At 44.5% G+C, this 72,089-nt stretch overlaps 1 protein-coding gene across 1 annotated transcript; it reads left to right on the top strand.

The window, feature by feature from the left end:
- The first annotated feature begins 14,979 nt into the window (after positions 1-14,979).
- Positions 14,980-64,521, top strand: LOC141047210 (uncharacterized). The gene is made up of 6 exons (XM_073542161.1): positions 14,980-15,036; positions 15,121-15,250; positions 15,885-16,052; positions 19,050-19,078; positions 50,516-50,606; positions 63,024-64,521. The coding sequence occupies exons 1-6, from the start codon at positions 14,980-14,982 to the stop codon at positions 64,466-64,468; spliced, it is 1,920 nt and encodes a 639-aa protein (XP_073398262.1). The 3' UTR covers positions 64,469-64,521.
- Positions 64,522-72,089: the final 7,568 nt, after the last annotated feature.

Here is a 72,089-nt window from a genome sequence, read left to right as displayed (position 1 = left end):
GTGTATTTACCTGCCCAGGTGTGTGAACATAACAAAATTCAGTTATACATGGGAAGTTTTTTAATAAATGGAGTTTAAAAAATATAGTGCACTCAGTAATGGTATCAAATAAGGATTTTTATTACCATAAACAACAACATTACACCATTTCATCTTGCCAGTGCACCCGTCCTACATCAGAAATAAAGTAGGCCGCAAATTTGTCCCTCATTTGGCCAACTTCAACGGATGACCTGAGAGTGTGCTGAGTGAATTCAGGCAATGGGTTAGGAGCATCATCGTCCAGTTCAAAGGTCGGGTGCTCTTTAGCCATCACAAAGTTATGTAGAACCACACAGGCCTTCACCACCTCATCGACTGTTTCAAGTTTAAGATTAATGGCCGTGCCCAGAATTCGCCATCTGGAAACAAGAATCCCAAAAGCACACTCGACAGTTCTTCTGGCCCTGGTCAGCCTGTAATTAAAAATTTTTTTGGTGTGGTCCAAGTCCCGGCTGGAGTAGGGTTTCAGTAAGTTTCCGCACATTTGAAAAGCCTCATCGCCAACCATTACAAAGGGCAGTGGCGGAGCTTCGGTGTGAGGAAGAGGCCGTGGCATAGGGAAATTAAATTGGTTGCCATACAACCTCCGGCCCATGTCTGAGTTTTTAAAAGCCTGCGAGTCATTACCACGGCCAAATGCTCCAATGTCCACTGCTACAAACATACATCCGGCATCCGCAATTGCAATGAGTACTATTGAAAAGTACTTTTTGTAATTATAGTACTCAGATCCCGTTCTTTGGGGTTTGATGATCCGTATGTGTTTCCCATCAACAGCTCCCAAACAGTTGGGAAAATTGCATACTGTCCAGAATTTGTCAGCAATTTCCATCCACTTTTCAGCGGTGGGCAGGGGCATAAATTCTGGGCAAAGAACATTCCAGAGAGCCCGGCAGGTGTCAGCAACAATTCCAGACAAGGTAGAGATTCCAATATGGTACTGGAAGTGTAGTGAGGATAGGGTTTCTCCAGTCGCCAGGAATCTGTGAACAGACAAAGAAGTAAAATTAATATTTATGTATATTATTTTTAAAAACTATAAAAAAAAATATTAGTACATTCACGAAAACTAATTACCCAAGGTTTTGAATACTAAATTTACAAAAAAAAACATCAGACCACACCCCTTTGTTTTTAAAACATACCGTAATGTCACCAGTAGCCGTTCCTCAGGAGGAATCGCACGACGGAGCTGTGTGTCCTGTCTCCGGATGGATTGTTGGACACGAGCAAGCAAATCCATGAAACTTTCGTGGGACATCCGGATATAATCAGTAAATTTCTCCGGGTTTGCACGTAGCTCGCTGTAGAGGGTGTGGTATGCCCCACGGCTCTCCCGGAGTTCAACAATCGGATGTATCCACATACGCCGCCGTCTTCGCTGCCTCTCTCTCTTCCTTTGTTCATGGCAAGCAACTGCATACGCCTGAGCCATCGCGATGTCCAAATCCAAGTTGAAGTGAAAACTCTTCCAGCGCAGATCCATGGTCACGAGAAGAATCAAGCAAATGTGAAGAATACTGTAGACAGGGTCTATATATATTAACATACCACACCCACAATGAAGTCCCATTGGTCTTGTGTGTTGTTGAATGGTTGTTTTTTCTTTTTTGTGGGGTTTTTCCAAAATCTGTAAAAAAACGCAAACGCACAAAAAACGCATACAAACGCGCAAAAACGCTGCGTTTTTTTCCTGCATGCGCATTAAAATGCTTGAAAAAAACGCAGCGTTTGTATGCATTTGTATGCGTTTTTTTAATGCGTTTTTTTGCGGGAAAAACGAGCTGCAAAAAAAAGCAAGTGTGAAACTAGCCTAAGCGTATGTTATGAAATTTTTTCAAAATTGAGACACAGACATAAAATTGTGTAGACAAATTTTTACTTTTGTCTTTTTGGTTTTTTCAACCCATATTATTGCCATATGGTAAATGTGGCAATGGCCCAAAGTGGCCTTTTTGCTGATTTGCAAAGTTACAACCAAGACATTTGCTGAACCCAATAAAACAAAAACACAACATTATGCAAAAACAATATTCCAACATTACAAATGGTGGTAGGTCGGGGGAGAAGGTGGAAGACCAGCCTGTGTTTGCTGCTGGCTATTTTGCCCAACTTGCCCATCGCCTTGTGTGGGGGCATACTGTTGCCCATGATGTGGGTAGTGTACTGCCTACTGTGATTGTAGTGGGTAATGGGCTGACTGAAACTGGAGAGAGGCCTCTTGTTGGGGATGATAGGCCCGTGGCTCATACCCACCAAAATAGCCATGTTGTCCCCAACCAGGTTGGGACCAGCCTCCAACACTGGGTGGGAACTATTGGTGAGGTTGGCTCGAGGCAGACATATGTGGCTGCTGTGGTCAAGGTTGGGTAGGGAGAGGAAGGGGTTGAGGTGTTGGCCCACATGTTGGAGGATCCTCAGAGCCTGATTGAGCAAACATGTGTGGGGGGTCTAAGGCGCATCAGATTCCTTAAGGAAAGCTGCCACCTCTCCAGATATTCAAATAACTCATATGGGGTATTTGGGTGTGTGCTTGCGTCAAGCAGGATCTGAAAACATCCTCGAATACGTAGCCTCACCTCACGGGGAAGGGGCCTAAGATACCGGGCCAGGCTGCGTGAGTACGCCTACTCCCCATAATCATTATTAACTTGAGAAAGATAGTTCAGTACCCCTGTGTCAACATTGGTACAGGTATCTTGGGCAGGGATCTGGCGCCTTCTTCTTCCTCGCCAGGATGGTCCAGCAGGCTGTGGGGGGTCCTGTAGCTGGGCAGTTGGGCTGCTGCTGATGTTGCCCTGCTCATCCTGTATGGCAGATGGTACTGCAGCAGATGGTCCTGCTTGTGGATGTGGTCCTGGTGGTGGGGTTTGTGGTGCAGGTCCACATGCAAGGGCAGGCGCTGGGTTATCAGATGAAGAAACTTGACCCATGATTCTTGGAGGGGGAGAAGATGGGTCAGCCACATCTTCCCCTACAGCCACAGAATTGATGATGGGCTCTGTATCTGAGCCAGTTTCCTTTTCCTTAAGGTTTGATTGAGTTCTGTTATGAAATATAACATAGCCAAAATTCAAAACATTAGTTTTGGCCCTGTAAAGTATCTGTGTAATGTGGTGTGAGGTATCTACTTACGGTCTCAGATCCAGAATTGGAGCGAGGAAGGAGAGGCGATCATAATACACATATTTGAGCTTTGTGGGGGGCCCGTATCACCACTCCTGGCCCGCTGCTGACGTTCCCGCCTGTACTGGTCGCGGATGCTGTGCCAGCGTCTCATCAAATCTTCAACTTCAATGTGACAGGAAATAATTTAAATTTCACATATTTGCAAGATAAAATTTGCTAAAAGTTGCATAGTCATGTGGCCTTTGAGGGTAAGCTTTATACCCAGGGTGGCATATATAATTGGGGCATCCAGGCCAGATACACAAGGTCACAATAGCTCAGGGGTCAAGTAACTACTCATAAATTGTTTGCCTAGGAGGATGAGGAGCTTGTGGACAGGGACCAATTATGTCAGGGTAAAACAATGGATCAAATAAAAATCTACACACCTCAAGAGGCTAAAAGGCCAAGCACAGGAAAGAGGGGGGCCTTATTCCAAATGGCTGTTTTGATGTGAGGTAATTTGAAACACTTGTTTTGGTTGTACTTACTCATTTGCTGCTGCTCCTCACGTGGCCGATCACCAAAATCGTGGAACATCTGGTGACATATGCGCCTCCATGACGCCTACTTTCTTGCCTGGTTGGCATAATGGGCATCACGTTGGTCCCAGATTTCCGGCCACTCCTGCATTAACACAATTAGCATCTCCACATTGAGGTAGTAGGGTGCCATGATGCTCCATGGAGGCATACTTCCTGAATGTCTGGAGCGCTTTTTGAGCTAATTAGCATGTCTAAGCTTCCTGAATATTGGTTGGCCCATTTCCTGTGACCTGCTGTTAAATATTAATCGGTTGTTAATTTTTTATTACACTCAGTTCTGTACTGAATGCATTGCTTTTGGTGACACTATATGCTATTTCTGTAAGTTTAGCTCATGGTAAATGTCAACTCCACTACATATGTAAGTTTAGCTCATGGTAAACGTCAACTCCATATATATATAGACCACGTGCTCTAACAGACGGATATATATGTTGGGACTTACTCTAGGGGGGTGCTCTCCTTCACTACCATCTGAAGGGACATCACTGTTTGGACACTACATTGAATGAACAGCTGGTATGTAACTGAATCACCATGTGTGACATCGAGAGAAGCTCTTAACAGAGACAGACGCCATTTACCATTCGGAGTTCCAGGGAAAGAAGGATACAAGCTTAGCTATGAACAAATGGACAATCACTTTATAATCATTTCACCTCATTTTATGTTTTTCTGTAATAATCTTTTTTGATGGAAGAATCCAAATAAACCACTACATTTTTTATAAGAACATTGTCATATTTTAGAGTATCACATCTGGTAACAAGTACTGAATAATATACAAGAATATGTATTTTTAACATTGGAGAGCCAGCCATATCTGAATTTTTGTCCTTTTTTTTTTGGCGGATTTCCCTCAACTTGCCCGAGGGGGAATTTTAAAGATCTTTGCTAACGTCAGATGTGCAAGTTATCAGGAACTCCACTACTATGTACAAGTCACAAGAATCAGACAGAACCTAGAAGTGAGGACTAAGAATTGCCAGATGGATTGAGAAGTACTACAAGTGCCAGACGTGCTGAAGATAGACGTGTGAAGACAAGAGCCCAGCGTTGTCATCAAAGGAACTACAAGCTGAGATATTTCAAGGTAAGAAATATGGATGTCATTACTTCGTTTTCTAAGCAGAGTAAACTGAAATTTATGTCTGTAGACGAGTCTAATTTGGATGTATTATGGCTCAGCTTATATGCAGAATGTGAAATGGAAACTCTAAAGTTAGATTCTAAGCTGTTGTCCTTTAATAGAGAAAGAGAGAAATTGAAAAATATTTTACAAATGATTGATGTATTTCACAAACTTGTATCAGAGAAATCCAAAAATTATTGTTGTGTAAAGGAAAATAGTGATGTTTCCGAGATTCACTGTAACGTGGAGAAGCAGTTACAAGAGGTAGCAGCCATTCAAGGTGACCTTGCAGACGTGGAATAAGATGGAGAAGTAGGAGGAGACTTCAGAACTGACATAGATGCCGTACAAGGAAAGATGGACCACTAAAAATAGACGACTCACAGGCCCAACTCCGAAATAAAGTTAGGAAAAATTTGTTAAAATTATGCAAAATCATTCCTGCATATGATAACAAAATCCATGTTTGTAGAAACTCTGGGGTTTTTGAAAGCTGTGTTGACAAATTTGATTTGACTAATGAGGAAAGAATCAGTTGTTTAAAATGTGGATCCCTGTAACCTTTTCCAGGCGGTTATCTTTAAAGATATCTGGTGATAAACATGTGAACTTAAATGATAAAGACAGATTAAAAATTCTGATTCTTTTGTGCATCAAATGAAAATTATCCAGATATTGATATTCTTCAAAAATTAAGGATTGGTCGGAAGGAATGCACTTATACATTTATGTCCATATTTGATCGCTTGTACAGAATGCTCATTGAAAATGTCAAAACACAGTCCATGATAAAGAGTTTTGTAAATAAATTTGGGTTTCTAAATCCTGCATCTCGTGTTATTGCGTCACAAATAGATTCTTTATTTGAATGTGCGCAATCCCTTGATTTTGCCAGAAAACACGAGAATCGTGAACGGGAAATAAATCATGCTAATTTTGTAAAGACAGGCAGAGTAAAATCTTATCAGAAGCCTGTATCAAACTATCCCTGTAATCAAATCTATGAAGAACGAAGAAAATCACGTTTGCTTTAAGCCTTATGGAATGATGCAGACCACCGAAAAATCTTCACAGTTTGAGTTAAGAAAAATTCAAAGTTCTGATCTTCTTCTTTCTGTAAAAAAGATGGCGGAATTTGACAGACAGAAGCAGGTGGTGAGTGACATCATGGTCTGTAAACTGAACACTCTGCTCAGACAATCCATCAGCTTCAAAATCGCAAGAACTTTTCAGGATATTTTTTGCAGAGAAATAAGATTGGGTTTAGGAATTGGCTAAAAAAGTAATTATATGTTGTGTAAAAGTGTTATACAATGTATTAGTCAGTTATATGTAATTATTATATAGAGTATAATTCTGTAGTTCTATAGCTTTGTAGATATACATATTCATACAGTATATATAGAGTGTTTGTAGAAGTAGAGATTGTAGATCTGTATTTTTTTAGTGAAAATTAAAATTTACTCCAGCAATAATATTTAGAATTATGAATATGATATTAACCTTCTCTTTTATTTTTCCTTAGAATTTTCATTTCAAAGCAGGACTTAATCGGGAAAAATTCTCTTAAAAGGATTTATGCCTTTATTTACACAGGAAGTTGCAATAATTGCATGATTTCATATATTTAACACTTAAAAGAAAATAACTAACTGCATTTTAAATGTGTTCTGTGTGTGCCTTTATTGCATGGCTTGACATGACAAACCACAGCATGTGAAATCTGAACCTTGTTATAATAATAAGTATACCATGTCCCTGGGTTTAGTGCTGTAATTTAGCCTGTTCTTTAGTGAAAAGAAATGTCAACTCCACTACATATGTAAGATTAGCTCATAGTAAATGTCAACTCCATATATATATATAGACCACGTGCTCTAACAGACGGATATATATGTTGGGTTTACTCTAGAGGGTGCTCGCTCTCTCTCCTTCCCCACCATGAGACACAGACTCGAGGAGTCATCTCTGCTCGGACACGACATTGAATGGACAGCTGGTATGTAATCTAATCACCATCCATAGAAGCTGCGTACTACAAGACAGATGCCTTTTTTCAGAGTTCTAGGAAAGAAGGATCTATGAACAAATGGACAATCTCTCTTTATAATCATGCATCTATTTTTATGTTTTTCTGTAATAATCTTTTCTTTGATGGAAGAATCCAAATAAACCACTACATTTTTTTTTATAAGATATTGTCATATTTTATAGAGTCACATCTGGTAACAAGTCCTGAATAATATACAAGAAAATGCATTTTTAACAATTTACATTTGGAAGTAATAAAGTTTAGTTTTATCCTTTTGTCAGCAAAGAGGAATGACAAGAGATAACCCCTTTAAGAAGATCCAATTTTGGTTAAAACGATTCCAACAATCTAAACAAAAAAAGGCTTCTTCTCTATGTGACATCTCTGATGTTTATTAACAGTTGATTTCCAAGTAAAATATTTCCCACATTAAGAAAATGAAAAAGGCTTCTCCTCTGTGTGACTGCTCTGATGTTTAACAAGATTCTCTTTCTGGTTAAAACATTTCCCACATTCTGAACATGAAAAATGCCTCTCCTCTGTGTGGGTTCTCTTGTGCCTAACCAAATTTGAGTTATGCCTAAAACATTTCCCACATTCTGAACATGAAAAAGGCTTCTCCCCTGTGTGAATTCTCTGGTGCCCTATCAAATGTGAGTTAAGATTAAAACATTTCCCACATTCTGAACATAAAAAAAGCTCCCCTGTGTGAATTCTCTGGTGAATAACAAGGTCTGATTTCTGTTTAAAACATTTCCCACATTCTGAACAGGAAAAAGGCTTCTCCCCTGTGTGAGTCCTCTGGTGCCTAACCAAGTTTGAGTTATGATTAAACCATTTCTCACATTCTGAACATGAAAAAGGCTTCTCCCCTGTGTGAGTTCTCTGGTGAATAACAAGGTCTGATTTCTGTTTAAACCATTTCTCACATTCTGAGCAGGAAAAAGGCTTCTCTCCTGTGTGAGTCCTCTGGTGCCTAAACAATTTTGAGTTACAATTAAAATATTTCCCACATTCTGAACATGAAAAAGGCTTCTCCCCCGTGTGAGTTCTCTGGTGAATAACAAGCAGTGATTTATGTGCAAAACATTTCCCACATTCTGAACATGAAAAAGGCTTTTCCCCTGTGTGAATTCTCTGGTGAATAACAAGCAGTGATTTATGTGCAAAACATTTCCCACATTCTGAACATGAAAAAGGCTTCTCTCCTGTGTGAATTCTCTGGTGAGCAACAAGGTCCGATATCTGAGTAAAATATTTCTCACACTCTGAACAGGAAAAGGGCTTCTCCTCTGTGTGAGTCCTCTGGTGCCTAACCAATTTTGAGTTATGATTAAAACATTTCCCACATTCTGAACATGAAAATGACTTCTTTGCTTTAGGAGCAGTTTGTTTTTTATTGCCTCTTTTGTGACTTTGATTTTCCTTAGTAGTCGGTAATGAATCAGAAGATGGGACCTGTTTCATAGGATCAGATGACAGATCTTTGCTGTGAATGGATGATGCTATATCTGGAGTAATAGCAATCACTTCAGTTGTATCTTGTAGGATCTCAAGATCATCAGATTTAAAAATTGAAGATGTCAGCTGTCCCTCTGATCTCCTGGTACAGTTATCTGCTAAGATAAAAAAAATCAATAAAATATCCCTGAGTTTTATAATTTTGAACATTTCTACTTAAACTGTCCATAAAAATGGCAAGCTATGTAAAAAACTTTAATTATTTCCCAAGACAATGACAGTTCACAGTCTAATAGAAAACCTTGTTGGATGAACCAGTAGTGTGTGGTGTTCAACTGTTTGTTCATTCTGCCTCCCAAATATCAATTAAAAAGAAACCAATCAATGTTATGTAGGCGAAAATAATACCAATTCTCATCTCACAAAAAACAAGTCCCCACTCAGGTCCATCATCTGTCAATGGAAAAACAGAGGTTCCCACACTATTAGTGGCTCAAAGGCTGTTGAAAAGTAACAGAGTTTCTATAAATCAATCCAGCAAAATCCGCTCTCACTTCGGAGTCTTGCAGTGTGCGCAAACAACATTTAGGATCCCTGTAATTAGCAATATTATAGTGAGAAGAACCCACTTAATTTGCGGTGTCTCCTGGAGCACAATCTGGGCACTATGTGCTGGGTAATAAAATGGCAAATGTGTAATTTTCACTCTAACATCCACTGCGTGCTAATTTCTGGAAGTGGCTGTGGAGTCAAAATATTCACTCCTCCTAAGGATTATAACCCTCAGTGAATTAATTTGTAAAATGGAATCACTTTATGGGGATTTCGACTATTCTGGTTTTCTGTCATTTAGTTATGTTAGGGCTTCTGCATATGGTGTGTCCAATCTCATCTGGGATCTGTTCCTGCTGTCCAGCTGGAGTAATCTGCTCCCTACTTCAGCCAATTGGAAAGCACCACACCCTACTAAATCGCAAAGCACATGGCCGGAATCTGCCAGATACAGCGCTGTTCTCCTCTGGTTCTGTCCTCTGTGCTCAGCTTGCGGCTTGTGTATTTGTTTCCTGCTGTGACCATGGCCCGTTTACTGACTACTCTTGTGTCTTTGCACAAGAACCGGATCTTATTGTTACGAATATTTCTGCACATAATGAATATAATGGTCTCAATTTCTCTGAGCAGATAGCATTAACCCCTTCACAACCAATGACGCCACGTAGGCGTTATGAAACCTGATACAAATCTGACCAGTGACGCCTATGTGGCGTCATGACTTTAAAGCCCCCCTGCGGGTCGGGTGACCTAGGTCACTGAAAGGTCACCCGACCCGCAGATACAGGGGGCTTTGTTCTTCAGCATAGGGGGCGTGGCTTCACCCCCACGTGACTACGATCGCTCTGATTGGCTGTTTCACTTTTAACAGCCAATCAGAGCGATAGTAATATTTCATCAATGAAAATTGATGAAATATTACAATCCAGCCATGTCCGACGTTGCTGTAGCATCGGACATGGCTGGTGACAGCGATCCGACCCCCCCACCCATTAACGGGGGCGATCTGCCCCCCGCCACTGAATGACAGCGGCGATGTGCCGCCGCTGTCATCATCTACCCCACCGCCTTCCCTCCGCTCCCCCCGGCTTCCGATTCCCCCCCTCCCACCTCCCGGTACTCACCGAGTGCCGTTATGGCTCCCGGTGTCCCGCGGTCCCGGACCATGGGCGCTGCCATATTGGAAAATGGCGGGCGCATGCGCAGTGCGCCCGCCGGCTCCAATTTCCATTCATTCATTTTGATCACTTTCACAGTGATCTAAATAGAATGAAATGTAAATAAACCCCCTGTTTATCACCCCCATAGGCAGGATCAACTGATAAAATAAAGAAATTATTTTTATTTTTCCATTAGGGTTAGGGTTGGAAAGAGGGTTAGGGTTGAAAAGAGGGTTAGGGTTGGAAAGAGGGTTAGCGTTGGAAAGAGGTTTAGGGTTGGAGAAAGGGTTAGGGTTGGAAAGAGGGTTAGGGTTGGGAAGAGGGTTAGGGTTGGAAAGAGGGTTAGGGTTGGAAAGAGGGTTAGGGTTGGAAAGAGGGTTAGGGTTGGAAAGAGGGTTAGGGTTGGAATTAGGGTTAGGCTTGTGGTTAGGGTTGGGATTAGGGTTAGGGGTGTGTTGGGGTTAGGGTTGGGATTAGGGTTAGAGATGTGTTGGGGTTAGGGCTGTGGTTAGGGGTGTGTTGGTGTTAGGGTTGAAGTTAGAATTGAGGGGTTTCCACTGTTTAGGCACATCAGGGGGTCTCCAAACGCGACATGGTGCAACCATTGATTCCAGCCAATTTTGCGTTCAAAAAGTTAATCGGTGCTCCCTCCCTTCCAAGCCCCGACGTGTACCCAAACAGTGGTTTACCCCAACATATGGGGTATCAGTGTACTCAGGAAAAATTGCACAACATCTTTGGGGGTCTAATTTCTCCTGGTATCCTTGGGAAAATAAAAAATTGGGGGCTAAAAAAATATTTTTGTGGAATTTTTTTTTTATTTTTTATTTTCACATCTCTGCGTTATAAACTTCTGTGAAGCACTAGGGGGTTCAAATTGCTCACCAGACATCTAGATAGGTTCCTTGGGAGGTCTAGTTTCCAAAATGGGGTCACTTGTGGGGGGTTTCTATTGTTTAGGCACATCAGGGGCTCTGCAAACGTAACGACGACCGCAGACCATTCCATCAAAGTCTGCATTTCAAAATGTCACTACTTCCAGTCCTTATGTGTGCCCAAACAATGGTTCCCCCCATATATGGGGCACCAGCGTACTCAGGACAAACTGTACAACAACTTTTGGGGTCCAATATATCCTGCTACCCCTTTGAAAATAAAAAATTGCTGGCTGAAAATCTTTTTTTTGAGGAAAAAAAATTATTTTTTATTTTCACTGCTCTGCGTTATAAACTTCTGTGACGCGCTTGGGGGTTCAAGGTGCTCACCACACATCTAGATAAGTTCCTTGGGGGATCTAGTTTCCAAAATGGGGTCACTTGTGGGGGGGTACCCAAACAGTGGTCCCCACCCACATATGGGGTACCAGTGTACTCAGGACAAACTGGGCAACAACTTTTTGGGGTCCAATTTATCCTGCTACCCTTGTGAAAAAAAAATTGCTGGCTAAAAATAATTTTTTTTGAGGAAAAAAAATATTTTTTATTTTCACAGCTCTGCGTTATAAACTTCTGTGACGCGCTTGGGGGTTCAAGGTGCTCACCACACATCTAGATAAGTTCCTTGGGGGATCTAGTTTCCAAAATGGGGTCACTTGTGGGGGGGTTCCACAGTTTAGGTACATCAGGGGCTCTGCAAATGTTACATGATGCCCGCAGACCATTCCATCAAAGTCAGCATTTCATAATGTCACTACTTCCCTTCCGAGCCCCGACGTGTACCCAAACAGTGGTCCCCACCCACATATGGGGTACCAGCGTACTCAGGACAAACTGGAAAACAACTTTTGGGGTCTAATTTATCCTGGTACCCTTGTGAAAATAAAAAATTGAGCACTAAAAAATATTTTTTTTGAGGAAAAAAAATATTTTTTATTTTCACGGCTCTGCGTTATAAACTTCTGTGACGTGCTTGGGGGTTCAAGGTGCTCACCGCACATCTAGATAAGTTCCTTGGGGGGTCTAGTTTCCAAAATGGGGTCATTTGTGGGGGAGCTCCAATGTTTAGGCACACAGGGGCTCTCCAAACACGATATGGTGTCCGCTAACGATTAGAAGTAATTTGCATTTCAAAAAGTCAAATGGCGCTCCTTCCTTTCTGAGCCCTGCCGTGTGCCCAAACAGTGGTTCCCCCCACATATGGGGTACCAGCGTACTCAGGACAAACTGGACAACAACTTTTGTGGTCCAATTTCTCCTGTTAGCCTTGTGAAAATTAAAAATAGTGTGCTAAAAATCATTTTTGAGGAAAAAAAATATTTTTTATTTTCACTGCTCTGTGTTATAAACTTTTGTGAAGCACTTGGGGGCTCAAAGTGCTCACTACACATCTAGATAAGTTCCTTAGGGGGTCTAGTTTCCAAAATGGGGTCATTTGTGGGGGAGCTCCAATGTTTAGGCACACAGGGGCTCTCCAAACACGATATGGTGTCCGCTAACGATTAGAAGTAATTTGCATTTCAAAAAGTCAAATGGCGCTCCTTCCTTTCTGAGCCCTGCCGTGTGCCCAAACAGTGGTTCCCCCCACATATGGGGTACCAGCGTACTCAGGACAAACTGGACAACAACTTTTGTGGTCCAATTTCTCCTGTTAGCCTTGTGAAAATTAAAAATAGTGTGCTAAAAATCATTTTTGAGGAAAAAAAATATTTTTTATTTTCACTGCTCTGTGTTATAAACTTTTGTGAAGCACTTGGGGGCTCAAAGTGCTCACTACACATCTAGATAAGTTCCTTAGGGGGTCTAGTTTCCAAAATGGGGTCACTTGTGGGGGAGCTCCAATGTTTAGGTACACAGGGGCTCTCCAAACGCGACATGGTGTCCGATAACGATTGGAGCTAATTTTCCATTCAAAAAGTCAAATGGTGCTCCTTCCCTTCCGGACCCTGCTGTGCGCTCAAACAGTGGTTTATGACCACATATGAGGTATCGGTGTTCTCAGGAGAAATTTTTTAACAAATTTTAGGATCCATTTTATTCTGTTGCCCATGTGAAAATGAAAAAACTGAGGCTAAAAGATAATTTTTGTGAAAAAAAAGTACTTTTTTTTTTTACAGATCAATTTGTGAAGTACCTGGGGGTTCAAAGTGATCACTATGCATCTAGATAAGTTCCTTGGGGGGTCTAGTTTCCAAAATGGGGTCACTTGTGGAGGAGCTCCAATGTTTATGCACACAGGGGCTCTCCAAACGTGACATGGCAACCGCTAAATATTCCAGCATATTTTCCATTCAAAAAGTCAAATGGTGCTCCTTCCCTTCTGAGCCCTGCCGTGCGCCCAAACAGTGGTTTATGACCACATATGAGGTATCAGTGTACTCAGGAGAAATTGCCCAACAATTTTAGGATCCATTTTATCCTGTTGCCCATGTGAAAATGAAAAAATTGATGCTAAAAGAAAAGTTTTGTTGGAAAAATTAAAATGTCCATTTTTTCTTTCCACGTTGCTTTAGTTCCTGTGAAACACCTGAAGGGTTAATAAACTTCTTGAATGTTTTGAGCACCTTGAGGGGTGCAGTTTTTAGAATGGTGTCACTTTGGGTATTTTCTGCCATATAGACCCCTCAAAGTGACTTCAAATGTGAGGTGGTCCCTATAAAAATGGCTTTGTAAATTTTATTGTAAAAATGAGAAATCGCTGGTCAACTTTTAACCCTTATAACTTCCTGACAAAAAAATATTTTGTTTCCAAAATTGTGCTGATGTAAAGCAGACATGTGGGAAATGTTATTTAGTAACCACTTTGTGTCACATAACTCTCTGGTTTAACAGAAAAAAAATTCAAAATTTGAAAATTGCAAAATTTTCTAAATTTTCACCAAATTTATGATTTTTTCACAAATAAACGCAAAAATTATCAACCTAAATTTACCACTAACATGAAGCCCAATATGTCAGGAAAAAACAATCTCAGAATCGCTAGGATCCGTTGAAGCGTTCCTGAGTTATTACCTCATAAAGGGACACTGGTCAGAATTGCAAAAAATGCCCTGGTCATTAAGGTCAAAATAGGCTTGGTCATGAAGGGGTTAAAGAATTTGAATGAGTTACATTCCACTAATACCATTGTTTCTAGGGATGTTTTTCAAGCAGAAAATTTATGCATAAAAAATCCAAGTTTTTATCCCATCCAGTCCAGAGCTGAGTGCATGGACAAGTTTCAAAATGTCATGAAGCGGGAACTCAAGAGCTGGACGTAACAATTAAAGCACAGAGGCAAAAAAGTAATTTGAGTCACAAACAGCAGAGAGCCATTGATGAAATTAAAAAAACAACTAAAATAACAATTGAAAAAGCAGATAAAGGTGGTCTGATCGTGATCATGGATACCGCCCAATACAGGGATCAAATGAATGCTTTATTAAGTGACAGTTCTACATACAGAAAATTGCCTCATGATCCCACAAAGGATTTTCATAGAAAGGTGTTTAAACTCGAAAGCACAGGTAGATTTTTTGAAAGTTGATTTCCCTATTATTCCTACAATATATGGGTTACCTAAAGTGCATAAAAGTGCATCACCACCCCCTATGCGCCCCATTGTATCGGGCGTTGGGTCTCTCACTGAACACCTCAGCCAGTGGGCAGATTCTTATTACAACCACTGGTTACACGAGTTCCGGTGTTCTTGAAAGACTCAAAAGACGTACTACATCAATTTTCAAATGTGGTTTGGAACAGTGAATTTCAGTGGATTGGCTGCGATGTCACTGCCCTTTACACCTCTATCCCTCAAGACATTGCAATTAGAGCACTAGAATTTCACTTGTACAAACACAGTAATTATACTAATGAATTATGTAATTATATTGTGCAGGTCATTCATTTTCTGATGCTTCATAATTATTTCTTCTTTGATGGGGACTTTTTTCTGCAATGCAGAGGAGTATCAATGGGCGGCAAACACTCGCCATCGGTGGCTAATCTTGTCATGTCGCATTGGGAGGAGGTAATTCTATATTCTGACAACAATCCGTTTTTGTCCAGCATTTTCTGGTATGGCAGATACATCGATGATACACTCCTTATTTAGAGTGGTGATGTGTCTGCTATATCAGAATTAGTGGAGTATTTTAATTCTAATGATTTCAATCTAAAATTTACATTTGTGACTGACCCACATGTGATTTCATTCTTGGACCGCACACTGAAGGGTGTTGCAGGTGCTGTTATCAGCACTGCTACATTCTGTAAACCACTTTCTGGTAATAGTATACTACATGCTTCTAGTAGCCACCCCAGGCATACTATTAGATCTATACCAGTGGGGGAGCTTACTAGAATTACCAGAAATTGTAATGATGACAATATCTTGAAAAAGGAAATGAATTCATGTTGTGACAAGTTGGGAAAAAGAGGTTAGACTAATTGGTGTCTTGATAGAGCAAAGAAAATTGTGCACAAAAAGAAAAGACATGATATGTTGTTACCTAGGGCACATAATAATGATAAAAATCAAGATACAATTGTTTGCTCTGTTCAGTACAGTTCTCAGTTCAATACCATTAAGACACTTATTCTAAAACATTGACCCGTTCTATTTGAAGATGACGTTTTATCTAATATTTTGCCCAAAGGTTGTCAAGTGGTTGCAAAAAAAGCCAACACTTTATCGGATATGTTGTCTCGGACATGGTTGCATTGCTGCGGTTTTTATCGTTGTGGCACATCTAAATGCAGAACATGTGCACAGTCCGACATTGTCCACTCTTTTTTGATAGCACCAATTGCAATGAACATAAAATAAAACAATATATTAATTGTAATAGTAAGAACGTAATATATTTGTCTGTTCAGAGTGTAATCTGAGATATGTGGGCTGCACACCTCACACGCTCAAGACTCGCATATCTGAGCACATAACCGATATTTCATCTCCTTCTAGTGATAATCGATCTATTTCATCTGCGTCCAGACATTTCATTAATGAACATCAAAGAAGTGCTGAATCTTTTCGTGTTATGGGTATCGAGAAAATAATGCCACATACAAGAGGTGGAAATTTAAAGAAACGTCTTCTAACACGAGAAGCATACTGGATTTTTCTTATCTGAACACGTTTTCCCAATGGATGGAATGCCAGAAGAGAAATGATGTTCCATTATTGATGGTATTAATGTAATTGTAATCTATATGCATATGTTTTTTTCATTTTTTCTCTTTTTTTATATAAATGCCTGCCTTTTCTTTTTATATGGATTTCATAATTCCTTCCGTTTTTTATGTATATATAATTATTTGTGTACTATAGTTATTTTGTTTCCTTTTTTTTCTTTTCACATCATGTGTTTTAAATTTGACTTTATTGGGTGAAATGAGTATAAATTGTAGTAACACCCAGGGGAAGTAGCTTTGAGAAACAACAAGCTTTTGTTCGAAACGCGTAACCCAACATCTGTTACTCATGTGAACGAATTTCTTCTTTTTTGTTCTGGACTTATTTTTAAACAATAAATTGGACTTTTTTGTGAAGCTGGACCCTTTCTCATCTTTTTTCTGTGCATTTATTCCCTGTTGTGACCGTGGCCCATTTACTGACTACTCTTGTGTCTTCTGATTCTGTCCTTCTGGTTCTGACCCAGCTACCTGACTATGCCTCTTGCTATCTAACACCACAGAATAGCAGGTAACACCATGGTCCAAGCCTAGGGGTCCCAATGTAAGTCCAGATCCATGTAATGGTGTTAGATGAGCAAGTCAATCCTTGGCAGAGGCATATCTAGGCTTTCTGGCACCCGGGACAAGAATTTGGTTTGGCTCCCCCCCACACACATTAACTCCCATCCCCACTCATTAACCCCCCACACACATTAACCCCCTTCCCAACTCATTAACCCCCCACACATTAACCCCCATCTCCACTCATTAACCCCCATCCCTTCATTAACCCCCCCACACATTAACCCCCATCCCCACTCATTAACCCCCCACACATTAACCCCCATCCCCACTCATTAACCCCCCACACATTAACCCCCATCCCCTCATTAACCCCCATTCTCACTCATTAACCCCCCATCCCCACTCATTAACCCCCCCACACTAACACCCCCCCATCTTCGGTGTCTTCAGCTCCACAGTGGAGCACTTACCACCAGCGTTCGCTCTGGACGCCAGGGAGTGACGTCAGCAGTGTGATCACATGACCTGATCACACTGCTGACTTCGCTATGGCCCGGCGGTCAGAGCTTCAATTGTACTGGCGTCTATATAGACGCCAGTGCAATTGTTCCCTGGGAGCTGGCATGCGCACCTTCTCTGCGCCAGCTGTCAGCTTGACAGCTGATACAGAGAACCACCGACTCTCAGGCCGGGGGGGCGGCAGAACGCAGCCGCCATGGAGGACACTGCGGACCGCTGCATTAGGCGGCCCAACTGCGCCCCCTGCCAGCGGCGCCCGGGGCAACTGCCCCGGCTGCCCCCCCCAGATACGCCCCTGATCCTTGGGATATGGACAGCAGAGAAGATAGTGCCTTCTGGTGGACATCTTTTGAGCTGCCAGTTGACCACGAACAGTGCTCCGAATACATTGTGTCTGCAAACTATTCCAGCTAGATCTGCATTCAAATAGCTAAATGGCGCTCCTTCCCTTCTGAACACTGCCATGTGCCCAGACAGTAGTGTACAACCGTATGTAGGGTATAGTGCGAAGCTGGAAAATAATTTGTAAGATCCATTTGGTTTCTATTATCCTTTGTGAATAATTTATCACCACATAAAGTGACACACGTCAGATATTAATAATGGGGCCTGATTAGGAACTACTGAAACAATCAAACTCCACAGTCTCCATCAGTAATAAATGAGCAGCTAGTGGCGAAACCTCTCTGGTGTAATTAACGTATGGGTTTCGGAGACTTCACAATCTAAACTATCGTAAGCTCCAATATTTTCTGTCAGATGAGTTTCAAGAAGAAATATTCGGCATTTAAAAAGAATTGTGTATAAGGCCGGTTTCACACGTCCTGATATTTCCGGTACCAGAGATGTCCATTGTGTGTAATACTGGTGGCACACGTGTGACAACCATGTGCAGCATCAGTACCACATGGATGGCCGACAGGGAAGAAGCGCTACAGTAAGCGCTGTTCCACGGTGGTGGGTGCTGAAGATGCTCTCATCATTCTCCTCTGCTCTGCTGGCGGGGAGAATGATGAGAGTTAGTCAGAATGATGACAGCAGGTGGGGGCTTTTGGGACTATTACTCCCATCAACCTACACCTGCTGCTAAAAACAGTGACAGCAGGAGCGGATGATGGGAGTATTCCTCACCCATCGCCTGCACTATAACTAAATAAATGAATGAAAAAAACGACGTGGGTTCCCTTGTATTTTCTATAACCAGTCTGGCAAAACTCACAACTGGGGGCTGCAACCCTCAGCTGTCAGCTTCAGCAAGGCTGGTTATCAAAAATAGAGGGGTCCCAAAACAGTTTTTTTTAATTATTTAAATAAATAATTAAAAAGCCGCGTGGGGTCCCCCCCATTTTTGACATCCAGCCTTGCTAAAGCTGACAACTGGGGGCTGGTATTCTCAGGCTTGTAAGGGTCCATGGATATTGACCCCTTGCCTAAAAATAGCAGCCCGCAGCTGCCCAGAAAAGGCACATCTATTAGATGCGCCAATTCTGGCGCTTTGCCCGGTTCTTCCCACTTGCCCTGTAGTGATGTCAATTGGGGTTCATATTTGTGGGGTTGATGTCACCCTTGTATTGTCAGGTGACATCAAGCCCATGGCTTAGTAATAGAGAGACATCTATAAGACACCTATCCATTACTAATCCTATAGTTATATGGTAAATAAAGACACAGCCAGAATAAAGTCTTTTATTAGAAATAAAACAAAACACAGGGCAAGTGGGAAGAGCATGGCAAAGCGTTGGAATTGGCGCTTCTAATAGGTGTGCCTTTTCTGGACAGCTGCGGGATAGTAATTGTTTAATCTGTATTTGTATCTTTCAGTTAATGAGATTCTCATGCTTCGGGGTGAGGTTGTGGGAGTGGTTGTGGGAGTGGCTGTGTGCGGGGACTTATGTTGTGCTCTGCGTACATATTCATCTGTATTGGCTTATGACACTGCTCTTTCAGTGACCTGCCCCCTATTTTACATAAAAAAATTACATCCAGAAAAATGTCACCGGTGATGGAGGGGCCTGCACAGTACCATCTATAAGTAAGAGATATATGCTACTGGATAGGCGCCGCCAGTGTCATTTGTAAATTTTTTTTCTAAGCCTCAAAATAGCCACAATATTATAGGCTGTTGTGAATTCGCTTTCTGGTCTCCCTCTGGTTATTACTGAAGGTAGTGGAGCTAGGCAGATCAACAGAGGGGCTGCGAGTTCTCTTTCTGGGCTCCCTCTGGTGGTTACTGGAGGTAATGGAGCTGATCTGATTGACAGAGGCTTGCCACCTGATATTGATGATGACGATTGGAGATCTGGGGTTTCAGATTGTGATTTAAGACAACCGACTCCTCTATCCCTGCTGGTGATTTGCTTCCTGTTCCTCCTGAGGTCTGATTTCTCCAGCTCTGTCCCTACATTTTCAGCTAAGTGGTTTATTTGCTATTCTGTTTGCATTTGATCTGGTTTTGTCTATCTCTTCTTGGTGCGGGTCAGCCAGCTCCGGCTGGGGCTGTGCTGAATCACCGCCCATATGTTACTGCTTGTGCCAGTTTGTTTTATCCCGTTAGATTGGTATATTCTGAAAGCAGAGCAAAAAGAGACCAGAGTGCTGATATAGTGGGGGGCGAAGTAGTGTGACTTCAGTGTTTTTTGCATCAGACGTGTTGGACTTTTTGCAGGGTTTTTTTGCATGATTGCAGACAGTGCCTTTCCTATCGTGTCCTGTCTGGTCAGTGTGGGTCCCCTCATTTGCTCAGTCTATTTTCCTGCCTGTGTTTGTGTTTTCATCTTCTCTCACCGACAATATATGTTTGGGGGCTATCTATTCCTTTGGGGTCTGCTCTGGGGCAGTTTAGATTTCCCCTTTCTTGCTTTAGGCTTAGTTAGCTCTACAGCTGTGCCGAGGCGTCTAGGATCATCGTTGGTACGCTCCACGGCTACTGCTAGTTGTGTGGATAGGATCAGGGGTCTGCAATCCGCTTAGGTACCAACCTCTCTGGTTTTCTGTGGCTTAGCCTGGACCTGCTCTCCTCCTCGGTGACCCATTCATAACAGAATCACCAGCCCAACTGTAGACTCTAGTGTACTCCAAAGAAGGAAGGAATTTCAAAAAAAAAAAAAAAAAGTGTCAGGATTTTTTTTAATATATTTTTTACTCTTTTTTCTGGGGCTGCAGGAGGAGATTGTCTGATCGCGTTGAGCAGCTCGCTGCTGAAGTGCGAGTAATTTCTGCCTATCTCGCTCATTCATCTGCTGTTGAACCAAAAATCCCTACTCCTGATGTTTTTTGGAGATCGGTCTAAATTTTTGAATTTTAAGAATAATTGTAAACTATTTTTTGCTTTGAAACCTAACTCATCGGGGAGCTCGGTGCAGCAGGTTAAAATTGTCATTTCCCTGCTGCGTGGTGATCCCCAGGATTGGGCCTTTTCTTTGAAACCGGAGATCTTATTCTGGCTAATGTGGACGCGCTTTTTCAAGCCTTGGGTGTTATGATTGAGTCACCGTAGGAGGCAAAAATAGAAATGCTAGCTAAGTCCAGAAAACCAGAGAAGTTGGCAGCTATCGGATTGCAGACCCCTGAACCTATCAACACAACTAGCAGTAGCCGTGGGGGGCTCCTACGATGCCCTAGGCCCCTCGATCACAGCCGGAGGACTACATAGCCTAAAGACAGAAAGGGAAATCTAAACTGCCCCAGAGCAGGCCCCAAAGCAAAAGGCAGCCCCCCACATATAATGACGGTGAAGCAAGAAGAAAGAACAAAACACAGACAGAAAGATAGACTGAGCAAAGATGGGGCCCAAGCTAGCTTAGATAGGAAAGGACAGGAAGGCTGCTGTCTGCAATCCGTGAAAAAACCTATGATAATAAGAGCCAACAAACTGACAGTAAAAAAGGCCCTGAAGACGCTAGGCTTCAAAAAAGGCTATGTCAGTACTCAGGACTATTCTGAAGACAGAGCAACAGGCAAAAGGAGATTCAGCTCACCCCAGCAGGGAATGGCAGAATCCAGAAAAGCAAGGAAAACAAAACACTAATGCAAAAAGGCAAAGCAGAAATCTCAGCTTTAGATGAGCAGGAATCAGACTGTTTTCCTAGAAGTCCACAGAGAAATCACCCGCAGGCCAGAAGGGCGTCGGCAGCCTTATATCCAGTCATTAACTCCACTCAGCCAGTCATCATCATCAGCTGTGTTTTTTCTGTGGAGACGCCTCTCATACTATTTCTGTCCACCCTAAACGAGAAAAGCGTTTTGCTCACGCATTTGCGGTGGGAAATGTACAGCCTAAGTTTCTTTTGGCGATTACCCTGATCTGCTCCTTGTCTACATTTTCTGCTAAGGCTTTTGTAGATTCAGGAGCAGCTTCGAATCTGATGGATTTGGACTTTGCTAAACATTGTGGTTTTCCCATGATACCCCTGCGGACTCCTATCCCTTTGAGGGGTATTGATGCTACTCCTTTGGCGGGGAATAAACCCCAGTTTTGGACCCAGGTGATATTGCGGGTCGCCCCGGACCACCAAGAAAATTGTAAATTTTTGGTGCTGCACAATTTGCATGATACTATTGTTCTGGGTTTTCCTTGGTTGCAAACTCATAATCCTGTTTTAGATTGGAAATCTGTGTCTGTGGTGAGTTGGGGTTGTCAATGTGTTCTTAGGGACACTCCTGTTTTCTCCACCTCTCTCCAGTCTCATGATATTCCTGACTATTTGGCAGATTTTTCTGATGTATTTAGTGAGAGTAAGTCTGCGTCTTTGCCTCCTCATAGGAGTTATGACTGTGCAATTGAGTTAATGCCCAGGTGTAAATTTCCCAAGGGTCGGCTTTTCAATTTATCGGTACCAGAACATGATGCTATGCGATCTTATATCAAGGAGTAGTTGGAGAAGGGTCATATTAGACCATCCTCTTCACCTTTAGATGCTGGGTTTTTTTTTTGTGGCCAAGAAAGATGGTTCATTAAGGCCATGTATTGACTATCGTTCCCTTAACAAAATCACTGTTAAATATCAGTACCCTAGATGTACGGTACATTCTGGTATCAAATCAGTACCCGTTACCCCTGATTCCTGATTTATTTTCCAGAGTTAAAAGTGTCTGTTACCAAGCTTGACCTCAGGGGGGCGTATAATCTTATTCACATCAAGCACGGGGATGAATGAAAGATGGCGTTTAATACTCCGGAGGGACATTTTGAGTACCTGGTGATGCCTTTTGGGCTCACTAATGCCCCTTCTGTCTTTCAATCTTTTATGAACGATATTTTCCGGGACTTTGTGGATAAGTTTTTGATCATTTATCTTGATGATATTTTGATCTTTTCCAGTGATTGGGATTCTCAAAATCCGTAAGACAGTGTGGAACATATCCGGACTGTGTTCCGGATTTTGAGGGAAAATTCTCTGTATGTTAAGGGATCGAAGTGTCTTTTTGGTGTACAGAGGATTTCATTTTTGGGATTCATTTTGTCCCTGTCTGCTATTGAAATGGATCCGGCCAAGATACAGGCCATTTATGATTGGGTTCAGCCCACTTCTTTGAAGGCTCTCCAGAAGTTTTTGGGTTTTGCTAATTTCTACCGTAAATTTATAAGTAATTTTTCTGGTATTGTTAAACCACTGACTGATTTGACCAAAAAGGGCGCTGATGTGGTGAATTGGTCTCCAGAGGCACTCGGCATTTCAGGAGCTTAAGCGGAGATTCACTTCTGCTCCGGTTCTACGGCAACCTGATGTCTCACTCCCATTTCAGGTGGAGGTAGATGCTTCTGAGATTGGTGCAGGAGCCGTTTTGTCCCAAAAAGATCTGGTGACTTCTAAGGTGCCTTCTTTTCTCAAAAATTCTCCCCATCTGAACGCAACTATGATGTGGGGAATCGGAAATTGTTGGCCATGAAATGGGCATTTGAAGAGTGGAGACATTGGTTGGAGGGAGCTAGACATCAAGTTGTGGTCTTCACCGACCACAAGAATTTGATTTATCTTGAATCAGCCAAACGCTTGAATCCTAGACAGGCTAGGTGGGCCTTGTTTTTCACGCGTTTTAATTTTGTGGTCTCTTTTCTTCCGGGCACTAAGAATGTTAAGGCGGACGCCCTTTCCAGGAGTTTCTTTGCGGATTCTCTTGATGTGACCGAACCTACTACCATTCTAAATGAGGGTGTAATTCTTTCCGCTATTTCACCTGATTTGAGATGTGCCCTGGAGGAATTTCAGGAGGACAAACCTGAACGTTGCCCTAAGGGAAAATTGTATGTCCCTGACCAGTGGAGGAAAAGAGTAATGTCTGAAATTCATTGCTCCGTGTTGGCTGGTCATCCAGGTATTTTTGGTACCAGAGATTTGGTGAGTTGGTCTTTTTGGAGGCCTGCCTTATCTCATGATGTCAGGAATTTTGTGCAGTCCTTTGGGACTTGTTCTCGGTCCAAGCCCTGTTCTCGTTCTAGTGGGTTGTTGATGTCCTTGCCGGTGCCCAGGAGGCCATGGACCCATATTTCAATGGATTTTATTTCTGATCTTCCTGTCTCTCAGAGAATGACTGTTATCTGGGTGATTTGTGATAGATTTTCTAAGATGGTCCATCTTGTACCACTACCAAAGTTGCCATCTTCTTCTGAGTTGGTGCCCTTGTTTTTACAACAGGTGGTTCAGTTGCACGGGATTCCTGAGAACATTGTGTCAGACAGAGGAATCCAGTTTGTTTCCAGATTTTGGAGAGCTTTTTGTTCCAAACTGGGAATTCAGTTATCTTTCTCATCTGCATTTCATCCTAAGACCAATGGGCAGACTGAGAGAACAAACCAGACTTTGGAGTCCTATTTGAGATGTTTCATATCTGCTGATCAGGATGACTAGGTCTCATTTTTGCCCTTGGCCAAATTCGCGCTAAACAATAGAGCTGGTTCTGCCAATTTGATGTCGCCCTTTTTCTGTAACTTTGGGTTTTATCCTCGATTTTATTCAGGGCAATTGGAATCTTCGGCCTGCCCAAGTGTGGACACTGTGGTAGAGAGAATGCAGCAGATTTGGGACCAAGTGGTGGATAAGTTGTCCCACTCTCAGGAAAGAGCCCAACGGTTTTCCAACCGGCATAGGACCATTGGTCCCCGGTTTAATATGGGTGATCTGGTTTGTTTGTCTTCAAAGAATATTCCCATGAAGGTTGCGCCTCCAAAATTCAAGCCAAGATTCATTGGACCTTATAAGATTTTGGAGATCCTTAATCCCATTTCTTTCCAATTGGCTCTTCCAGTTACGTTTAAGATCCATAACGTGTTTCATAAATCTTTGTTGAAGAGGTTTGTGGAGCCAGTAGTTCCTATGGCGGTGCCTCCTGACTCTGTATTGGTTAAAGGCAATTTGGAGTATGAGGTAGAGAAAATATTGGATTCTCGTTTGGCTAGACGGAGACTCCAGTACTTGGTCAAATGGAAGGGCTATGGCCAGGAGGATAATTCTTGGGTCTCTGCTTCTGACATTCATGCCGAAAGATTGGTTCGTGCTTTTCACCGGGCCCATCCTGATGGGCCTGGTGGCGTAGATGAGTGTTCGGTGACCCCTCCTCAAGGGGGGGTACTGTTGTGAATTTGCTTTCTGGCCTCCCTCTGGATATTACTGAAGGTAGTGGAGCTGGTCAGATCAACAGAGGGGTTGCGAGTTCTCTTTCTGGGCTCCCTCTGGAGCTGACTTGATCTGATTGACAGAGGCTTGCCACCTGATAATGATGATGACGATTGAAGATCTGGGGTTTCAGATTGGGATTTAAGACAGCTGACTCCCTCTATCCCTGCTGCTGATTTGCTTCCTGTTCCTCCTGAGGTCTGATTTCTCCAGCTCTGTCCCTGCATTTTCAGCTAAGTGGCTTATTTGCTATTCTGTTTGCATTTGATCTGGTTTTGTCTATCTCTTCTTGGTGCGGGTCAGCCAGCTCCGGCTGGGGCTGTGCTGAATCACCGCCCATATGTTACTGCTTGTGCCAGTTTGTTTTATCCCATTAGATTGGTCTCTTTTTGCTCTGCTTTCAGAATATACCAGAGTGCTGATATAGTGGGGGGCGAAGTTGTGTGACTTCAGTATTTTTTGCATCAGACGTTTTGCAGGGTTTTTTGCATGATTGCAGACAGTGTCTTTCCTTTCCTGTCCTGTCTAGTTAGTGTGGGTCCAATCGTTTGCTCAGTCTATTTTTCCTACCTGCGTTTGTGTTTTCATCTTGTCTCACCAACAATATATGTTTGGTGGCTATCTATTCCTTTGGGGTCTGCTCTGGGGCAGTTTAGATTTCCCCTTTCTTGCTTTAGGCTTATTTAGCTCTCCGGCTATGCCGAGGCATCTAGGATCATCGTAGCTACGCTCCACGGCTACTGCTAGTTGTGGGGATAGGATCAGGGGTCTGCAATCTGCTTAGTGACCACCCTCTCTGGTTTTCTGTGGCTTAGCCTGGACCTGCTCTCCTCCTCGGTGACCCATTCATAACAATAGGCATTATCAACAATAATATCAACACTATTATTGTATCAGGTACAAAGTGCTGCAGTGCAAAAGTAAAGAAGGATAAAGTGCATGGGTTTGTATCACCGAGATAAACAGTGTGCTGCCAGGGTCCCATGGACCTGATACTTATTACAGGTCCATTGTAGTTATATGCCCCCATGATGTGTTTGCACTATTAGCACTTTATCACACAGCGATTTTGGCACTGGTTTCTGTATAGCACCTTTGGCACTAAAGCACTTTGGTTATAACACTCTTCACATTTGCACAATGCAGCACTTTCCGTTTTTGTGATTTCATAAATATATAAATTTTTTGATATTTGATTCACTATATTAACAATGATAGGGGCAGTTTATATAATGTGCTTTTATACTGACAGTGTGTATTAGGATTTTTCTATTCTACCTTTTCAGTTAGCCATTAAAAGGTATGCTCTGGGGCTATGCTCTGGGGCTGAGGTATGCTACTGAGGACTCTCAATCCTGAATATTTTTCTATCTACTGGCTAACACGGTACAAATATATACATCTTTCCTGTATCTATTCTATTGTGAATATTGTGGCTTTATTTACTGTAATACATTTTTCAGATATTTTCCAAACATGCTCCAGTTTGATTCAGCTGCATTCAGTTTTTATTTATTATAATTCAATAACAATTTTTTTAATATTATCATTATGTTTTTCCTGTAGTTTATCACAATCCTCCTTGAAATTACCGTATTTTTGGACCATAAAATGCATCTAGGTTTTAGAGGAAGAAATTAGGAAAAAAAATTGAAGCAAAAATTTGGTCAATTCTGTACTTAATATCCCCTATCCTGGTATATATGGTCCCCTCAGCCTCATCCTGATACACATGGCCCCCTCATCCCTATCCTGGCATGCATGGCCACCTCATCCCTATCCTTGCATGCATAACCACCTCATCCCTATCCTGGTATGCTTGGATCCCTCATCCCTACCCTGGTATGCATTCCGCCTCATCCCTATCCTGGTACGCAGGGCCCCCCCCATTTCATCCTAGTATGCATGCCGCCTCATCCCTATCCTGGTATGCAGGGCCCCCATCTCGACCTAGTATTCATGGTCCCATCCCTATCCTGGTATGCAGGGATCCATCTCATCCTGGTATGCAGGGCACCATCTCGTCCTGGTATGCAGGGCCCCATTCTTGTAAGTGGCCCCCACCACCATTCCTATCCTGGTATGCAGGGCCCCATCCCTATCCTAGTATGCAGGGTCCCATCCCGTCCTGGTATGCAGGGCCCCATCCTTATAAGTGGCCCCCACCCCATTCCTATCCTGGTATGAATGATCCCATCCCTATCCTGGAATGCATAGTCCCATCTCATCCTGGTATGCATGGCCCCATCTTGCCCTGGTATGCATGGCCACATCTCGCCCTGGTATGCATGGCCACATCTCAACCGGTTATGCAGGGCCCCATCCTTATAAGTGGCCCCCACCACCATTCCTGTCCTGGTATGCAGGGTCCCATCCCTATCATGGTATGCATGGTCCCATCTCGTCCTGGTATGCAGGGCCCCATCCTTATAAGTGGCCCCCACCCCCATTCCTATCCTGGTATGAATGATCCCATCCCTATCCTGGTATGCAGGGTTCCATCCCTATCATGGTATGCATGGTCCCATCTCGTCCTGGTATGCAGGGCCCCATCCTTATAAGTGGCCCCCACCCCCATTCCTATCCTGGTAGACATGGCCCCATGATTAAAAAAACAAAAACAAATCATTACACTTACCTAACCGGCGCTCCCTTGCAGCGTCCTGCTCCGGTGCCAGCAACTGCTATTTGCTTGTAACCAGCGCTGATAACAGTGAGTATTCATGAATATTCATTTCTCTTAAGTAGCGGCACACGTGACCGGAAGCAGGAAGCTGGTGGCTGACACTGCGCGCTACTGAAGAGCAATGAATACTCACTGCCCTTTGTGTGCACAGTCCTGGCAGCTGGGCTCTGCTTGTGAGCAGCACATGACGTCCCTGCCATGCGCTGCTTACAAGCACAAAGCAGTTGCTGGCACCGGAGCTGGACACTGAGAGGGAGCGCGGGGTAGATAAGTGTAATGGTTTGTTTTTTAATGTTTTCTGATGCGGCCATGCATACCAGGATAGGGATGGGGGTCAATTATAAGGATGGGGCCATGCATGCCAGGACCGGGGTTGGAGGCTAATCATATCAAGATACTATTATTAAAGAGAAATGAATATTCATTGCCCTCCAAACCCATGGGCGTGGAATACAGTGAATATTAATTTCTCTTTAGCAGCGAGAAGAGGAGTTAGCCGCAGTCACCGGCTCCAGCCTCATGTGACTCGCTGCTCCGCCGATGCCGTTCTCCCACCTCCCCACCACAGCCAGAGCTGGTACATCCGGACTATAAGACGCACCCCCCCATTTTCCTCCATATTTTTGAAGGAAAAAAGGCGTCTTATAGTCCAAAAAATAAGGTAGTTTTAACACAAATTGAAAAGTCAGGATAAAGGGAAACTCTGTTATTGTACACACTTATAATTCACACTTGGCCTCACTGTCACTGCACATTTACTGTTGCCGCTCATAAAAGCAAAGTTTGACCAGAAAGACTGGACCTGGTCTTGTAGGGACCATGAGACATTCAGCAGCACAGAAGGGAGAGAAGATTCATCCGATAAGATCTCAGGGATCTAGGAAGCCAACAGCATCATTACCCTCCGCTTACTCTTACAGACCCATCATACTTTTCTTCAAGCGATTTTCTATCTTGTCAGCACAATCTATGTACGCTGTCATTTCGCTTTATAGTTACAGATCTGGGCAGGTAACGGTAAGCGTCTCCTAATTCAGCTCGTATGTTCTCTAGAAAAGGGCTTTCACTGCCCAAAGCCATTTGAACAGTTTTGGGTGGAGGAGAATGTTGTGGTCTAGAGGCAAAATGGTGATCATGGTAATACGGCCGAACTACACCACCGATAAAGCAGCCACAGCCGGTGACTGAGAGGAATCTGTGACCTCTCTGCATTCAGTGGTTACTACTCACCTGGGTAGTCATATGTGGGAATCTCCTCTTTACACCGCTCATCACCCCTCACATATGTCTCTGTAGTATTAATATGGGTCAGATCTTCACCCTGAAACAAATATTGTAAAAGTCACAGACAGATGGAGAAGTCCCATCTATGATCAGCTCTAATCCTGCCATCTCCACCGTTCTCATTACACAAGTATAAAACATATAATACTGGTGGATAAAACAAGACTGAGCACAAGACCTTCACAGCCGTCTACACATCATAGGTGAGATCTCCTGACACCTTCTCTCCATCTACCTGATGATCCTGAGGAGCACTGGGATCTTCTTGGTTATAGTCCTGTGGAAGAAGAGGACGGGGACATCTCTCTGGTGTTGTCCTCTTACTGGATAGATCTGGAGGAAACACATACAGGGACTGAATTCATTCTCTACATACAGATAATTATAGGCCGTGTGTATTTAGTCCTGTCTATTACCTGGTGATGTGAGGGGCTGGGGAACCTCCATTATGACGTTCTTGTACAGATCTCTGTGTCCTTCTAAATACCCCCACTCCTCCATGGAGAAATAGACGGCGACATCCTGACACCTTATAGGAACCTGACACATACAATGATACCGTCATCCCCCCGATCCCTTCATAGTGTTACTGTATAATGTCCCAGCATTCCCAGCAGTGTCACCTCTCCAGTCAGCAGCTCCATCATCTTGTAGAGGAGTTCTAGGATCTTCTGGTTATTGATGTCCTCATGGATCAGGGGGTGAGGTGGGGGCCCCGTGATTGGGCTCAGGGGTCTTCCACATCCCTCAGACACAGAGTCCTGACAGCGATCACTAGAGGTCTTCTTCACCACTGTGTAATCCTGGTTATGGAGAGACACATTAATAAATCTCACTACAGACATTTCCAGAGTCCTCACCTCTCCAGTTCTGTCCATCTGTTATTCCCATAGATAAGAATGATGTAATGTGATGTCATCAGAATCTCTCACCTCTCCAGTGAGACGGAAGAGGATCTCTAGGGTGAGGTGTAACATCCTCTCCACCATCTTGTCTCTGTCCATATCCATCCTTGATGGGTAAATCAGGAAAACTCTCTTATGTAGAAGATCTTCACTGAGAGGATCCGATATTGTAGAGACCTGAATGAGAAGAAGATGATCCGATGTAACATCATAAGAATCCTGTGTAATAATACAATTACTGGAGACAATAAGGGAAACATATGAGGAGATTTATTATCTTACAGGGTTTAGTTTTCTCCCCTGACATCTACTAATAAAACCTATATATTTAGGCCACAGACAACAAGCAGTTTCCTCCTCGGAGTCGGCAGCTGAACACGTTCCTCATAGACTCATCTTCCATAACGCTAATTCTCGTCTCATTACCGACACTGGAATCGGTATTAGCAATACTGCAGGAGATATTCATTACACGCGACATGAGAAATAACTCCTTCATGATGAGGACGACATCTTCATCTTCTACTGCGGCTCTAGAGACAGATTTGGCCAGAGTCGGTCACTGCCTCCATCCCCACCGGCCGTCTATATGAAGGTTTCCCGTCTTCCCCGCACTGGAATCTTCTCTCACGTTAGATCTCAGCTCTGAGTCACACACAGAAGTTTGAGGCTTTTAGAAAAGATTTTTAGTTTCCACAAACACAACGGACAGAAATGATCTGATCCCAAAGTCTCCATGTACAGTGATTTATGGGGATTATTTCTGGCCTTAGACTTTCCTATATTACAAGAAAAACTCCAGAAAAAGCCGATATTAAAATGTTTCTAAAGAAAATTGGCTCCAACAATTCTTGTAAGAAGAAAAAAATATGTAAAAAGCAGAAGACACATTTTAGAATTTTTAACATGTTAAACATTTATTAAAAAGAAATGAATCTTTTTGGGCCCCAGAACATAGATGTACACCGCAGGGAGGGCACAGATGAGGCTGCAACAAAAACCCTGAAAAGCAAACATGGCATCTAAGAAGGTGTGACAGAGTTTGGCTGAATGCCCCCCGCCCCCAAGTACTCAATATTATGGGGCGGCCTAGTTACTCTGATACTTAGGCCTGTTTCACATTTCAGTTTTTGTCCATCAGTCAAGATCCGCCGTTTTGCAAAAAAACCGGATCCGCTATTTAGTTTGGCGGATCCGTTTTTTTTCCCATTGAGTTGCATTACCAGCGGATCTTGACGGACGGCCAACCGTTGGATCCGCTTTTTTGCGGATCCGCCAAAACTTTGCCGTCCGCCGACATGCCCGAACGGAGCATGTAACGTTTTTTCGGGCGGCAGGATCCGCACTTCACATTGCGCATGCCCGAAAAACTTCACTCACCCTGAAATTTAACCCTAAAGTCTGTTCTGGCGCCTGGAAAAAAAAAATCTCTCTCTCTTTCTCTCTCTCCCCCCTCCCCCCCCCCCCCCCCCCCCGGGCTGCAGGTCCTTTAAAATTCTTCATTCATCGGATCCGTCAAAAAAAACGGTCCGGTGGCATCCGTTCACATCAGTTAGCAACGGATCCGCTTTCCTCCATTTTGGCGGATTTTAACTGACACAAAAAAACTGAAGTGTGAAACAGGCCTTACATGCCTAATAATGGGGTCTGGGCTGCAATGTATGAAGGTCTATTAGGCCGGGCCAGAGGCAGCGTCCAATAAGTTACCTTATAACCCCCCATACACATTAGACTAAAGTTCCATGAAAGCACTGATTTCGGGGGGTTTGGCCGAGATATAATGTATTTGGGGGCCTCCCGACAGATGATGTCAGGGCAGAGAAGGATCTGGCATCCTGAATTTCAGAGGATAATCCGTTTGTTCTTCCTGTAGATAATCCTCCTCTAGAGGAGTCTGGAGGCGACTCTCTCATACAGACCACAGGAAAGCTGTAATATTTGTGTGTATGGGGGAGTCGGGAGAGATCGCCGTCTGCCAAATGACCGCTCAGCCAACTCTGATCTCATGTGTATGGGGCCGTTAGTATTACACTGACAGGCAGTGATGATACACGGCACTACAGTAGTACAGGGCATCACTGGAGCCATCAGAGGCTTGTATGTTGTATGATCGCACTGATCAGAGGGGTTTAAAAAAGGTTTAAAGTGGAAAAAAAATCACAGTTTCAGCAACAAGAAATATCCGTCACTATATGGAAAGCAGAGTCACTGCACAATGTTAGTTACGTCACATCCATAACTACTTTATTATACTCTATTATCCTGTACACAGTGGAGTAGATAGAAATCACAGATCCCACAGCAATAGCTGGAATTGGACCCTCCAACGTAAAGAAAAAAAATCTATCTATCTATATACACTGTTCAAAAAAATAAAGGGAACACTTAAACAACAGAATATAACTCCAAGTAAATCAAACTTCTGTGAAATCAAACTGTCCACTTAGGAAGCAACACTGATTGACAATCAATTTCACATGCTGCTGTGCAAATGGAATAGACAACAGATGGAAATTATTAGCAATTATCAAGACACCCTCAATAAAGGAGAGGTTCTGCAGGTGGGGACCACAGACCACATCTCAGTATCAATGCTTCTGGCTGATGTTTTGGTCACTTTTGAATGTTGGTTGTGCTTTCACACTCGTGGTAGCATGAGACGGACTCTAAAACCCACACAAGTGGCTCAGGTAGTGCAGTTCATCCAGGATGGCACATCAATGTGAGCTGTGGCAAGAAGGTTTGCTGTGTCTGTCAGCGTAGTGTCCAGAGGCTGGAGGCGCTACCAGGAAACAGGCCAGTACACCAGGAGATGTGGAGGGGGTCGTATGAAGGCATCAACCCAGCAGCAGGACCGCTACCTCCACCTTTATGCAAGGAGGAACAGGAGGAGCACTGCCAGAGACCTGCAAAATGATCTTCAGTAGGCCACAAATGTGCATGTGTCTGCACAAACGGTTAGAAACCGACTCCATGAGGATGGTCTGAGGGCCCGACGTCCACAGATGGGGGTTGTACTCACAGCCCAACACCGTACAGGACGCTTGGCATTTGCCACAGAACACCGGGATTGGCAAATTCGCCACTGGCGCCCTGTGCTCTCCACAGATGGAAGCAGGTTCACACTGAGCACATGTGACAGACGTGACAGAGTCTGGAGACGCCGTGGAGAGCGATCTGCTGCCTGCAACATCCTTCAGCATGACCGGTTTGGCAGTGGGTCAGTAATGGTGAGGGGTGGCATTTCTTTGGAGGGCCACACGATGTTGGGCTGTGAGCAAAACCCCCATGGAGACACAATTGTGCCTTTACCTGTAGATAAATTCCCAGTGGGGTGCTAAAAAGTCTTCACTAGACCCCTGTACAGCTGTATAATGAGGCCCAGGCTTTATAGTGAAGGGACAGGAGGGAGGAACTGTTCCCAGGAGATACGGACTGAGGAAAGGGCTAAAAAGCCTTCGCTAGACCCCAGTACAGCTGTATAATGAGGCTCAGGCTTTATAGTGAAGGGACAGGAGTGAGGGCCTGTTCCCAGGAGCTACAGTCTGAGGAAAGAGCTAAAAAGCCTTCACTAGACCGATGTACAGCTGTATAATGAGGCCCAGGCTTTATAGTGAAGGGACAGGAGTGAGGGCCTTTTCCCAGGGGCTACAGTCTGAGGAAAGGGCTAAAAAGCCTTCACTAGACCCCTGTACAGCTGTATAATGAGGCCCAGGCTTTATAGTGAAGGGACAGGAGTGAGGGCCTTTTCCCAGGGGCTACAGTCTGAGGAAAGGGCTAAAAAGCCTTCACTAGACCCCTGCACAGCTGTTTAATGAGGCCCAGGCTTTATAGTGAAGGGACAGGAGTGAGGGCCTGTTCCCAGGAGCTATAGTCTGAGGAAAGGGCTAAAAATCCTTCACTAGACCCCTGTACAGCTGTATAATGAGGCCCAGGCTTTATAGTGAAGGGACAGGAGTGAGGGCCTGTTCCCAGGAGCTACAGTCTGAGGAAAGGGCTAAAAAGCCTTCACTAGACCCCTGTACAGCTGTATAATGAGGCCCAGGCTTTATAGTGAAGGGACAGGAGTGAGGGCCTGATCCCAGGAGCTACAGACTGAGGAAAGGGCTAAAAAGCCTTCACTAGACCCCTGTACAGCTGTATAATGAGGCCCAGGCTTTATAGTGAAGGGACAGGAGTGAGGGCCTGTGCCCAGGAGCTACAGTCTGAGGAAAGGGCTAAAAAGCCTTCACTAGACCCCTGTACAGCTGTATAATGAGGCCCAGGCTTTATAGTGAAGGGACAGGAGTGAGGGCCTGTTCCCAGGAGCTACAGACTGAGGAAAGGGCTAAAAAGCCTTCACTAGACCCCTGTACAGCTGTATAATGAGGCCCAGGCTTTATAGTGAAGGGACAGGAGTGAGGGCCTGTGCCCAGGAGCTACAGTCTGAGGAAAGGGCTAAAAAGCCTTCACTAGACCCCTGTACAGCTGTATAATGAGGCTCAGGCTTTATAGTGAAGGGACAGGAGGGAGAAAAGTGGGGAAAGGAGCCAGAAGAGCCGAACTGCCCATCACTAACCTGCAGAGCCGCACTCCACATATATGGCCGCTCTGTGCACAGGACCTGTGATGAGGTCACAGGAGGGGAGGAGTCAGGGGTCACATGATCTCCGGAGTGCAGACCTCCATGGAGCCTTCTCCTCAGTCAGTGACATTCCCGCCATTATTCGCCCCTCACTACTGGCACAATTACCCCGCGCCGCCTTCTCTACACAGTGTTGTGTGTGGAATGTAACGTGTGATTTCTCTGGAGGGAAATAGACCCCACACAGGAGGGAATTCTCCCCAGTTACCGGCCGTCTACTATATGGCGGCATATGATTGTGCTATCGACTCCACACCAGGAGCTAAAATGCCCAAATCTCTAATGTAACCGCTATAAGAGAAGATATAACAAATTTCCCCTAAACTCACACAGCGGAGGAGGCCTCACTTGGAGCAATGTGACTCGCGCACAGAAAATCTATTCCCGGTTCTGTGATTAAGTTATCGGCCGACAGGAAGAAGAAAGGTCTGAATTACAGCCCAGACTGGAGGAGAAACTGCAGAAGTTAGAATTGGCCAATCAGCGCTCTTCACCCCTATACTTATCTACACAAATACAAGATATGAAATGACAATTAGACGCCATTCTCACCACCAGGACGGAGAGGCGCTAACTTGGAGTAAAGCCGCGTTTTATCACCATGCCAATAAGCCTAATAAGATGCCGCTCGTAAGCTCAGAATGAGAGAGTCACTGCATATAATCTCCTCTATAAAAGACCCTAAGGGTCAGATCTCAGCCCACCCCGATGTCATGTATAGGCGTAGCGTGGGGGGGCGGGGGGGGCGGTCCGCCCCAGGCGGCATGTGTGTGGGGGCGGCGCGGCAGCAGCAATTCCACCCTGCAGTGCAGTGCAGCGGCGGGCAGGGAGCGATGCGATCACGGCAGCTCCGCTGCCTGCAAGAGTGAATAGCAGGAACGGAGCGGCAAGGGTCCGTCCTGCTTCCTGCCCGGAGGCCGCGCTTCCTGTTTCACACAGAGGAGCGCCGCTGAATGACGTCATCATTCAGCGGCCGCTGCTGTGTGAGGGAGGAAGCGCTGGCGATGCTGCGGACAGGTGAGAGGAGAGAGGTGGTGTCTTGTGTGTATGTATGTGTGTATGTATGTATGTCTCTGTGTGTGTATGTCTGTGTGTATGTCTGTGTGTATGATGGAGCAGGCAGTGATGGGAGTGATGGTCTAGAAGGCAGTGATGGGGTGAAGGAGCAGACAATGATGGGGGTGATGGAGAAGGCAGCGATGGGGTGATGGAGCAGGCAGTGATGGGGGTGATGGAGCAGGCAGTGATGGGGGTGATGGAGCAGGCAGTGATGGGGTGATGGAGCAGACAATGATGGGGTGATGGAGCAGGCAGTGATGGGGTGATGGAGCAGACAATGATGGGGTGATGGAGCAGGCAGTGATGGGGTGATGGAGCAGACAGTGATGGGGTGATGGAGCAGGCAGTGATGGGGTGATGGAGCAGGCAGTGATGGGGGTGATGGAGCAAGCAGTGATGGGGGTGATGGAGCAGGCAGTGATGGGGTGATGGAGAAGGCAGTGATGGGGTGATGGAGAAGGCAGTGATGGGGTGATGGAGAAGGCAATGATGGGGTGATGGAGCAGGCAATGATGGGGGTGATGGAGCAGGCAGTGATGGGGTGATGGAGAAGGCAGTGATGGGGTGATGGAGAAGGCAATGATGGGAGTGATGGCGTGATGGAGCAGGCAATGATGGGGGTGATGGAGCAGGCAATGATGGGGTGATGGAGCAGACAATGATGGGAGTGATGGGGTGATGGAGCAGGCAATGATGGGAGTGATGGGGAGAAGGCAGTGATGGGGTGATGGAGAAGGCAGTGATGGGGAGAAGACAATGATGGGGTGATGGTCGAGAGGGCAATGATGGGGTTGTGGGTGAGAATGCAATGATGGTGGTGGTGGAAAGGGCAATAAATGGGGGTGGTGGAGGAGGAGGAAATGATGGAGGTGGTGGAATGGGCAATGATGGGAGTGGTGGGGGAGAAAGCAAAGATAGTGGTGGAGAAGAAAATGATGGAGGTGGGGGAGAGGACAATAATGGGATGCGAGGGGAGGAGGACAATGAGGGGTGTGGGGGATTGGGATATACATAATAAAGGAGACTATGTAATATATACCTGTATGTGTGTGTGTGTGTGTGTGGCTATATAACATCAATAATCTATATATATATGTATATATACACACACGTAGCTTTGACGCCATAAAAGGAGGGGGGCCCGGACACATTTCTTGAACAGGGACCCCAAGCTGTCAGTGTCCGCCCCCTGTCCGCCAAAATAATTTGTACTTTCTGTTTTTTTTTCTGTCACATTATTAAAAATTAGTATTAAAAAAAGCCATTAGGTCTTCATCCAGCATCATCAAGCTAATACATACATATAGAGAACTGCAAGAAGTTGAAAGTCTAGAAATTTAGAAATAATAGCAGAGTTAGTAGCAGACTAAAAATTAGATCTTTGAGTGTAGTGTGGGCTCTTCGGATGCTTCCGAATTATCAACGACCAAAGGGGCGGCAAATTTTTCGACCGCCCCGGGCGCCACAAACAGTTGCTACGCCACTGTGTATAGCACTTATAATGAATACCCCCAGAGTTTGTATTCGCCCCACAATCACCCCCCCTCACTACTGGAGTCATTCCTTCACACACTACATCTACCTAACCTGACTGAGTCCGCGGCACAACAACTCCATTTACACATCTCTGAGGAGGAAATAGTTTCAACAATCAAAAAACTAAAAAGAGGAAAGGCCCCGGGACCGGATGGTCTTACAGCAATATATTATAAAAAATGCAGCGATGTGCTGACACCACATATAAAAACCTCTGTAATTCACTACTAAATGGCTCACAGCTGCCCCCTGAGCTCTACGTGGCGCATGTAACCGTAATCCCTAATCCTAAGAAAGATCATCTCACAACAAATTATAGACCTATATCCCTCTTATACATTGACTTCAAAATCTTTACATCCATTGTGACAGGATCAATAAAATCCTTCCAGAGGGACCTGGATAGATGGGCTTCCTCAAAGTTATCCTGGCTCGGCAGAATACAGGCATTAAAAATGGTGTCACTGCCTCGTTTCTTATATCTATTTAGGTCCCTCCCAATTATGGTACCAGCCAGAACGTTCACTCATTTACACTCTATGATGTCTAAGTTTCTTTGGCTCGGAAAACAACCCAGAATTGTGCAAAAACTTATGTTCCGTCACAGAAAAGAAGGGGGTTTATCCCTCCCTAATTTTACACTTTATTACAAGTCGGCACAGATTGCTCCATTAATAAGTGCGTGTTCATATCCCAATAGTCCGAGATGAGTTATTCTGGAATCATTTCTCTCCAAACCATTCTCTTTATCAGGCCTAATGTGGACCACAGACCGACTTCCACAGGGGTTAATGAATGTGGCTCCTTTTACAGTCCACTCGTTGCTTCTTTGGAGGAAAGTCCGGTTTAAATATAACTTACAATCAAGCCCTTCTCCCCTGACAGCTATATTACAAAACCCCATGTTCCCGCCAGGCCTTGAGCCACAATTTTTTTCTTGGTGGAAGCTGAAAGGTATTCATATACTTAAACATTTGTGTTCCCCATTTAATATCTTACTTGACAGGAATTTGTTCAAACATTTGACCCTCCAGTTAGGGAGGTAATGCGACTGAACCAGATCTTCCACTTTGCAAAGCAGATCCTCCCGAGCGGTACTACTCTCAGGGCAACCAGTTTTGAAAATAAATGTCTAAATGACCCTTTGGGCAGGGGAACGATCTCTCATTGACAGTAGTGTAGCTACCGGGGGGGGCAGAGGGGGCGGTGGCCCCGGGCCCTGTGCTCTGATGGGGCCCACCCGAGCTATGTTATGTAACTATATCAGCATGCAGATCGCACCGATACAATTCCATGCTGCAGCAGGGAGTAAGTCATGTGACCGCTCTTCTGCAGAGGAGAGGGGGAGGGGAGGTCACTCGCCCAATCCTGGCTGAGCGCGCTCTCCTTGAAAGCTCCCTGCTGCAGAGAAGTCATCAGCTCCAGCAGCAGCCTGGACGCGGGGGGCTCTGCCTCTGCCTGTGAGCTGAGTTCACTGTCTGCTCTGCACTTGATTGCTTCTGACTGAGAGGAGCCTGACAGCTGAGGAGCCGCTGCTCCAGGACCAGTGGACACTGCACACAGCATGGGGATTGATGAGTATCTATGGTAATTACTATTTGAAGTGTCTAATCTGTTGCTTTGGATATATACATACAACTTACTGCTATTGGGGTGTAATATTCATTACATGATGCTCTCCTTACGTGTTACATAGTTTTCAAGCACTTTGCAGCGGTCACTGATGCGCTATATGGCGATGCTTTGTCTTGGCCTGGGAATTTACTGCACTTTGGGACTGAGAGAAAACCAGGAAAAGTGCAAACTAGAGATCGCACTGCTGGCTGCAGGCATTGAGCTGTGCAGAGAGAGCGGCGCATCCTCCCTGGCAGAGGGAGGGTTAAACCAGTGTATCACCTTATCTCGCTGTTTGTGCTGGCGTGTAATTATTAACCTACCCGTTACCAGGCTGACAGCGAGTCCTGGAGGATTAGGGGATGTGCACACGTTGTGGATTACTCTGCGGATTTTTACGCGCGGATTTGGCCAAATCCACAGGTAAATCCACAGGTTAAATGACCGGTGTTTTACCTGCGGATTTAGTGCAGATTTTGTGCGGATTTCCCCTGCGTTTTTACACCTGCGGATTCCTATAATGGGGCAGGTGACAAAACGCTGCGGATTCCGCACAAAGAATGGACATGCTGCAGATTTAAATCCGCAGAAAATCCTCAGCGTGTGCACTGTGTTCTTCATTTCTCATAGACTGTACTGTACAACGCAGCAGAAACTGCTGCAGATCCACAGGACCAAATCCACTGCAGATCCGCAGCAGAATCCGCAACGTCTGCACACAGCCTAACTAGTGTTTGCTGCTCCTACTGGGAAGTGAAGTCTGGCACTTGTAGTGCCACAGCAGCAGTTAGTGCTTGGTGACAAATAGCTGTGGAATAGTGTTTTTCTATGCAGCGATTGTTAGTGGCATGGACATGTTACTAGTGTGATATATTAGTATCAGTAATGCAGGTGACTTATCGTTAATCCTACAATGTGGGGAGCTACAGGGGGGGGGAGGGCGGTCACCCCGGGACCAGCGCTCTGAGGGGACCCACCCACAGCACGCCGATAGTGTTACATTCTGCGGCAGATCAGGCAGAATCGATCTCCCCGCTCTGCCACCCGGCCGCTATGGGGCCCCTGAGCAGGCGCTAGGGCCCGGCGCCAGCAGTGGGTCCCCACCTGTCATTGCAAAATCAACTGTGTTGGCTGGAGGCCATTTCAGCTGACTGCATTGATGAGAGAAGGAGCATTACACTTCCTCTCCCATCATCCCCCTCTCATCAGCTTCTGATGTCACTAACGCCAACACTGACAGGGGGTCGCAATGACGTCACTACTCGGAGCCTACAGTCCGGAGATGTGCGGGAGCTCGCAGCAGTGAAGAAACCAGGAGGAAAGGTGAGTTTTGGATTTATTTTTTATGAGGCTGCCTATGGGGTGCATTATATAAAGGGCTGCATTATTCTATAGGGTCTGCCTATGGGGAGTGCATTATACTATATTGAGGATTATAGTGAGACTTTTCTGGCACATTATACTATATGGAGGCTATCTAGCGGGCCATCATACAGTGTGGAGATTACAGTGTTGGAGCTATCAAACAATTTGGGGAATACTAAGCGGTCAGTGTATATACAGTGAGGGGGGATTAGATTGTGTATAAGAGAGCATCATACTGTGTATAGGGGAGCATCATACTGTGTATAGGGGAGCATCATACTGTGTATAGGGAAGCATCATACAGTGTATAGGAGAGCATCATACAGTGTATAGGGGAGCATCATACTGTGTATAGGGGAGCATCATACTGTGTATAGGGGAGCATCATACAGTGTATAGGGGAGCATCATACAGTGTATAGGGGAGCATCACACAGTGTATAGGGGGGCATCATACTGTGTATAGGGGAGCATCATACTGTGTATAGGGGAGCATCATACAGTGTATAGGGGAGCATCATACAGTGTATAGGGGAGCATCATACAGTGTATAGGGAAGCATCATACAGTGTATAGGGGAGCATCATACAGTGTATAGGGGAGCATCATACAGTGTATAGGGGAGCATCATACAGTGTATAGGGGAGCATCATACTGTGTATAGGGGAGCATCATACAGTGTATAGGGGAGCATCATACTGTGTATAGGGGAGCATCATACAGTGTATAGGGGAGCATCATACAGTGTATAGGGGGCATCATACTGTGTATAGGGGGGCATCATACTGTGTATAGGGGAGCATCATACAGTGTATAGGGGAGCATCATACTGTGTATAGGGGAGCATCATACAGTGTATAGGGGAGCATCATACAGTGTATAGTGGGGCATCATACTGTGTATAGGGGAGCATCATACTGTGTATAGGGGAGCATCATACAGTGTATAGGGGAGCATCATACAGTGTATAGGGGAGCATCATACAGTGTATAGGGGAGCATCATACAGTGTATAGGGGAGCATCATACTGTGTATAGGGGAGCATCATACTGTGTATAGGGGAGCATCATACTGTGTATAGGGGAGCATCATACAGTGTATAGGGGAGCATCATACTGTGTATAGGGGAGCATCATACAGTGTATAGGGGAGCATCATACTGTGTATAGGGGAGCATCATACAGTGTATAGGGGAGCATCATACTGTGTATAGGGGAGCATCACACAGTGTATAGGGGGGCATCATACTGTGTATAGGGGAGCATCATACTGTGTATAGGGGAGCATCATACTGTGTATAGGGGAGCATCATACAGTGTATAGGGGAGCATCATACTGTGTATAGGGGAGCATCATACTGTGTATAGGGGAGCATCATACTGTGTATAGGGGAGCATCATACAGTGTATAGGGGAGCATCATACTGTGTATAGGGGAGCATCATACTGTGTATAGGGGAGCATCATGCAGTGTATAGGGGAGCATCATATTGTGTATAGGGGAGCATCATACAGTGTATAGGGGAGCATCATACAGTGTATAGGGGAGCATCATACAGTGTATAGGGGAGCATTATACAGTGTATAGGGGAGCATCATACTGTGTATAGGAGAGCATCATACAGTGTATAGGGGAGCATCATACAGTGTATAGGGGGGCATCATACTGTGTATAGGGGAGCATCATACTGTGTATAGGGGAGCATCATACAGTGTATAGGGGAGCATCATACTGTGTATAGGGGAGCATCATACAGTGTATAGGAGAGCATCATACAGTGTATAGGAGAGCATCATACAGTGTATAGGGGAGCATCATACTGTGTATAGGGGAGCATCATACAGTGTATATGGGAGCATCATACAGTGTATAGGGGAGCATCATACTGTGTATAGGGGAGCATCATACAGTGTATAGGGGAGCATCATACAGTGTATAGGGGAGCATCATACTGTGCATAGGGGAGCATCATACTGTGTATAGGGGAGCATCATACTGTGTATAGGGGAGCATCATACTGTGTATAGGGGAGCATCATACAGTGTATAGGGGAGCATCATACTGTGTATAGGGGAGCATCATACTGTGTATAGGGGAGCATCATACTGTGTATAAGGGAGCATAATACTGTGTATAGGGGAGCATCATACTGTGTATAGGGGAGCATCATACTGTGTATAGGGGAGCATCACACAGTGTATAGGGGGCATCATACTGTGTATAGGGGAGCATCATACAGTGTATAGGGGAGCATCATACTGTGTATAGGGGAGCATCATACTGTGTATAGGGGAGCATCATACAGTGTATAGGGGAGCATCATACAGTGTATAGGGGAGCATCATACTGTGTATAGGGGAGCATCATACAGTGTATAGGGGAGCATCATACTGTGTATAGGGGAGCATCATACTGTGTATAGGGGAGCATCATACAGTGTATAAGAGAGCATCATACTGTGTATAGGGGAGCATCATACAGTGTATAGGGGAGCATCATACTGTGTATAGGGGAGCATCATACTGTGTATAGGGGAGCATCATACAGTGTATAGGGGAGCATCATACTGTGTATAGGGGAGCATCATACTGTGTATAGGGGGGCATCATACTGTGTATAGGGGAGCATCATACAGTGTATAGGGGAGCATCATACTGTGTATAGGGGAGCATCATACTGTGTATAGGGGAGCATCATACTGTGTATAGGGGAGCACCATACAGTGTATAGGGGAGCATCATACTGTGTATAGGGGAGCATCATACTGTGTATAGGGGAGCATCATACAGTGTATAGGGGAGCATCATACAGTGTATAGGGGAGCATCATACAGTGTATAGGGGAGCATCATACTGTGTATAGGAGAGCATCATACAGTGTATAGGGGAGCATCATACAGTGTATAGGGGGCATCATACTGTGTATAGGGGAGCATCATACTGTGTATAGGGGAGCATCATACAGTGTATAGGGGAGCATCATACAGTGTATAGGGGAGCATCATACTGTGTATAGGAGAGCATCATACAGTGTATAGGGGAGCATCATACAGTGTATAGGGGGGCATCATACTGTGTATAGGGGAGCATCATACTGTGTATAGGGGAGCATCATACAGTGTATAGGGGGGCATCATACTGTGTATAGGGGAGCATCATACTGTGTATAGGGGAGCATCATACAGTGTATAGGGGAGCATCATACTGTGTATAGGAGAGCATCATACAGTGTATAGGGGAGCATCATACAGTGTATAGGGGAGCATCATACAGTGTATAGGGGAGCATCATACAGTGTATAGGGGAGCATCATACAGTGTATAGGGGAGCATCATACAGTGTATAGGGGAGCATCATACTGTGTATAGGGGAGCATCATACAGTGTATAGGGGAGCATCATACTGTGTATAGGGGAGCATCATACTGTGTATAGGGGAGCATCATACAGTGTATAGGGGAGCATCATACTGTGTATAGGGGAGCATCATACTGTGTATAGGGGAGCATCATACTGTGTATAGGGGAGCATCATACAGTGTATAGGGGAGCATCATACTGTGTATAGGGGAGCATCATACAGTGTATAGGAGAGCATCATACAGTGTATAGGGGAGCATCATACTGTGTATAGGGGAGCATCATACTGTGTATAGGAGAGCATCATACAGTGTATAGGGGAGCATCATACAGTGTATAGGGGGGCATCATACTGTGTATAGGGGAGCATCATACAGTGTATATGGGAGCATCATACAGTGTATAGGGGAGCATAATACTGTGTATAGGGGAGCATCATACAGTGTATAGGGGAGCATCATACAGTGTATAGGGGAGCATCATACTGTGCATAGGGGAGCATCATACTGTGTATAGGGGAGCATCATACTGTGTATAGGGGAGCATCATACTGTGTATAGGGGAGCATCATACAGTGTATAGGGGAGCATCATACTGTGTATAGGGGAGCATCATACTGTGTATAGGGGAGCATCATACTGTGTATAAGGGAGCATCATACTGTGTATAGGGGAGCATCATACTGTGTATAGGGGAGCATCATACTGTGTATAGGGGAGCATCACACAGTGTATAGGGGGCATCATACTGTGTATAGGGGAGCATCATACAGTGTATAGGGGAGCATCATACTGTGTATAGGGGAGCATCATACTGTGTATAGGGGAGCATCATACAGTGTATAGGGGAGCATCATACAGTGTATAGGGGAGCATCATACAGTGTATAGGGGAGCATCATACAGTGTATAGGGGAGCATCATACAGTGTATAGGGGAGCATCATACTGTGTATAGGGGAGCATCATACAGTGTATAAGAGAGCATCATACTGTGTATAGGGGAGCATCATACAGTGTATAGGGGAGCATCATACTGTGTATAGGGGAGCATCATACTGTGTATAGGGGAGCATCATACAGTGTATAGGGGAGCATCATACTGTGTATAGGGGAGCATCATACTGTGTATAGGGGGGCATCATACTGTGTATAGGGGAGCATCATACAGTGTATAGGGGAGCATCATACTGTGTATAGGGGAGCATCATACTGTGTATAGGGGAGCATCATACTGTGTATAGGGGAGCATCATACAGTGTATAGGGGAGCATCATACTGTGTATAGGGGAGCATCATACTGTGTATAGGGGAGCATTATACAGTGTATAGGGGAGCATCATACTGTGTATAGGGGAGCATCATACTGTGTATAGGGGAGCATCATACAGTGTATAGGGGAGCATCATACTGTGTATAGGGGAGCATCATACTGTGTATAGGGGAGCATCATACAGTGTGTAGGGGAGCATCATACAGTGTATAGGGGAGCATCATACTGTGTATAGGGGAGCATCATACAGTGTATAGGGGAGCATCATACTGTGTATAGGGGAGCATCATACTGTGTATAGGGGAGCATCATACTGTGTATAGGGAAGCATCATACTGTGTATAGGGGAGCATCATACAGTGTATAGGGGAGCATCATACTGTGTATAGGGGAGCATCATACAGTGTATAGGGGAGCATCATACTGTGTATAGGGGAGCATCATACAGTGTATAGGGGAGCATCATACTGTGTATAGGGGAGCATCATACTGTGTATAGGGGAGCATCATACAGTGTATAGGGGAGCATCATACTGTGTATAGGGGAGCATCATACTGTGTATAGGGGAGCATCATACAGTGTATAGGGGAGCATCATACTGTGTATAGGGGAGCATCATACTGTGTATAGGGGAGCATCATACTGTGTATAGGGGAGCATCATACTTTGTATAAGAGCATCATACAGTGTATAGGGGAGCATCCTACAGTGTATAGGGGAGCATCATACTGTGTATAGGGGAGCATCATACTGTGTATAGGGAAGCATCATACAGTGTATAGGGGAGCATCATACAGTGTATAGGGGAGCATCATACTGTGTATAGGGGAGCATCATACTGTGTATAGGGGAGCATCATACTGTGTATAGGGGAGCATCATACAGTGTATAGGGGAGCATCATACTGTGTATAGGGGAGCATCATACTGTGTATAGGGGAGCATCATACTGTGTATAAGAGCATCATACAGTGTATAGGGGAGCATTCTACAGTGTATAGGGGAGCATCATACTGTGTATAGGGGAGCATCATACTGTGTATAGGGGAGCATCATGCAGTGTATAGGGGAGCATCATACTGTGTATAGGGGAGCATCATACAGTGTATAGGGGAGCATCATACTGTGTATAGGGGAGCATCATACTGTGTATAGGGGAGCATCATACTGTGTATAGGGGAGCATCATACAGTGTATAGGGGAGCATCATACTGTGTATAGGGGAGCATCATACAGTGTATAGGGGAGCATCATACTGTGTATAGGGGAGCATCATACTGTGTATAGGGGAGCATCATACTGTGTATAGGGGAGCATCATACTGTGTATAAGAGCATCATACAGTGTATAGGGGAGCATCATACAGTGTATAGGGGAGCATCATACTGTGTATAGGGGAGCATCATACTGTGTATAGGGGAGCATCATACTGTGTATAAGAGCATCATACAGTGTATAGGGGAGCATCATACTGTGTATAGGGGAGCATCATACTGTGTATAGGGAAGCATCATACTGTGTATAGGGGAGCATCATACAGTGTATAGGGGAGCATCATACAGTGTATAGGGGAGCATCATACAGTGTATAGGGGAGCATCATACTGTGTATAGGGGAGCATCATACAGTGTATAGGGGAGCATCATACTGTGTATAGGGGAGCATCATACTGTGTATAGGGGAGCATCATACTGTGTATAGGGGAGCAACATGCAGTGTATAGGGGAGCATCATACTGTGTATAGGGGAGCATCATACTGTGTATAGGGGAGCATCATACAGTGTATAGGGGAGCATCATACTGTGTACAGGGGAGCATCATACTGTGTATAGGGGAGCATCATACAGTGTATAGGGGAGCATCATACTGTGTATAGGGGAGCATCATACAGTGTATAGGGGAGCATCATACTGTGTATATGGGAGCATCATACAGTGTATAGGGGAGCATCATACAGTGTATAGGGGAGCATCATACAGTGTATAGGAGAGCTGTACAGGGGGAGACTCATGACATTATTAAATGTAAAGTGGGCACTTATTGTTATAGGGAACTCAGGTAACGCTGACTGTCAAAGGGGCACAGATGGCGCTCTTACTTTCTAGGAGACAAAATATGGGCACTGTTTTTGAGAGTTGCTTTAGAAATTAGAGGGCACAGAGAGCCACACAGCAGGTACAGTTAAAGGGACACATACAGCAGCAGCGGCTCAGCATTGGGGTATCAGCAGGGTAAGGAGTTTGTGCAGGTAGGGAGTAGTCCCATTGGTGACAGTGCTGAAAACATGAGACATGAAATGAATCTTTGTTGTAATCTCTGCAGACGAGTCCTGGCTGGAAGAAGTTGTCATGTTGGTCTGGGCCAGATGGAAAAGTGAACGATTCCATCAGAAAGAACGTCAGCTGTAAGTCACCATCTGTAGCTGTGCTGTGATCTCTTATACGGTATGTTGTGTAGGACGGGTATCTACCACTCACTATATGGCGGTAATATCAATATTGGTCTTTATTTAGAAATTATATTCAGCAACAGCGCGGTCCTCTGCTGAGGTTCTCCTCCACTTACTGTGCGTCACCGAGCTGTAATCAAGGTTACCTGGTTGGGGGCTCACTCAGAAGTTTCGCCCCCCTTAACCAAAACCCTAGCTACGCCTCTGCTCATTGATCTACTATGCTATAAATTCTCCACAATATGATAAAAAAATTGAAGTATATGTTACAATGGGAGGAGGATTTGGGGTTTGAACAGTCAATTGATGAATGGTATCGTAGCTGTGACACCATATCAAGAGGTAGTCACCAGACTTCCCTTGTGGAGACCTCCTTAAAACTATTGCACAGAGTCTATTATGTACAGGAAAAAATTCACAACATTTTTCCTAAAATCTCGGGAGACTGTTTTAGGGGCTGTGGAATATCTGGTGACATGAGACATATTTGATGGTCTTGTATGGTGGTTTCTGGGCTTTGGGAGAAGGTGATAGCACAGATGTATGGTGGACCGGTTGATCTGGAACCTTCTACTCTTTTACTGGGAACCAGGCCTTCCCGGCTTCCAGAAAGCTTTCAGAAGCTAGTAAACTACTTATGTATGGCCACTAAATCCACATTGCGGCAAAGTGGAAGTCGCCCTCACTGTCAATATCTATGGTGAAAGAGAAGATGAACGACATTATGTTATTCTCATTTGTGGCCCCAGCGTTTCTTGTAGAATAAATCCCTTTCTCACACAGTCCTGTAGTAATGACTTTGTTCTCACGTTTTGTAGGAGGGTTCGTCTGACTCCATCTTATGTTATCAGTATAAGTGCGAGAGATGAGAGACCGACGACCGCAGTTTTACCGTGTGTGTCCGGCGTCAGTTCTACAGTGTGAGAGATGCGGGGTCTGTGACCGAATCTGGGGGTATACGGGTGTATACAGCATACACAGAGGGGTCTGCGAACGAAGCTTGGGGTATACAGATGTATAAAGCATACACAGAGGAGTCTGTGACCGAAGCTGGGGGTATACGGGTGTATACAGTGTACACAGAGGGGTCTGTGACCGAAGCTGGGGGTATACGGGTGTATACAGCATAGAGAGGGGTCTGTTACCGAAGCTGGGGATATACGGGTGTATACAGCGTACACAGAGGTGTCCACACAAACACGGCTCCGCTCCGTACACCTCGTACACACTCGGCTCCGCTCCGTACACCTCGTACACACTCGGCTCCGCTCCGTACACCTCATACACACACGGCTCCGCTCCGTACACCTTGTACACACTCGGCTCCGCTCCGTACACCTCATACACACACGGCTCCGCTCCGTACACCTCATACACACACGGCTCCGCTCCGTACACCTCGTACACACACGGCTCCGCTCCGTACACCTTGTACACACTCGGCTCCGCTCCGTACACCTCATACACACACGGCTCCGCTCCGTACACCTCGTACACACACGGCTCCGCTCCGTACACCTTGTACACACTCGGCTCCGCTCCGTACACCTCGTACACACGCGGCTCCGCTCCGTACACCTCGTACACACACGGCTCCGCTCCGTACACCTCGTACACACACGGCTCCGCTCCGTACACCTTGTACACACTCGGCTCCGCTCCGTACACCTTGTACACACTCGGCTCCGCTCCGTACACCTCGTACACACTCGGCTCCGCTCCGTACACCTCGTACACACGCGGCTCTGCTCCGTACACCTCGTACACACACGGCTCCGCTCCGTACACCTCGTACACACGCAGCTCCGCTCCGTACACCTCGTACACACGCAGCTCCGCTCCGTACACCTCGTACACACACGGTTCCGCTCCGTACACCTTGTACACACGCAGCTCCGCTCCGTACACCTCGTACACACACGAGCCTGCTCTGTACATCCTGTACACTCACAGCTCTGCTACATCCACCCTGTAAACTCCTCCTGACCCCACACATAAACTTCCCCTCATCCAGCACCATGACAACCAGCACAGCAGAGTCCTGCACACACTGAGGCCCCTGATCATGTGACCCCTGACTCCTCCCCTCCTGTGACCTCATCACAGGTCCTGTGCGCACAGAGCAGCTGTAGAAATCTCCGGCCTCGGGGGTCTCACCAGACTTCGCTCTTTTCTTGCAGGGGCCGCAGTGGATTTCATCCTGGATCCATAGAGCTGAATAGAGGAGCGATGTTCCTTCACTCTGATGGGAATTGATGGTGACGTTGAGTCTATGAGGAACGTGTTCAGCTGCCGACTCCGAGGAGGAAACTGCTTGTTGTCTGTGGCCTAAATATATAGGTTTTATTAGTAGATGTCAGGGAAGAAAACTAAACCCTGTAAGATAATAAATCTCCTCATATGTTTCCCTTATTATCTCCAGTAATTGTATTATTACACAGGATTCTTATGATGTTACATCGGATCATCTTCTTCTCATTCAGGTCTCTACAATATCGGATCCTCTCAGTGAAGATCTTCTACAAAAGAGAATTTTCCTGATTTACCCATCAAGGATGGATATGGACAGAGACAAGATGGCGGAGAGGATGTTACACCTCACCCTAGAGATCCTCTTCCGTCTCACTGGAGAGGTGAGAGATTCTGATGACGTCACATTACATCATTCTTATCTATGGGAATAACAGATGGACAGAACTGGAGAGGTGAGGACTCTGGGAATGTCTGTAGTGAGATTTATCAATGTTCTCTCCATAACCAGGATTACACAGTGGTGAAGAAGACCTCTAGTGATCGCTGTCAGGACCCTGTGTCTGAGGGATGGGGAAGACCCCTGAGCCCAATCACGGGGCCTCCACCTCACCCCCTGATCCATGAGGACATCAATGACCAGAAGATCCTAGAACTCATCTACAAGATGATTGAGCTGCTGACTGGAGAGGTGACACTGCTGGGAATGCTGGGACATTATACAGTAACACTATGAAGGCATCGGGGGGATGACGGTATCATTGTATGTGTCAGGTTCCTATAAGGTGTCAGGATGTCGCTGTCTATTTCTCCATGGAGGAGTGGGAGTATTTAGAAGGACACAGAGATCTGTACAAGAACGTCATAATGGAGGTTCCCCAGCCCCTCACATCACCAGGTAATAGACAGGACTAAATACACACGGCCTATAATTATCTGTATGTAGAGAATGAATTCAGTCCCTGTATGTGTTTCCTCCAGATCTATCCAGTAAGAGGACAACACCAGAGAGATGTCCCCGTCCTCTTCTTCCACAGGACTGTAACCAAGAAGATCCCAGTGCTCCTCAGGATCATCAGGTAGATGGAGAGAAGGTGTCAGGAGATCTCCCCTGTGATGTGTAGACGGCTGTGAAGGTCTTGTGCTCAGTCTTGTTTTATCCTCCAGTATTATATGTTTTATACTTGTGTAATGAGAGCGGTGGAGATGGCAGGATTAGAGCTGATCATAGATGGGACTTCTCCATCTGTCTGTGACTTACAATATTTGTTTCAGGGTGAAGATCTGACCCATATTAATCCTACAGAGACATATGTGAGAGATGATGAGTGGTGTAAAGAGGAGATTCCCACATATGACTACCCAGGTGAGTAGTAACCACTGAATGCAGAGAAGTCACAGATTCCTCTCAGTCACCGGCTGTGGCTGCTTTATCGGTGGTGTAGTCCGGCCGTATTACCATGATCACCATTTTGCCTCTAGACCACAACATTCTCCTCCACCCAAAACTGTGCAAATGACTTTGGGCAGTGAAAGCCCTTTTCTATAGAACTTACAACCAATTACATTGTTTTTGATCCTAAGGAATTCAGGATACTGCACAATCTCTCCTGAAATGGGGAGCAATATTATTTTCCATAGTGGATCCATAGTAGCTCCAATGCTCCACCATAAATGAGGGCAACTCTGGTTTACTGTTGTGTAATCTGTATTTGTAGTTTTCAGTTAATGAGATTCTCGTGCTCTGGGGCGGGGCTGTGGGTGGGGCTGTGGGCGGGGCTTTATGTGGTGCTCTGATTACATATTCATCTGTATTGGCTTATGACAGGTCGCTGACCCCTCACTGACCTGCCCCCATTATTACATAATGCATATAATAGCATTGATATTATTGTTGATAATGCCTATAATATTGTAGCTATTGTGAGGCTTAGAAAAAAATTACATCCAGCACAATGTCACCGGCGATGGCGGCGCCTGCGCAGTAGCCTCTATATCAACTGTATCAATTTTTTTTGTTAGGAAGTTATAAGGGTTAAAAGTTAAACAGCGATTTCTCATTTTTACAACAAAATTTACAAAACCATTTTTTAGGGACCACCTCACATTTGAAGTGAGTTTGGGGGGTCAATATGACAGAAAATACCCGAAAGTGACACCATTGTAAAAACTGCACCCCTCAAGGAGCTCAAAACCACATTCAAGAAGTTTATTAACCCTTCAGGTGCTTTACAGGAATGATTGGAATGTGGAAGGAAAAAATAAACATTTACTTTTCTTTCACACAAATTTTCCTTTAGACCTAAGTTTTTTTTACTTTCGCAAGAGTAACAGGAGAAAATGGACGATACATTTTGTTTTGCAATTTCTCCTGAGCATGCCGATACCCCATATGTGGGGGAAATCTACTGTTTGGGCGCACGGCAGGGCTCGGAATGGAAGGAGCGCCATTTCACTTTTTGAATGTAAAATATGCTGGAATAATTAGCGGTTGCCATGTCGCGTTTGGAGAGCCCCTGATGTGCATAACCAGCGGAGACCACCAACAACTGACACCAATTTGGAAACTAGACCCCCCCCAAGGAAATGTGTGGTGAGCAGTTTGAACCCCCAAGTACTTTGTAGAAGTTAATTACGTAGAGCCGTGAAAATAAAAAATCATATTTTTTCAACAAAAAATGATCTTTTCACCCTCCATTTTTTTTCCAAAGGGTAACAGGAAAAATTAGACCCCAAAATTAGTTGTGTAATTTGTCCTGAGTATGCTGACACCCCATATGTGGGGGGTAAACTACTGTTTGGGCGCATGTCAGAGCTCCGAAGGGAAGGAGCGCCATATTGGAGAGCAGATTTTGCTGGAATTGTTTGTGGGTGACATGTCACATTGTCAGAGCCCCTGAGGTGCCAGAACAGCATAAGCCCCCAAAAGTGACTGCATTTTACCAAATACTTCCCTGAATGAATTCTTCTAGTGGTGCAGTGAGCATACTGACACCACAGCTGTTCCATAGAAAATTATACCATTGGGCAGTGAAGAAAAAATAATTGCTGTATTTTTCGGACTATAAGATGCACCCCAAATCTTCAAAAGGAAAATAGGGGAAAAAAATGTGCAAAATGGGGGGTCCGTCTTACAGTCCGAATTCAGCTTACTAGGGGGGATCAGCACAGGTGCAAGAGTGGTCACAGACATTGTTCGGTGGTCCAGGCTGGTGCGGTGGCCTCCGGAAAATCCCATCCCAGGCTGAGGCGGCAGGGGTGCTCTGTGCTGGGGTGGTGGCAGCGCTCTGTGTTGGGGTGGGGGTAGTGCTCTGTGCTGGGGTGGCGGCAGCGCTCTGTGCTGGGGCCACGGCAGCGCTCTGTGCTGGGGCTGTGGCGCTCTGTGCTGTCTGGGGGGCTCTACCGCTGTTTTGTCAAAGCCGGAGGCCACTGCAGCTCTATTGTTGCGATGCGGTGGCCTCCGGGAAACTGGCAGATGGGGGCGGTGTATGCTCAGATTAACAGGGGCGGACCTACCGCCCGTGCAGACCGTGCATTGCACGGGGGCCCCGGGGGAGAGGGGGCCCCTCCAGCACCGCATGGCTAGTTATGTCAAAATTCAAATTAGCCATGTGTAGTGCAATGAGGAGAGCAGCGAGCGCTGCGGGAGGCAAAGGGGCCCCTGTGAGGCAGGGGAGCCCGCGTGCCCCCAGCACCGACTCCACCCCCCTGATCCCCACATTGAAGGAGGCAATGATGGAGCCTGGAGGAGAGAGCGTCAGCTGACGCTCCCTCTCCCATCATTCCCCACTCTGCCTCTGACTCAGCGGGGGCGCGATGACGTCATCGTGCTCTCACTGTGTACCATGCAGAGCAAGAGAGGAGACAGGAGCCAGGAGCAACGCAGGCACGAGGAGAAGGGGAGGAGGGTGTTGTTTTTTGTTTTTTTTTATTAAATCAGTGTTAGTACTGGACTGTGGGGCCATATACCATGCTGGGCTGTATTATACCATGCTGGAGGGGCTATATACCATGCTGGGGGGGCTATATACCATGCTGGGCTGTATTATACCATGCTGGGGGGGCTATATACCATGCTGGGCTGTATCATACCATGCTGGGGGGGGCTATATACCATGCTGGGCTGTATTATACCATGCTTAGGGGGCTATATACCATGCTGGGCTGTATCAAACCATGCTGGGGGGGCTATATACCATGCTGGGCTGTATTATACCATGCTGGGGGGGCTATATACCATGCTGGGCTGTATTATACCATGCTGAGGGGGCTATATACCATGCTGGGCTGTATTATACCATGCTGGGGGGGCTACATATCATGCTGGGCTGTATTATACCATGCTGGGGGGGCTACATACCATGCTGAGCTGTATTATACCATGCTGGGGGGGGCTATATACCATGTTGGGCTGTATTATACCATGCTGAGGGGGCTGTATACCATGCTGGGCTGTATTATACCATGCTGGGGGGCTACATATCATGCTGGGCTGTATTATACCATGCTGGGGGGGCTACATACCATGCTGAGCTGTATTATACCATGCTGGGGGGGCTATATACCATGCTCGGGGGGCTATATACCATGCTGGGCTGTATTATACCATGCTGGGGGGGCTACATACCATGCTGGGCTGTATCATACCATGCTGGGTGGCTATATACCATGCTGGGGGTGCAATATACCATGCTGGGCTGTATTATACCATGCTGGGGGGGCTATATACCATGCTGGGCTGTATTATACCATGCTGGGCTGTATTATACCATTCTGGAGGGGCTATATACCATGCTGGGCTGTATTATACCATGGTGGTCTGTAATGTACTGTAAGAATGTTTCTAGAAACTTCTAGAAGTCTCTCCTTTGCTTATCAGGACATTGCAGCCTGCCGTGTAGCTGCAAACCCCCCCTTCTCTTCCCACACACACACACCAGTGTCTTCATGTGCACAGCCTGTAAAACCTGAAACCGTCCATTTCCTGTGAGCTAGGAATGTTAATTAGCTAAGTGAAAAGATGGTCCTTTGTTTAAAACCAGAGGCTGCTTACAGGTATAGGAAATATTAAAAGACGCCTAGCTCGCACTCCGCTCATGACAGAGATATAATAGTCATATTTCCTTGATCTGAGTGGACCCGGCTTCGCTACGGTGCCTCATGCGTAGTTCTCGGACCTCCAAAACCTGAAATATGGATTGCTCCCAAATAGAGGGTCTTAGTTATGGCATGCTTGGTGTTTTCGGATTCTATTCGGTAAATCACAAACAATGATGCCATATATGTGTTTGTGCGGGCTTCCCTCGCTAAGATATGATCCTCATAAGTTTTGTAGCCAAATCATAACTTGAAGAGAGGAAGGTGGGAACTTCCCAGACCGCCCATTTCGTGAGGTCATAGACCCAAAAGGATAAGGGATTCCCTCCCCAAAACTCAGGCAGAGCAGCTTAAGTCCTCGTGCCAGAGAGACGTGCCGATGAGCGGCGACGTTTGGTTAAGTGCCCCTCCCCCCAGCCGCATGGGATGCCTAACGCCAACTGACCACATGTGAGTGTACTTTCTTCTTTCATCCATTTTGTTTTATACTTGTCTATTGTACATATTTTGTGTCTCAACTTTATAGCAACTTTTATCTGTATAACCACTGACCACATTTTGGGAATAAATCGTAAAATTATCAGTTTGTCTCCATGCTCTAAGAAACGAACTATACGCCTTCTTTAGATAATCGCTACTAATTTAAGGGGTTTGCCACGGACCCTCTTAATTTAAGACTGTGAATTAAGTAAACTGTGGATGGTGGCAGCGCGATGTGTGCGATTGATTAGGCTAGTTGGCAGTCCAGAAGGGTCTTATATTGCAGAAGGGGGGCTGTGGCCACAGCACTGATAATTCCCTCACTGCAGTAGACTAATTGCCCGTGCACAACAAGCAGCCCGTCCGGCGACTAATTAACCTAGGTGCAGTTCCCTGACTGACCTGAGGGTAAGGGGGGCGCCGGAGAGCTGCGAGTTCCAAAGTGGAACTGAGAAAGTGGGATATACATAAATCCCCGCAGTTCTTGGAAGGTTTTTAGTAGTGGTGGGGCATCCAAAATACCCCCCTGCAATAAATTGTTAGAGCGAGATTAGCTTGCTGGGTATTTTTGTCACATGGTGCCAGTGGTGGGATAACTAAGATAAGCCCCCACTGTGCCTGTGATAGCCGTGTGCCGGCAGTGTGTCGCGTCCCTCCGTCCGCTGATACACCCATGTCAGTGGTGGGATTGTGACATAGTGGTGACACAGGGTCCGCTGACCGTCATGTTTTGGTGGCAGCGGGACCACCGTTTGTCACAATTTGGTGGCAGCGGTGGACTGTTCATCACGTATTGGTGAACAGCGGTGGGCTGTTCGTCACATGGTCTATATACCATGGTGGGCTGGGCTATATACCATGTGGTGCTGGGCTATATACTATGCGGCTGTGTTATATACCATGGGGGTACATTTTACATTATATTCTATAAGGGGAGGCTGTGTTATATAATATGGGGGCTACATTATATTCTATGGGGAGGTGGGCTGTATTATATTCTATTTGGGGCTACATTATTTTCTATAGGGGGGCTGTATTATATTTATTATATTCTGTGGGGGCTGCATTATATGATATGAGGAGGACTACATTGTATTATATGGAGGGGCTACATTATGCTATATAAGGGGCTGCATTATATCCTATGAGGGGGTTGCCATATATTCTATGGAGGGGCTGCATTATACTATATGGGGGGGGCTGCATTATATTCTATGGGGGGTTACATTATGTTCTATACAGATATTATATCCAGCCCTGCATAGCCTCAATATTAGATAACAACAAATAACTTTGTTGCCCTATGAAGGGTTGGGGGGGCCCGAAAAATTTATTGCACAGGGACCCACTACAGTCTGTGTCCGCCCCTGCAGATTCAGATCTTGGCAACGATATCTCGGGACGAGATCTGAATCTGAACATGCGCCGCCCACAGCGGCCATTCCATTTTTCCAGAGACCACCGCATCGCAGCAATGGAACTGCAAGGGTCTCCGGGCTTTGACAAAATGCCAGCGGAGCCTTCCACGCAGCACAGAGCGCCGCCGCAGCATTTGCAAGTATTTTCCGACTATAAGACGCACCCCCTTTTCCCCAAAAAATTTTTGGGGAAAAAGTGCGTCTTATCGTCTGAAAAATATGGTACATTTCTACCCAGATTTTACATTGGAAAATAGATAGATGGGTAAATGGTCACTACACCCATAGATGAATTCGCAGAGGGGTGTCATTTCCAATTCCCAGAGGGGTGTCATTTCCTTTTTCGGAAATGACACCCCTCTGGGAATTCATCTATGGATATAGTGACCATTTTCATTACATGGATGATTTCCAGATACACGTAGTGGAAATTTTAGAGCAAAAATTGCAAAAATGTCATTGTGGTGCCCAATATATTGTGCCCAGCTCGTGTCTCTGGAGACCTTCCCCCACCTACCCCCGGAAATTGTTAAGTCAGCTCTACTCAAATGTGTCTGTCACTAAATAAACCAAATGCTTGAATGTCAAAACGGTTCAAAAACGTGATTCTGTGTGGAAGATTGTAAAGCCGTCATGGAGGCATAAGGCTGGCAATGATGGGCATTGTGGGTAATAATAGCGGTATCATGCCTCATTCCTCTCTAGGAACATACACGACATCTTCTCTGGGGGTTCTTTCTTGTTTCAGTTACTGGGATGAGTGCAATAAAATGTCGCTCAGTGAGTCTTCTCACATCTTCAGATTCTACAGGATTGGCAGGGACAAAATTTTCAAAAACAAGATTTTCAGTGACCTTTTCCTGATAATCAAGGAAAGTATCTGCATTTCCGGCTTTTTTGTATAACACAAAAGAATTATATGTGGCCACCTGAAACAAATACATGACTAACTTTTTATACCAGATCTATGATTTTCTTGATACCTGGTATGGCTGTAGAACCTGATCTTCAAGGTCCACACCCCATATATTTGTTGTAGTCAATGACAGACACAGGTTTTGGAGTAGTGGATCCCTGTTGGTCTGCAGTGGCCCTTGTGGCATCTGTGTGGATCGAGCTCAGGATAAAAATATCATTTTTATCCTTATACTTAAGGGCAAGCAGCTCTCCATTGTGTAAAGACCCTGACTGCCCCTTTGGGAACCTTTTGCTGACCAATGATTGTGGAAACCCCTGACGGTTTTTGTGAATGGTCCCATAAGCCCCTATGTTATGTTCAGCCAGACTTTTAAATAGAGGTATGCTGGTGTAGTAGTTGTCAACATACAGATTGTAGCCTTATTGTAAAAAAAGGCTCAGAACGATTTTCCCGATGTCCCCAGATAAGTAGGGCCTCCTGGTGGGTTTAGTTGGCTGTCTTTCCCCTCATAAATGCGAAAAGCTGATGTGTATCTGGTTGAACTCTCGCACATTTTGTAGAGCTTTATTCCGAACCTTGCCCTCTTAGAAGGAATAAATGGCTTGAGGTGCAGTCTTCCTTTGAATTTTACAAGGGACTCATCAATGGAAATGTTTTCTGTTGGGGTGTAAAGCTTTAAGAACTTTTCTGTCAAGTCTTCGATGATGGGTCTGATTTTGAATAGTCTGTCATGTTCTGGGGCATTTCTGGGCAGGCACTGACTAGTGTCGTTAAAGTGCCAAAATCTCATGAGCATTTCATAACAGGTCCTAGGAAGAATGGCAGAAAACATAGGGGTGGCTTGAACAGGGCGGTTGGACCAATAGGACCGAATGCTCATTTCTTTAACAAGCCCCATAGTGAATGTAAGTCCTAAAAATGTTTTTATTTCTAGGACATTAGTTGGTTCCATAAATGTGACCTAGCATAATAGGATTGTGGATTCTGGCTGATGAATTGGGACGCATATAAATTTGTAGGACAATATGCTCTAGCAAGCTATCTGTCAGAAACAAATTTAAAAAAATAATTGGTCCAAAATGTTCCACCTCCACATTTATACCAGGAATGGCATTACAATGAGGGATGAATGGAGTAGCCGAAGCCTCCCATCTGGGAAATGCTACAGCAAGAGGCAAAGCCCCTTGGACATTGGTGTGCGCCAATTCCCGAGCACTAGGGACAGCGCTAGTACTGGGCATTGTTCCCTGAGTTGGAGACATTTCTCCAGAAGCGCTATTTGTCCTTCTTGTTGTACTGGTCCTTGTGTGTGAGGATGGACCAGAATCACTGCTCATATCTGAGCTATCACTGTCGCTGCTACTAAAGCCCTCGAAATCCACATCACCATCTGACACTGCACTTTCTTCACTGTCAGAGCATAAAAGTGCATAAGCCTCCTCTGCACTATAATACTGACGGGCCATTTTAGAAAACTCAGACGTGACCAAATTATTGGGGAGACAATTGAGAAAAGCCTAATTCTTTACCCTATCCCTAACTTTAGAATAAACCCTAACTTTAGCCTAACACTAATCCTAACTATAGCATTAACTGTAATCTGCCTTATCTGTTTTTCCATTGACAGATGATGGACCTGAGTGGGGACTTGTTTTTGTGAGATGAGAATTGGTATTATTTTCGCCTACATAACATTGATTGGTTTCTTTTTATTCGATATTTGGGAGGCAGAATGAACAAACAGTTGAACACCGCACACTACTGGTTCATCCAACAAGGTTTTCTATGAGACTGTGAACTGTCATTGTCTTGGTAAATAATTAACCCCTTTCTGACATCAGACATACTATCCCGTCCATGGGACCCGGGCCCCTATGCCCATGGACGGGATAGTACGTCTAGCGCGATCAGCGGCGCTCACGTGGTGAGCGCCGCTGATCGCGGCCGGGTGTCAGCTGATTATCACAGCTGACATCCGGCACAATGCACAATGTGTCAGGGGTGGTGACAGACTGCCCCCGACACGTTAACCCCTTGCACACTGCGATCAAACACGATCGCGGTGTACAGGGGGTTAAAGGGAAGCATCGGCAGGGAGGGGGCTCCCTCCGTGCTTCCCTGAGCCCCCCACAGCAGCGCAATGTGCAGCGCTGCTGCGGGAGGCTCCTTTCCTGCAGGTCCCCGAATCCAAGATGGCGACGGGGACCTTCGGGGGCCTGCAGGAAGCTGGCTTCCTCAGTGCCTGCAAAGCGCAGGCAAGGAGGAAGCCTGCAGCACTGGCTGTGACAGATCGCTGATCTGTCACAGTGATCTGTGATGTGACAGATCAGCAATCTGTCACATGACAGTAATGTCCCCCCTGGGACAATGTAATAAAGTTAAAAAAAAAAAAATTTAAAAATAATTTAAAACAAATCGCTAAATAAATTAAAAAAAATATATATATTCCCTAATAAATTCATTTTTTGGAAATAAAAAAAACAAAACAATAAAAGTACACATATTAGGTATCGCCGCGTCCGTAAAAACCCGCCCTATAAAACTGTCCCATTAATTAACCCCTTTAGCGAACCCCTTAAAAAATAAAAATAAAAAACGAAGCAAAAAATAATGATTTGTTATCATACTGCCGAACAAAAAGTGTAATAACGCGCGATCAAAAAGACGCATATAAATATCCATGGTACCGCTGAAAACGTCATCTTGTCCCGCAAAAAACGAGCTGCCACACAGCATCATCAGCGAAAAAATAAAAAAGTTATAGCTCGCAGAATAAAGCGATGCAAAAATAATTATTTTTTATATAAAATAGTTTTCATTGCATAAAAGCGCCAAAACATAAAAAAAACCTAAATGAGGTATCGCTGTAACCGTACCGACCCGAAGAATAAAACCGCTTTATCAATTTTATCGCACGCGGAACGGTGTAAACGCACCCCCCAAAAGAAATTCATGAAACGCTGGTTTTTGTTCATTCTGCGTCCCAAAAATCGGAATAAAAAGCGATCAAAAAATGTCACGTGCCCGAAAATGGTACCAATAAAAACGTCAACTCGTCCCGCAAAAAATAAGACCTCACATGACTCGGTGGGTGAAAATATGGAAAAATTATAGCTCTCAATATGTGGTGATGCAAAAACTATTTTTACAATAAAAAGCGTCTTTTAGCGTGCGACAGCTGCCAAACATAAAAACCACCATAAATAGTAAATCAAACCCCCCGTTATCACCCCCTTAGTTAGGGAAAAATAATAAAATAAAAAAAATGTATTTATTTCCATTTTCCCATTAGGGCTAGGGTTAGGGCTGAGATTAGCGTTAGGGGTGTGTTGGGGTTGGAGTTCGAATTGGGGGTTTCCACTATTTGCGCACATCAGGGGCTCTCCAAACGCAACATGGCGTCTGATCTCAATTCCAGCCAATTCTGCGTTGAAAAAGTCAAATGGTGCTCCTTCCCTTCTGAGCCCCGACGTGTGCCAATACAGTAGTTTTCTCCCACATATGGGGTATGAGCGTACTCAGGACAAATTGGACAACAACTGTTGGGGTCCAATTTCTCCTGGTACCCTTGGGAAAATAAAAAAATTGGGGACTAAATGATCATGTTTGTGGAAAAAAATGATTTTTTTATTTCCACGCCCGGGCGTTATAAACTTCAGTGAAGCACTTGGGGGTTCAAAGTGCTCACCACACATCTAGATAAGTTCCGTGGGGGGGTCTAGTTTCCAAAATGGGGTCACTTGTGGGGAGTTTCAATAGTTTAGGTAGATCAGGGGTTCTCCAAAAGCACATGACACCCGCAGACCAATCCATCAAAGTCTGCATTCCAAAACGTCACTACTTCTCTTCCGAGCCCCGACGTGTGCCCATACAGTAGTTTTCTCCCACATATGGGGTATCAGTGTACTCAGGACAAATTGGACAACAACTTTTGGGGTCCAATTTCTCCTGTTACCCTTGGGAAAATAAAAAAATTGGTGACTAAACGATCATGTTTGTTGAAAAAATAAGATTTTTTTATTTTCACGCCCGGTCGTTATAAACTTCTGTGAAGCACTGGGGGGTTCAAAGTGCTCACCACACATCTAGATAAGTTCCTTAGGGGGTCTAGTTTCCAAAATGGGGTCACTTGTGGGGGGTTTCCACTCTTTAGGTACATCAGGGGCTCTCCAAAAGCAACATGACACCCGCAGACCATTCCATCAAAGTCTGCATTCCAAAACGTCACTCCTTCCCTTCCGAGCCCCGACGTGTGCCCATACAGTAGTTTTCTCCCACATATGGGGTATCAGCGTACTCAGGACAAATTGGACAACAACTTTTGGGGTTCAATTTGTCCTGGTACCCTTGGGAAAATAAAAAAATTGGTGACTAAACGATCATGTTTGTTGAAAAAATACGATTTTTTTATTTTCACGCCCGGGCGTTACAAACTTCTGTGAAGCCCATGGGGGTTCAAAGTTCTCACCACACATCTAGATAAGTTCCTTAGGGGGTCTAGTTTCCAAAATGGTGTCATTTGTGGGGGGTTTCCACTGTTTTGGTACATCAGGGGTTTTCCAATCGCGACATGGTGTCCGATCTCAATTCCACCCAAAAAAGTCAAATGGCGCTGCTTCCCTTCTGAGCTCTGCCATGCGCCCAAATAGTCGTTTACACCCACATATGGGGTATCAGCGCACTCAGGACAAATTGTACAATAACTTTTAGGGTCCTGTTACCCTTGGGAAAATAAAAATTGGGGGTGAAAAAACCTTTTTTTGGAAAAAATATGATTTTTTAATTGTACCGCTGTACGTTATAAACTTCTGTGAAGCCCTTGTGGGTTCAAAGTTCTCACCACATATCTAAATAAGTTCCGTGGGGGGTCTAGTTTCCAAAATGGGGTCACTTGTAGGGGGTTTCCACTGTTTAGGTACATCAGGGACTCTCCAAACGTGACATGGCGTCCAATCTGAATTCCAGCCAATTTTGCATTGAAAAAGTCAAACGGCGCTCCTTCCCTTCTGAGCTCTGCCATGCGCCGAAACAGTGGTTCCCCCCACATATCAGGTATCAGCGTACTCAGGACAAATTGCACAATAACTTTTGCAGTCCAATTTCTCCTGTTACACTTGGTAAAATAAGAAAAATTGAACCTGAAGTATTTTTTTTGTGAAAAAAAGTTAAATGTTCATTTTTTTTTTAAATATTCAAAAAATTCCTGTGATGCACCTGAAGGGTTAATAAACTTCTTGAATGTGGTTTTGAGCACCTTAAGGGGTGCAGATTTTAGAATGGCGTCACTTTTGGGTATTTTCTATCATATAGACCCCTCAAAGTGGCTTCAAATGTGATGTGGTCCGTAAAAATGAAATGGTGTTGCAAAAATGAGAAATCGCTGGTCAACTTTTAACCCTTATAACTTCGTAACAAAAAAAAATTTTGGTTCCAAAATTGTGCTGATGTAAAGTAAACATGTGGGAAATGTTACTTATTAAGTTTCTTGTGTGCCATATCGCTGTGATTTCAGGGCATAAAAATTCAAATTTGGAAAATTGCGAAATTTTCGCCAAATTTCCATTTTTTTAACAAATAAACGCAAGTTGTTTGAATGAAATTTTACCACTAACATGAAGAACAATATGTCACGAGAAAACAATGTCCGAATCACCGGGATCCATGGAAACGTTTCAGAGTTATTACCTCATAAAGGGACAGTGGTCAGAATTGTAAAAATTGGCCCGGTCATGAAAGTTCAAACCACCCTTGGTGGTGAATGGCTTAAAGTTTTTACATAGCTTGCCATTTTTATGGACAGTTTAAGTAGAAATGTTCAAAAATATAAAACTCAATGATATTTTATTAAAAAAATTGTTTTTTATCTTAGCAGTTGACTGTACCAGGAGATCAGAGGGACAGCTGACATCTTCAGTTTTTAAATCAGATGATCTTGAGATCCTACAAGATACAACTGAAGTGATTGATATTACTCCAGATATAGCATCATCCATTCACAGCAATGATCTGTCATCTGATCCTATGAAACAGGTCCCATCTTCTGATTCATTACTGACTAATAAGAGAAATCAAAGTCACAAAAGAGGCAATAAAAAACAAACTGCTCCTAAAGGAAAGAAGTCATTTTCATGTTCTGAATGTGAGAAATGTTTTAACCAGAAATCACAATTGGTTAATCACCATAGAACTCACACAGGGGAGAAGCCTTTTACCTGTTCAGAATGTGGGAAATGTTTTAACCAGAAATCACAATTGGTTAATCACCATAGAACTCACATGGGGGAGAAGCCTTTTTCCTGTTCAGAATGTGGGAAATGTTTTAACCAGAAATCACAATTGGTTAATCACCATAGAACTCACACAGGGGAGAAGCCTTTTTCCTGTTCAGAATGTGGAAAATGTTTTAACCGGAAAGAGCATCTTATTAGTCACCAAATAACCCACACAGGGGAGAAGCCTTTTTCCTGTTCAGAATGTGGGAAATGTTTTAACAATAAATCAGTTTGTATTAAGCACCAGAGAATCCACACAGGGGAGAAGCCTTTTTCCTGTTCAGAATGTGGGAAATGTTTTAACAATAAATCAGATTGTGTTAATCACCAGAGAATCCACACAGGGGAGAAGCCTTTTTCATGTTTAGAATGTGGGAAATGTTTTGCACACAAATCAAATTTTGTTACCCACCAGAGAACTCACACAGGGGAGAAGCCTTTTTCATGTTCAGAATGTGGGAAATGTTTTAGAAATAAATCAGATTCTGTAAAGCACCTTAGAACTCACACAGGGGAGAAGCCTTTTTCCTGTTCAGAATGTGGGAAATGTTTTAACAGGAAATCACAACTGGTTAATCACCATAGAACTCACACAGGGGAGAAGCCTTTTTCCTGTTCAGAATGTGGGAAATGTTTTAACCGGAAAGAGCATCTTATTAGTCACCAAATAACCCACACAGGGGAGAAGCCTTTTTCATGTTTAGAATGTGGGAAATGTTTTAACAATAAATCAGTTTGTATTAATCACCAGAGAACTCACACAGGGGAGAAGCCTTTTTCATGTTCAGAATGTGGGAAATGTTTTAACAATAAATCAGTTTGTATTAATCACCATAGAACTCACACAGGGGAGAAGCCTTTTTCATGTTCAGAATGTGGGAAATGTTTTAGAAATAAATCAGATTCTGTAAAGCACCAGAGAACTCACACAGGGGAGAAGCCTTTTTCCTGTTCAGAATGTGGGAAATATTTTAACCAGAAAGCGCTTCTTGATCGCCATCAGAGTAGTCACACAGAGGAGAAGCCATTTTCATTTTCTTAATGTGTGAAATATTTTACTTGGAAATCAACTGTTAATAAACATCAGAGACATCACATAGTGGGAAGCCTTTTTATGTTCATAGTGTTGGAATAGTTTTAACCAAAATTGAATCTTCTTAAATTGGTTGTCTCTTGTCATTCCTCATGTTTGCTGATAAAAGGATAAAACTAAACCTTATTAATTCCAAATGTAAAACTATACCCATAATTCACCCCCTGAAGGTTAGAAAGTGACTAATAGAAAAAACATATACCCCATGTCTCAGTATATAGGGTGTTAGGGCTGGCGGAATGCAACAAATAATAAAAGATGGTAATGAGGTGCGTTTGCAGCCCGGGGTCATCCGTGCAGAGATGGTAGACTGCTGCTCGGTAATGGCAGACAGAAACTGGCGGTATAGCGAACACACACGGGTTAACTTCACCCGGTGAATAGGAGGTGAACCCTGTAGCTTCACAGGGCCGCGATACTGCAGAGTGAACACTAGTGTTTTGGTCACAGGACCCTGCCCCAAGGACACGGGGTTAGAGTCCCTCTAGACCCACCAGTGTTCGGCGCCAACACTGCAACACCAGGGAGAGACCCTTACTGAACACTGTGCCCTGTTAACAGCCACAGGGCACAGCTGATAGATCAATACCGCACGAAGTACGTACAGCGCAGCTCTGGCGAACGCCACTAACCAGCCTAAGCTTTGGTCTGGAAAGCACATTAGTGGCGCACAGCGCCGCTCAGGCTGATGTCGCTGAACGTGCGGTACCGTAGTGCCTAATGTAGTGTGGCGCAGAGTGGCGCTAACATGTGATTGGAGCTTGGAGCACTGCGGCGCTAGGCAGTGCCACTACCCGGCGCTGACTCAAACTCTAAACCCTAACAGCATACGTATCAGAGGGAAGGGGTTTCATAATGAGTCAGTCAGCGTTTCACAAGCATCCATCATCACACATACCATTACAAATTACAGACTATACTAGCCTTTTATAGCAGCGTCCTTCCGGGACCTTCCTGATGGTCCAATTCGAGCTGGAGAAGAACCTGAGCGTGTGACCCCCGACCTCCAATGAGAGGACGTCCCACGGGCATGCTCAGAAGGCTGCAAAAAGGACTTAGCCTCTGGAGCTGCTTGCTGCTGGCTAGTGCGGATTGCCAAAGCTGACCCAGAGGTGGCAGCAGCAACCAACCTGACAGCACTAGCCTGAGCAAGACGCTGAGAATGACGTCTCTAATGAGCAGCCTCCTCTGCGGCTGGGACTGAATGGGAGACCACAGAAGGCAAAGCTCGAGATTCCCCCTGTGCAGGGGCAGGAATCCGACACCTAACATTGGGTGAGGTGACGTTTACACACTCACTCTCCAAGCCTCTCATTTCTACGGGTTTCATCGTTCTCACCAAAGGCAACTCATCAGGAGACTATTTAATATTGCCCTATATTCAAACGAGACTAGACAAAAAAAAACTAAAATCATGTATCATGGTATCCGAAACAGTCAGAAAACTAGCCCCATATTGGCAGATCCCAGACCTCAGACTATATACTGTGTAAGTTTATAAGCCCCTCCAGTGTCAGGAATAGATAGTATGAATATGAATTTACCAAATGGCTGCAATGAAACAAAGAGTGAAAAATGTAAAGGGGTCTGAATACTTTCCATACCCACTGTATCAGTAAAAATACCTCCTCTTTATTAGGTAAAGTATAAAAGAATTGCTCCATTTTCCGATACCCATCACGTCTCCATTTTTCATGATCTTGGGTTGGGTGAAGGCTTATTTTTTGTGTGCCGAGCTGATGCTATTAATGGAGACCATTTTGGTGCAGATACGATCTTTTGGTCTTTCCTTTATTGCTTTTTAATGCAATGTTGTGGCCAAAAAAAGTAATTCTGGCGTTTTGACATTTTTCTCGTTACGCCATTTAGTGATCGGGTTAATTCTTTTTTATAGTGATAGATCTGGCGATTCTGAACGCGGCTATAACAAATATGTGTGTGTTTGATTTTTTATTGTTTTATTTTGAAAGGGGCAAAAGGGGGGTGATTTGAACTTTTTTATATTTTTTTAATAGTTTTAAAAACAGATTTTTCTACTTTTGGGATTGTGAAGACATACAGCATTGTATCTTAATTAACCAGATGACTATTTTTTAGCAAATGAAGAATAATAGAATGTTATCTGTATGTTGGCTTTAAATGTAAGTGTTGATTTCTAGTTGGTCAAGAAAACAGACTTTTGTTTGTGTAAGCCGGTAATATTGACTTTTATTGTGCGCTTATCCTTGATCACTGGTGATCTTTGCTGATATGCTAATTATTCATTGTGTTATGGAGCCAGTTTGTTGACTTCTAAAGCAGAGAGGGAAAAACTATGCAAATAGTTTAAATAATCATTGCTATAATAATCTTATCTCCATTCTTACCCTTTATGTAAATACTGAATGAGGGACACTTGTTAAGTCTAAAAATAGGTGACATGCCTCTGTATAAAGAGACAGAGAAACAGCCAGAGAGATTCTGCCAAGACATCCATACATCCAAAGGACAAGAGACAGGACAACAGCCATTTTACATCATCAAAAGGGACACAGGTCTTTGATTCTATAGGAAACAACCTGGGGGTTTTCAGCCTCAGTTGGAAGAATACAAATCTGCTCCATTGACCATCACTGAACCATGACTGAACCATGGATACGTTTGGAGGCAGGTTGTGATCCTCGGATCAACTGGCCTTGTACCTTGTATGGACTCAATGGACTGTCATCTTCCTACACTTATTGTTACCTCCTCTCTGTGCGCGGTCCACAGGTGGAGTAGTCGACCCTGGAAGATGAAGCCAGGTTGTGATCCTCGGTCAACTGGCCTTGTACCTTGTATGGACTCAATGGACTGTCATCTTCCTACACTTATTGTTACCTCCTCTCTGTGTGCATGCCACAGGTGGAGTAGTCGACCCTGGAAGATGAAGCCAGGTTGTGATCCTCGGATCAACTGGCCTTGTATGGACTGTCATCTTCCTAAGCTTGTCATTACCTCCTCTCTGTGTGTGGGCCACAGCTGGGGTAGTGACCCTGGAAGATCTGTAGTCACAGAAGCTATTATCCCGGCGGGTCAGTGGAAGGGTGAGACTCTGACTGTTGTATTTGTTAGCATACAAAGAGATGAACTGCACCACAGGGAAATCACGGCCGCTACATGTGCTCGGTGCGATACTGCTCAGTTAGCCATGATGAGCTCATGTAACCGGACACTTCGGGTGCACACCAAGTAAAGAAAGTGTGGACTCGCAGAAGCGCAAAATGGCCGTCATCACTCGCATACTCTATCTCCCATTCTCCCTGAGGACATGCTGTGAACGGCTTGATCAATAAAGAACAGACTTTTTACACTGGTGAGTGCCACCTCATCTTTTCTTTGTGTTCTATGTGTTATTTGCCTGTTTTGTTGTACAGTAAAGCATGGCCACACTGTTTTACCCTCACCCTGTGTTGTCTGAGTAGCGTTTTGCCCATGTTAATAGGAGAGCGGGAGTTCAGCGGGATGATCACTGGTCCATGTGGTTTTGGCTAACGGGCGGCGCTCACAGCATTCCGGCAGTGACAAGCATAGAGGTCTGCTGGAGACCTCTGGTTGTCATGCCAACCCATCGGTGACCCATGATCATGTGATGGGGTCACCGATGGGCGGGATTTCCAGTGCTTGCTGGAAGTGAGCATTAAATGCCGCTGTCAGAGGCTGTTCGGGGCAAATGGCAGCTGTTCAAAACAGCTGACATGTGCCGGAAAAGATGTAAGCTCAGCACCGGAGCCCACATCAAAGGGAGGAAGTACATTTACACCCAATGTCAGAAAGGGGTTAAAGGGGATTGTTTTTACAGAGATAGAAGTGGTAATCAATCATGTATACATACAAATAATTACAGAAATACACAGCTTCTAATGGTAAATAGTATAGAGTTACCACAAGAAAATATAATTTGTGTAAACCATGTGTAGATATAAAAATTCAGGCAAATGTCAGATGTTAAACTGGGTCTGAGCAGAAAAAGTAAATTAATGTGCATGCAAAATGTAATTGCATATGAACACATGACCTTTACACAGAGAAAACCAAAAACAAAACACAAAACAAATATCCTGGAATAAAAAAGTAAAAAAATATATATTGCAAAAATTGCATGAAGGTAGTAATAATAAGGGTATTTAGTTAACATAATTTTGATCAAAATAATGTAGAAGCCATCCCGCCACGTGACGGCAACCCTTGTGGGACAGTCCTAACTCTTGTATTTAAAACCTTTCCACTTGTCAAGTGACGTAAATGTGAACAAGGACAGAGGGACTGAACCACCAGTAATAGTATTGGCCAGACAGGATGGATTTTCCAACTCAGAAGCAGGGCGGTCACACCCTTATATGCACAGAATGCACAATGAACCAAATGAGAAACTGGGTCTGTGTTCATATGCAATTACATTTTGCAGTCAGCACCCATACTGCTCAGGAACCAGTACCAGGCTCTCACGCAGGAGAACGATGAAGAAATACATCAGGATAAGACTTTGCCCACAAACAGCAACCTTGTACTCCTTCAGAATCCTCCTGGATGGAGAAAGAAAAATGTTGTGAAGAAGAAACGGAGAGTGGTGGTCATGGGGGATTCCCTTTTGAGAGTAAGAATACAAGGACTTACTTACTGTTTGGGTAAGAATACAAAGACAGAACCATGGAAAGGACACCATTGTAGGCATTTACTACAGGCCGCCTGTGCAAGCTGAAGATATGGATGAACTCTTTATGCATCAAATGGCCAAGTTCTCCAAAAATATGACATAGTTTTCATGGGAGATTTCAACTATCCAGACATTTGTTGGGAATCTCTCTCAGGCAAAACTAACAGGTCAAGGAAATTCTTATCCTCTCTTGCTAACAACTTTGTCTTCCAAAAGGTAAGGGAGAAAACAAGGGGAACTGCTACCTTGGATCTAATCCTTATAGACAGGGAGGAAATGGTTGAGGAGGTAAAAGTGGCTGGGACCCTAGGAGTTAGCGACCATGCTATTTTAGAATTTTGGATAACTAGAGGAGGAAGACCTGTGAAGACGCAGACGTCAAGGTTAGATTTCAGAAAGGCAGATTTTAAGGGATTCAGAAAGAGAATTGGAGGGATCCAATGGCTGGATATCCTTAAGGACAAAAATGTCCAGGAAGGATGGGAAATCTTGAAAAATGAAATTCTCAAAGCACAATTGTTAACAATTCCAAAAAGAGGGAAGAATAGGAAGCATTTAAGGAAACCAGGATGGATGAACACAGAACTTAAGCACATGCTAAAAAGGAAGAATGAAATGTTTATAAAAAGGAAAGAGGGAGGCATATCTAAAGAAGAATATAATGCTGTCTGCAGAACCTGCAGGGCACAAATCAGATTATTAAAGCTGACAATGAATTGAGGCTTGCAAGAGACATCAAAAGCAATAATAAAGGATTTTGGGGATATGTCAAAAGTAAAGGAAAAGTCAAAGATGCTATAGGATTTTTACCGGATGAAAATGATGAAATGGTAAGACAGGATGTTGAGAAGGCCGAACTTTTAAATTCCTATTTTGCATCTGTTTTCTCTCAGAAAGGAAATGTAACATCAACTGTTCTTCACTGTCCTATTAAGGGAATAGAGGAATCCAGGATATCTATAAACAGAAAGATAGTGAGGAAACACTTAGCTAACTTAAATGAATTCAAGTCTCCAGGTCCTGATGAACTACACCCTAGAGTACTGAAGGAGATAGCAGAAGAAATTTTTGAACCCCTCTCCATAATATTTGAAAATACTTGGAGTACAGGAGAAGTCCCAGAAGACTGGAGAAGAGCAAATGTTCCTATCTTCAAAAAGGGAAGAAGGTGGACCCAGGCAACTATAGGCCGGTGAGTCTGACGTCTATACCAGGAAAGATCTTTGAACAAATTATTAAACAACATGTATGTCAATACCTGGATAAGAATGAAGTGATTAAACAGAGTCAGCATGGGTTTGTAACTAATAAGTCATGTCAGACTAACTTAATTTCCTTCTATGACAGAATCACTGATTGGGTGGATCAGGGAAATGCTGTAGATATAGTATATCTTGACTTCAGCAAAGCATTTGACAAAGTATCTCACACAATCCTTATTGAAAACAATGACTTGGTATGGAATGGACAAGGCAACTGTTAGGTGGATTCATAACTGGCTTAGTGATTGCACCCAAAGAGTAGTCGTAAATGGCTGCACATCCAGTTGGAAGAATGTCTAAAGTGGGGTACCACAGGGCTCTGTCCTGGGCCCTGTATTGTTCAACATCTTTTTCAACAATTTAGATGAAAGAATTGAGGGTAAACTGATTAAATTTGCTGATGACACAAAGCTAGGAGGGATAACTAATAATAGAGAAGAGTGAGAAAGGATTCAAAAAGATATAAATAAACTGGAGCAGTGGGCAGCAACTAGTGGAATGGTTTTTAACAGGGAAAAATGCAAAGTACTACATCTGGGCAATAAAAATGAGAAAAGCATATACAGAATGGGAGGAATAGGGCTAAGCAACAGCACATGTGAAAAAGACTTGGGTATACTAATAGGTCAACGGTGTGATGCAGCAGCAAAAAAGGCAAATGCAATTCTAGGATGTATTAACAGAAGCATACAGTCTAGATCACGTGAAGTCATTATTGCCCTCGACTCCTCTTTGGTCATACCTCATCTGGAATACTGTGTCTAGTTTTGGGTGCCACATTTTAAAAAAGACATCAACAAACTGGAGCAAGTTCAGAAAAGAGCGACCAGAATGGTGACCGGTCTGCAAAACCTGTCTTATGAGGAAAGGTTGCAGGATTTGGGAATGTTTAGCCTATCATCCCGAGACGAACGGGTTGGTAGAGAGATCCAACCAGACCATGGTCACATACCTATGAAATTTTGTCTCGGCCAGGCAAGATGACTGGGAATCCCTGCTACCGTGGGCGGAGTTGCTTTGAACAATGCTGTGGCCGATTCCACCGGCTAGACCCCATTCCTACTTAATTATGGCCAGCTTCCGCGCGTCCCTGTCCCTATGCCCGTGTTGTCCACCTATTCCAGGGTGGCAGACTGGGTGGTGGAGGCTCGTGACATTTGGGAATGCACTCAGGATGCCATCCGGGCCTCCAAGGAGAGAATGAGGGTCTCCGCCGACATGCACCGGCATCCTGCTCCGACCTTTGCTCCGGGCGACTTAGTATGCTGGTCAGCAGCGAGCTACTCCAGGGACTAAGTCCTCTTTTCGGTCCACTAAGCATGCCCGTGGGACGATCTCTCATTGGAGATCGGAGGTCACATGCTTAGGTCCAGCTCCTGCTCTGATTCGACCATCAGGAAGGTCCCGGAAGGTCGTGGCTATAAAAGCCTTGCCGCCCCGCTATGTGCTATGATAGAGATTAATTCTTATTGTTATAATGGTGTGTGTGATGATGGCTGTATGAGACAGGTGAATGACTCATTATGACTCCCCTCCCTCGGTTGTGTATGAGTTAGGGTCACAGAGTTAGAGTCAGCACCTAGTACTGATACTGCCTAGCGCCACAGTGCATTCAGCTCTCTCATCCGTTAGC

This window comes from Dendrobates tinctorius, unplaced genomic scaffold (genome assembly GCF_039654945.1).
Source record: "Dendrobates tinctorius isolate UK_male_01 unplaced genomic scaffold, ASM3965494v1 ptg000126l, whole genome shotgun sequence".
Lineage (NCBI taxonomy): Eukaryota > Metazoa > Chordata > Amphibia > Anura > Dendrobatidae > Dendrobates > Dendrobates tinctorius.
This window is presented reverse-complemented; position numbering and strand designations above follow the sequence as displayed.

Excerpts from the sequence above, each read along its gene's own strand:
- LOC141047210 (XM_073542161.1), top strand. The coding sequence starts at position 14,980 with ATGGGCGGCAAACACTCGCCATCGGTGGCTAATCTTGTCATGTCGCAT. Across the intron at positions 19,079-50,515 it reads TTCTCATGCTTCGGGGTGAG|GGTGAAGATCTGACCCATAT; the intron begins GTTGTGGGAGTG and ends TATTTGTTTCAG. Across the intron at positions 50,607-63,023 it reads TCCCACATATGACTACCCAG|CAGTTGACTGTACCAGGAGA; the intron begins GTGAGTAGTAAC and ends TTTTTATCTTAG.